The sequence below is a fragment of the Lissotriton vulgaris genome, chromosome 1_1 (genome assembly GCF_964263255.1).
Source record: "Lissotriton vulgaris chromosome 1_1, aLisVul1.2, whole genome shotgun sequence".
NCBI lineage: Eukaryota > Metazoa > Chordata > Amphibia > Caudata > Salamandridae > Lissotriton > Lissotriton vulgaris.
In genome coordinates this window covers 138,857,667-138,929,755 of record NC_141685.1, presented here as the reverse complement: position 1 = coordinate 138,929,755, position 72,089 = coordinate 138,857,667, and the positions used below count along the sequence as shown (strand labels likewise).

General features: G+C 46.8%; 2 protein-coding genes across 2 annotated transcripts; both read right to left on the bottom strand.

The window, feature by feature from the left end:
* Nucleotides 1-2,436: 2,436 nt before the first annotated feature.
* LOC147737798 (uncharacterized) lies at nt 2,437-3,774 on the bottom strand. Its single transcript, XM_086944989.1, has one exon. It carries the CDS (start codon nt 3,757-3,759, stop codon nt 2,437-2,439), a length of 1,323 nt encoding a protein of 440 aa, XP_086801115.1. The 5' UTR covers nt 3,760-3,774.
* Nucleotides 3,775-30,665: 26,891 nt separating this feature from the next.
* Nucleotides 30,666-67,982, bottom strand: LOC147737797 (uncharacterized). Its single transcript, XM_086944990.1, has 2 exons — nt 67,817-67,982; nt 30,666-34,509 (listed from the first exon to the last, which is right to left on the bottom strand). The coding sequence occupies exon 2, from the start codon at nt 33,589-33,591 to the stop codon at nt 32,185-32,187; it is 1,407 nt and encodes a 468-aa protein (XP_086801116.1). The 5' UTR covers nt 33,592-34,509; nt 67,817-67,982; the 3' UTR covers nt 30,666-32,184.
* Nucleotides 67,983-72,089: the final 4,107 nt, after the last annotated feature.

Sequence of the window (72,089 nt, the reverse complement as noted above, 5' to 3'; positions counted from 1 at the left end):
ATTGAACCAAAACCCTATGTACTCCAACAAAAGAGGTATACAGTTGATACAAGTCGTCAATCGGGGCATTGAGATAACATGGATATGGTGTGAACCCGGCTAAGACTGGCCAAGTTGCCCCAGGAATTGACAAGCGACCTAACCGAACCGGAGTTACGGTGTGGGGGAGGGTGCCATACAACCAAACACGATGCTGCCATGGCGAAATTGGAATCTCTTGTGTCCTATATGGAGTATAGTTCACAGGAATCGCAGTGTGAGTGTATGTATGAAATGTATCCTCATCTGCATTTATTGCAGGAAACGTGACCCAAGAGTAGAAAAGCTCAAAGGAGAACGCCGACTATGCACTCACCACAAAGATAACAGACATACCATCGTCTGGTACTCCAAACTGCGTCAGATGACGCCGGAGCGCTGTCCAACTATGCTGAGCTATGTCAATATCACCCATGAGGACATAGAGATGAAAAACAATTTATATAAATTGCAGTACAACAAAGGGTAGTATTCAAAATGTGAACCTTTTCATGAATCTCATGCTTGAATTAACCTATAACACATTCATATAGGTAGGTTAATCCGTCACACATGTTAACAGGAAAAGGTGTTGAGGGTATTGTGGACAGATACGAGCACTAATCAAGACTTTGGGCGCCATGTTGCGGGAATTCTGCTCATGCACAGAACTATGCGCAGGAAACCAGGACCTCAGTGTATTGTGGTGTACCAAAAATCCACCTCAGTGCCCAGAACCCCTATCCGACTAGCAACAGTGTCTCATTCATTCTCCATACTACAGCGAAGCTACCAATGAACATGCGACTTTGGGACCTCTCAGGAATAGTGGGAATCAAGAACACTCTTTTGTTTTTATTCTCATAAATGTCCACAACGTGAGCAATCAGAGACACGGTATAGTTTAAAATGTTTATTTCAACTACGTGCTCTAAGATGCAGTATATTTGCTAACATAAGTAAAAAGATGCATAAAATCAATACAATCAACATTGTTACAATTCCATAAAATACAGAGGGAAAAATCATATTATAATGATAGTGGAACCAGGTCTATAGCGCCTTGTGTACCACCCTCCCCTTGCTAGGAGCTAGGTATTATAATAATAGAAGATCTCTAGGTTAAAACCGGGAACCCCATACCTCCAAAGTCAGGTGAAGTGAATCGCATCCCAGATCAGCAGAGCTCTTTGTTGATTGAAAGGTTTTTCCCAAGTGCTAGACTCATGCATGCAGTGCAATATTAAAAGCACCTGAGTTTCAGAAATGAGCAGCTGTGTTCGTGTTGTGTTTAGAGCGTGGGCCGATCAACCTGCATCAACAGCATACATTGTTATTTTAACCTCGAACACTTTGTGCAGACTTGAGGTCGCAGTGTGAATCTGGAGATGTGAAAAACAGATCGTTCTCATGTGAATGAAAAGCAAGCAGTTTGTCTTTATAAAAACAGAGATGTAGTGTCGTGTGCAAAAGCAGCAAAATGGCGTTTTCGCAATTAACTCACTTATGCTAATATAGTAATGTGTGCAGGCAGAATCATATTCATCCCTACACTTTTACAGGTAGCATGAACAGGAACACTTGGATGTTTTTCTTTGCAACTCTTCATCGCCAAATAAAAACCATCAGTGCTTCTTTTCTTTTATTTCACATTGTGCTAGTCTCCCAGTGGATTTCCTGTTATATCACGTTTTTTTTCTATGTGTACCGAAGTGAACAATGACTGGGAACAGACACTTTTATTATTCTACAAATCTTTGGTTTTCTTCATTTCTTCTAGTCGACTCTTCATTCATCTGGTATTTGAATAACACACATAATTATATATTTGTTCCTGTAATTCCTTTATCTCACAATAACGGCACTGTTCTGCTCCTGTATATGTCCTCAGATGAGTCAATATTATTGTTAATGTTCTTAAGTTCTTTTTAAATTCACTGCATCTCTAGGATTATTTCTAAGTGAGTTAAATGAAGGTGTGTGTTCGCTGAGGCTATTTAGGATCAGAAATTGACAAAAGCTCGTCACACTTTTAGTGCAATTGTAAGGTTTACCCCAGGTGTGTTCGCAATCGACAAAATCACTTCTGACATTCATTGCAATGCTCTTCTTTACTCTGTGTATGTTAGTTGATGTATCCGTAGGTTTAATAACTGACAGAAGATATTCACACATTCACTGCACCTGAAAGGATTTTTCTCTGTGAGCATTAACTGATGAATCCTTAATGCAGAAGATTTCCTAAAGGTACTTCTACACTCACTACAGTTGTACGGTATTTACAGAGTGTGTGCAAGCTGATGTCTATATAGGCTTGATAACTGACTACATTTATTCACACATTCATTGCACTTGAAGGCTTTTCTTCTGCGTGTGTTCGCCGATGCCTGTTTAGAATTGATAATGGACTTCAGCTTTTCAAACATTCATGGCATTTAAAAGATTTGTTTCCCCTTTGTGAGCTCGCTGATGATTTCTTAATGCTGAAGAGTAAATAAAACTACTGCCACATTCATTGCAATGGTAAGGTTTTTCCCCAGTGTGTATTCGCTGATGTCTCTGGAGGTTTGAAATGTGATTGAAGCTATTTACACATTCAGTGCAATGGTATGGTTTTTCCCCTGTGTGTATTCTCTGATGTGTTTGGAGGTTTGAAATGCGACTGAAGCTCTTTACACATTCACTGCAATGGTATGGTTTTTCCCCTGTGTGTATTCTCTGATGTGTTTGGAGGTTTGAAATGTGATTGAAGCTCTTTACACATTCAGTGCAATGGTATGGTTTTTCCCCTGTGTGTGTTTGCTGATGTCTGCGGAGGTTTGAAATGTGATTGAAGCTCTTTACACATTCAGTGCAATGGTATGGTTTTTCCCCTGTGTGTGTTCGCTGATGTGTTTGGAGTTCTGCTAATGTACTGAAACTCTTGGCACATTCACGGCAATGGTATGGTTTTTCCCCTGTGTGTATTTTCTGATGTATGTGTAGCTGTGAAATCTGATTGAAGTTCTTTGCACATTCCTTGCAATGGAATGGTTTTTCCCCTGTGTGTATTCTCTGATGTCTGTGGAGGTTTGAAATGTGATTGAAGCTCTTTGCACATTCCTTGCAATGGTATGGTTTTTCCCCTGTGTGTGTTCGCTGATGTGTTTGGAGTTCTGCTAATGTACTGAAACTCTTCACACATTCACTGCAATGGTATGGTTTTTCCCCTGTGTGTATTTTCTGATGTACGTGTAGCTGTGAAATCTGATTGAAGTTCTTTGCACATTCCTTGCAATGGAATGGTTTTTCCCCTGTGTGTATTCTCTGATGTCTGTGGAGGTTTGAAATGTGATTGAAGCTCTTTGCACATTCCTTGCAATGGTATGGTTTTTCCCCTGTGTGTGTTCGCTGATGTGTTTGGAGTGCTGCTAACGTACTGAAACTCTTGGCACATTCACTGCAATGGTATGGTTTTTCCCCTGTGTGTATTCGCTGATGTGTTTGGAGTTTTGCTAACGTACTGAAACTCTTCACACATTCACTGCAATGGTATGGTTTTTCTCCTGTGGGTATTCTCTGATGTGTGTGGAGGTTTGCAATTTGACTGAAGATCTTTACACATTCATTGCAATGGTATGGTTTTTCCCCTGTTTGTATTTGCTGATGCTCTTTTATGGTTTTTAATTGGCTAAAGTTCTTGACATATTCAGTGGAATTGCACGATTTTTCTCCTGACCGTGTTTCCTGAAGGGTCAGCATAGTTAATAAACTACATGCGTTATTTTCACATTCCCTGTATGTGTGTGATATTGTGGATGCTTGATTTCCGATTTAACAATAAAATACGAGACTCACTAAATACCTGCCACATTCGTAATATCAGTAAGGCTTCCTTGTGGGTGATTGCCTCTTTAGATTGGATAATGGCTTCGCATGCTTGCAGGTAAAGCTTAATCTTTGTTCTGGTAGGTGCAAATTGGGACAATACTCTGTACTTTAGAGAGCAGATCTCCGCTTTCCTTTAGCCTTCAGTTGTTAGGCCCCACTTCGTTGTGCTTTTCCCTGGTGCCTGCGGTTTGGCTCGGAAGAGTTTGCAATATACCTAGAGCACTGAATGGTGGTCTGTTGCCAGTTTAGACAGCGAAGCACTCCTCTAGGCATATCATGATGATGAAGCGACTTGTAATGTGTACAGCTACTCCAAAGAGTGTCCTGGGGCCAAGCACAGGTCAGAAAAGAAAGTAAATCAGTTTGTTTCAAACATGGACAAAAAGCCAAGTTTTCAACCTTTTTTAAACATTATCATATTGCTAACAGCTCAAAACTGAAGAGGGAGTTTGTTCCAAGCTATGGATCCCAAATAGACACGAGACCTTCCTCCAACTCTCATACCGGCCTCATGATCAAAGCTGGTGTTGGACGCTTGTTTATACAGCAGGTGATTTGTCAGTTTTGTTGCCTTAATTTTGTAGAGGTCATTTCTTCGTCTTGGGGTGTCGAGGTGCAGAGTTCAGACTCGTACACTCACTGAATTGCCTTTGACTGCTTCTTCCTGGATCTGTCCTCTGCCTCTGATTGCACTGATGTTTTTGGAGCTCCTTATTTTTGATAATTTTTTCAGGTTTGATGTGTTATCTTCATTATTCATAATCAATCCGTGCCTTTAAGTCCTATTTTCTATTGGATGCAAAGAAATGCAATATTACTAAATGCAAATGTAAAGAATGTGAATACACAATATTTAACCAGCTGGATAAGACATCTCTTCTCTACCATATTTAAAATTTAGTAAGGAACATTTTACCATACATGGATATTTCAATAAAACTGTGGTTGAACATGTCACATTGTATTTACTTCTGAAAAGGCAGTGATTTACCATTATTGACAGAGTAACTTACTAAAGAAAGGGCAGCCACAGAGAACTCGTGCTACAGGTAGAGTTTTACGTAGATAAACATGGACAAGATTTCATTTAAACAGAACAGATTGTGGAAAAAGAGAGGAATCAGGAAGCGCTGCTTTTAATTTAGTTTCAGGAAGTATCTACCAAAGATAGCTCTTCAGGAAGTGTATAACAAAGGTAACTCTTCAGGAAGTATTTAACCAAGGTAACTTGGAAGTGTAAGCCCTCGGTGGAGCGGGGGGGAGGCGAGAGCACACTGACAAAAGTCGCCCAGAGCCCTACCTTGTAGCGCTAGGAGAGGAGAGCGCTCGGAGAGCTCCACCAACGCGGAACAGCGGACCAGCCAGCCAAAATCACCGGAATCCCGCCACCAGTCGCGCCGCCGCCTAGGGACTACACTTCCCATCGGGCTTAGCGGCGGCGCGTTCCCCGACGCGGCAGAAGCGCCGGGAGGGGCGCTACAAATTTGTAAGCCCTCGGTGGAGCGGGGGGGAGGCGAGAGCACACTGACAAAAGTCGCCCAGAGCCCTACCTTGTAGCGCTAGGAGAGGAGAGCGCTCGGAGAGCTCCACCAACGCGGAACAGCGGACCAGCCAGCCAAAATCACCGGAATCCCGCCACCAGTCGCGCCGCCGCCTAGGGACTACACTTCCCATCGGGCTTAGCGGCGACGCGTTCCCCGACGCGGCAAAAGCGCCGGGAGGGGCGCTACAAATTTGTAAGCCCTCAGCGTCGCGGGACGCGAGTGGGACGCCCGGGGCGAAGCCCGGGCAAAGGGCGGGCCCTCTGTGGCCCTCAGAGGCACGAATAGGCCAGGCTAGGCCTCTCCCTATCAATCGACGGCCGGATCACCAAGGTACTGTTTCTATCTTACTACTTTGCTTACCTAACTGCATTGACGTGATTGGCCTGTATTTAAACAGATACTGACTTTCAGACACATTTATTTCACCCCATTGGCTCTTTCATTGGTTATTTCTGAGGACGAGCCCTCTGTAAGTTGTTTAATTTACTGCCACGACAATGGTGAAAAAACGGCCACCTGCACCGGTTGAGACAGTGAACACTCTAGACTCATATATGGTACAAGTGGTTAATGACATTAATAACAAGCGAAGGCAATCCCTCGGCTTAAGTCAATCACCCATCATGCCTTTTGAAAGTCCTTCCACAAGCGCACTTAGCACCGGGGCATCTGACCCACCGCAAGTAAACCCCGCATTACATCCAACAGATCTGACCCTTCATTCCAACGGATCCGCGGATATTAATGATGTTGACTCTGATCCTCGATCTGATAGAGTAGATCCGGTAGATCTTTCAATAAATGCCAACAACGACTCAAATCATCAGATATCCATCACGGAAGTAGCATCTCAATCACCGCGGCCCGCTATACGGGCGGTCAGAGCCTGCCGTAAATCCATAGCCAAACGGGGGGGGAAACACCTAGGTAGAAAAAAGGCCATCACCCCACCTCCCAAGCGGTTAGGGAAACAGGCTGATTTTGAGACTGATTTTGATACTGAGAGCGAGCCTAGAAGTAACAATGATGATGATCTCTTTAATAGGATCCAAGAAATGATGGACATTAAAATTAAGACTATAATCAATCCCCTGATCGGGAAATTGGATAAATTAACATCTGAGGTCAAAAAGCTGGGCGCAGCTCATAGTAAGCTGGCCGAAGAGGTGGAAAATCTGTCCTCTCTCGTCACAAATTTAATACCCACTAATGGGGAGGATATTCCTAGTGTAAGTAACCCACAACCTATTCAGCAGGGGTCTCCGCTCCTACCTTCATCACTACCAACCTTATTGCCTGTTCCTGGACAAGTTGTTGTTGCAGTAGACCCTGGCACTAGTATAACTTCCGCCCCTGTGGGAACACAGCAGGAGGATCTTTCAGCTCAATTTATCCTGGAAGCCTCACCGGTAGTTCTGGTGCTGGCAAACGTCCCTGTCTTAGCAGAAGGCAAAATAGAGTCTAATCAGGATTTAAAAGATAAAGCGCTGTATTGGCTCACTAACAATATGCATATGACAGATCAAGGATACGACAAGCTGGCAGGGGATATTGTCATGTCTAGGAGGGTATCCTGGATTGGAAGTAAGCCCAAAAAGTTCATAGGGGATTGCGTCATTTTAAACTTCGCAAACGCGGAGGTCCTTCCAGATATTCTGAATAATGTCTTTCCACCTCAACGACGTAGAGGCTCCATAGTCCCTCTCACTCTCAAGTTCTTTTTTGACAAGACCAAATTTTGTACCTTACCTAAACCTACTGGCTACAACAGACACACCATCAAGAGTAACTGGAGAGATGCCACCAGACCTCGACATCCAAATGATTGGCTTCAGCCTACAGTCTATCAGGACCCAGGAAGATTGTATCGCCCGATTGACCTGAACATCAGGCCTGTCCTGGCACGAGAGCCAAGAGGTAGTGTCTGGGACGGGGGCTTGCCGGGCGAGGTTCGCAACGCCTGGGGTCGTAGGCAAGCACAATGGCAGAGAAATGATCAGTTCCCGTATTACCCAAACACTCCTCAACTTACGTGGAATCCAGCACTACATGGCCAGGGCCAGGTAGCCACTCCGTTCGAGTGGGGCTTTAGCACTGGCAATAGGTTTGCCCCTCTATCTGACTTAAATATGTGTGATTGACTTGAACTAGGACCTAGGCATGCCAGGGAGGCATCGAACGATCCACCACCAGCAAGTGGTGCTTTGGTATCACAACATACAGACGAAAAAGTTCCAGCAGGTGCTAATAACCTAAAACCACCACCGTTCGACCCATGTAAGATCATAAGCTGGAACGTAGCAGGTACAAATGCAAAACGCCAGGACAAAGCTTGGCTGAGCTTTGTTTCAGAATATCATATCATCGCCTTGCAAGAAACTTGGGATACATCCAACAGTTTCTGGTTGGATGGATTCTCCAGTTTCGCTAAACCCGCAAGACCCAGCAGAGCGGGTAGAGCCAAAGGTGGTTTGGTGTTTCTATTCTCATTAGCCTTAAAAGGTACCTACAGGCAGATTAGCACTGACTCTGACAACATCCTGATAGTCGAGAGGGTGATCAACAAAGAACGCAGGACATTGTTTGTCAACTTTTATAATTCTGGGAACAGCGATTATAGTGGTCGCAACATCGCTAACCTGGAAAATATTTTAAACACAGTTTCACAGGATATCAATTTTCCTTTTGAGTTCATTCTATTAGGCGATTTTAATATTCATCCATGTGGTTTAGCCTGTAAGGGAAAAGATGTTGACGAGGCTGACGATGCAGCCACACGGGGACCTCATTTCGAACATTCCGTTGAGGGGCAGGAGCTCGAGGAGTTATTGGCCTACTTCGATTTATACGAACCTGACTGTGGGCAGAGAAGTCCAACTTTTACTGGTGCCCAACAGGGAACAGTGATTGACTACATTTTTGTATCATCTGGCATCTTACATCGGACCACGGCCTACTGCACAGTCCCCACACATTACAGTGACCACAACCCGGTCCTACTCAAAGTGGCTTGGGGAGCTCATTTGGGGCCACCACCAGCAAAGCCCAAACCTGCCCATCCCCTGAGGACCTCAGATCAAGACAGACGCGTAAAGTGGGCTAAAGTCATCCCGGAAAACTTTTATGAAATATGTTACCCAAAAATCAAAGCACAGGTGGATCAGTGTAGAGATCCGGGCACCCAAAGGCACAAAATCATAGTTGCTTATGAGGCAATTTGCGACCAGGTCTCGAAGGATCTACTTGCCAAACCCATCCAGGGTGCCGATGGTCATAAGCGATGGTTTGACCATGCATGCTCTAAAGCCCACAGAGAATTATTGGCGGCACTTAAATCTGCGCCTAGGATCAAAGAGGACATCGTGAGATTAAGGAGAGTCTATAAAGCAGCCATAAAGAACCGTAAAGACAATATCAAACACGAAACATGGGATAATCTCCTTTCTGCAGCAGTATTGAAGGACAGCAGGAGATTCTGGGAAATCATCAAACAGCCTTTATTTCTTGATGACAGCAACGATCCCTTGGACTGCGTGATCACCGACGAGTCTTGGTTGTCTTTCTTTCAAAAAGTATATGGGGGCGATGATGAAGGATCAAAGAAAGGCACACCGCTGAACATAGATGGCCACCACATCATTTTTAACCCTCAAGAAGTGGAAAAAGCCCTGTTGGCAACCACTAAACATAAGGCACCTGGGCCAGACGGAGTACCCGCAGACTTTTTTATGTTTTCACCTAAACTCTGGGCCGAGGTCCTGGCAAACGTATTTAATGCAGCTAACGGAAATTCAGCCCCCGCTTCATGGGCCAAATCTATCATCGTCCCTATTTTTAAAAACAAAGGTCGGCGGGACGACCCAGCATTTTATAGGCCAATATCCCTCCTGGACTCAACTGTAAAAATCCTGGGCAGAGTCCTTTTATCTAGATTGAGGGAGAACATCGAGGGTTGTGGTGGGCTGTCAGAACTGCAATACGGTTTCAGAGAGAGAAAAGGGACCATCGAACAATGTAGCAACCTGCACTTACTCATTTCTAAGTACACGGTCGCCAAGGAGGGTCCCGTATTTCTCGCCTTCATGGACCTTTCGTCGGCGTTTGATCTCGTAAACAGATCAAAACTGTGGGCGATCCTGTTAGAATTGGGCATAGACAAAGCTCTGGTTTCATTCATGGCAGCGTTGCATCAGGAACTCTTTGCAGCAGTTCGTGTGTCAAATAACGGCAGATGTACCCCCATGTTTAAATCTTTAAAGGGGGTACGGCAAGGGTGCATTTTAGCCCCTACGCTCTTCACCATGTATATCAACGGCCTAGGGGAACACCTGCGCGGCCAGGCCGCGGACGTCCCGCGTGCAGGAGATGTGCAAATACCGGCACTCCTGTACGCGGACGACGCGGTGCTGATCGCTCGCACTGGTGTCGGACTGCAGCATCTATTGGACGCCTTCGGCTCCTTCATGGGAAATTTGGACCTGAAAGTGAACGTGTCAAAATCTCACACGATGGTCATGGGGCGCGAGTGCACTAAAAAAAGCCATAAGTCATTCTTTTGTAGTGGGGTTCCTGTTTCGAAGGTAACCACATTCCCCTATTTGGGCGTTTTGTCTGACCAGAAGGGTACATGGGGGCCTCAGATAACAGCAAAAAGGTTGGCAGTAACTAGGTCTTCCTCAGCGATCCTTGGCTTCGCGGGCAAGTTGGGGGCCAGGCCCATGGAAGCCCTCTTAAAGATTTATAGGTGTAAACCCGTGGCTATCGCACTCTATGGTTCTCCAGTATGGGGTTATGCAAATCTTGAGCCCATCCAGAGAGCAGAAAATAAATTTATTAGATCCCTCCTCTCCTTACCCCAGTCAGCTCCAACTTACTCGTTACACCAGGAGGCGGGTTTACCCTACCTGTCGGATCTATTAAGCCTAGCGCCGCTGATCCTATGGCTGAAAATATGGTTGAATGACGATCTCCCACTGAACCATATTATTTTGAAAGATGTCCTATCCTTAGAAAAATTTAAGAGCATTCCATGGCTGGCCTATTTAAACAAATCATTTACCGATTTAGGCCGAGCAGAACTTTTTCTAAGCCCAGAAAAAATCAAGGCATCGGATATTGCACACATAAAAAAGGCATTTATGGAAAAGAAGGCAGCGCGCCGAGAGGATGTTGAACTAATGAAGCCCTCAGTTAGGTCACATAACCTTTTGGTTAGTGCTTCCTCCCTTGCCCCTTATCTCATTTTTGTTACACACCCCTATCACAGGTTTTTACTGACAAAGTTCAGGTTTAACCTGATACATTTTTACCTGGGTTCTTTTAAGAGATGGCAGAAGCCAGAGCTAGCCCCACCCTGCAGGTGTGATGACTTTTCGGTACAGGACACAATGCATTGCGTTATGTTCTGTAGCCTATATCATGAGCAGAGGAAAAAATATTTGCTCCCCATCCTGAAAGAAGCAGGTTTTACTCAGGTACGCCCGGCGCTGCTTCATCTACAGCTTGCGTCAAATCCACGTACAACCTTCTGCATCGCAAATTTTTTAGTGGCCGCAGCAAGGGTGAAAGCTGCTGGTCAAATTTCGCCTTCTTAACATTGTACATAGTATCTTTTAATGTGTATGTAGAGTGTCGTTTTTTAACATGCAATATCACATATGTATTTTATGTTATGTTTTACTGTTTATGTTTCTTTGTATGACTTGGAATAAGTCGAATAAAGATATCCTGACTGACTGACTGTGTATAACAAAGGTAACTCTTTAGGAAGTGTCTAACAAAGGTTACTCTTTAGGAAGTATACATGACAAAGGTAACTTTTTAGGAAGTATATATGACAACGGTAACTCCAGACACCGTCTTCCACAATGCTTTCATGTTCACACTGGATCAGCTCAAATGCCAACTCCCGCCTTTACCTTGCAGCTCATTAAGGGGCTTACTACGAGTGCGACGGCCCTCATGATCGCCGCACTCACGGTGGCGGTCCAACTGCCACCATCCTGGTGGTCTGACCGTCGTATTATGAGTGTGGTGGTGGGACCCCCACGAGGCCGCCACCCCGCGAGGATCAAGGATCCGGCTTTGTAGACGGTCTGCAAACACCCTGAATATGTTGACAGTGCCGATGCCGACATCGCCGAGCATATTACGGTCTGCATATCCACCGCCCTTTTCATGTCGGGAACCCCACCATGAAAAGGATAAAGGACATGCAGGTAAGGGGGCCCTCACAGGGCCCCGGACGATTCTGCTCCTGGGGTTGCATGCGGGGGGCACATGCTGTGCCACCCCATGGAATTGCACCCTTGTTCCTGCACAGTGTGGCATGCATGACATGGCGCAGGAACGTGCTGCAGGCACTCTTAAGGTGGTGGTATGCTGTTTAGACTCTCCAATGAGCCTAATACAGCCGCCGCGAGACCGCTGCTGCACCGCCCACCCACCCTGGATTTAGGTCATAATCCGGCGGCGGGGTCACAATGGGCTTGTCAGTCTGACTGGTACCTCCGCTGTGGTAGTCCCATTGGAAGACCCCCACACTCGTAATAAGCCCCTAAGTCCCCTTCAACTCATTTTACAGCCCTCCTGGCTCAAGCATTTCTGGATCCTTCTAACCTGGAAGGCTGGAGCATTATCCTGAGTTGAGGTGGATTTTCTATCAGCGGAATATATATCCATCTCCCTTAAACTATTGACTGATTCTGCCCTGAAAGACAACTTAAAAAGTGAGTCTTTAGTTCTTCCTAAAGTAGGTAAAGTTAAGGTCCTGTTGTATTTCAATCAGCAGCTCCTTCCAGGGTTTTCTGTGAAACAGAATGAGGGGCTGATTGCAAAGGCCCGTCTTTATATTGCACACAGATAACGCAAAGAAATATTAAATCATGTCATTTATTATTCAACGATATCAGTCATTTATTCCTTATAGAGAATCCATCACAACCAATAATTTAACTGAAATATCCCCCAATCCAACAGATGTGTGCATATTAATAATTCCTTTCCATGTTCCTGTTTTCCATGATATTTAACTTATTGTGGTCTGTCTGAAGGCCACAATGCTACTTTGTGACTCAACAGGGCTTTGGTAGAGCGGGAGGAGGTGTCTGATGTCCACAGGTGAAGTCACATTCCTCCATTCCCATATTTCTTTTATCCAGGCGTACCTCATTCCATGTCCTTCAGCTCCCTACTCCCCTCTGTTTGTGTACTCACTCTACACACTTGAAGCATGCACACAGCAGACGTCAGATAATAGTCATAGCCTGATAGTGCAGAGGCCATGGTTGGTAGTATGGTGATCACAAGCTTCGTGTCAGAAGGTTATCTGGGAGGTCCAAACAGAGGAGGCGCACAGGCGGGTGCTTATGAGGTACAAACAGAGGAGGCGCACAGGTAGGTGCTTATGAGGTATAAACAGAAGGTGCACAGGTAGGTGCTTAGGAAGTACAAACAGAGGAGGAGCTCAGGTAGGTGCTAATGAGGTATAAACAGAGGAGATGCACAGGTAGGTACTTATGAGGTACAAACAGAAGAGGCGCACAGGTAGATGCTTATGAGGTACAAACAGAGGAGGTGCACAGGTAGGTGCTAATGAGGTATAAACAGAGGAGGTGCACAGGCGGGTGCTTATGAGGTCCAAACAGAGGAGGCGCACAGGCGGGTGCTTATGAGGTACAAACAGAGGAGGAGCACAGGTAGGTGCTTATGAGGTATAAACAGAGGAGGTGCACAGGTAGGTGCTTAGGAAGTACAAACAGAGGAGGAGCTCAGGTAGGTGCTAATGAGGTATAAACAGAGGAGATGCACAGGTAGGTACTTATGAGGTACAAACAGAAGAGGTGCACAGGTAGATGCTTATGAGGTACAAACAGAGGAGGTGCACAGGTAGGTGCTAATGAGGTATAAACAGAGGAGGTGCACAGGCGGGTGCTTATGAGGTCCAAACAGAGGAGGCGCACAGGCGGGTGCTTATGAGGTACAAACAGAGGAGGAGCACAGGTAGGTGCTTATGAGGTATAAACAGAGGAGGTGCACAGGTTGGTGCTTAGGAAGTACAAACAGAGGAGGCGCACAGGCGGGTGCTTATGAGGTATAAACAGAGGAGGAGCACAGGTAGGTGCTTATGAGGTATAAACAGAAGGTGCACAGGTAGGTGCTTAGGAAGTACAAACAGAGGAGGCGCACAGGTTGGTGCTTATGAGGTTTAAAGAGAGGAGGTGCACTGGCAGGTGCTCTTAAGGTATAAACAGAGGAGATGCAGAGGTAGGTGCCTATGAGGTATAAACAGAGGAGGCGCACAGGTAGATGCTTATGAGGTACAAACAGAGGAGGTGCACAGGTAGGTGCTAATGAGGTATAAACAGAGGAGGCGCACAGGTAGATGCTTATGAGGTACAAACAGAGGAGGTGCACAGGTTGGTGCTTATGAGGTATAAAGAGAGGAGGTGCACTGGCAGGTGCTCTTAAGGTATAAACAGAGGAGATGCAGAGGTAGGTGCCTATGAGGTATAAACAGAGGAGGCGCATAGGTAGATGCTTATGAGGTATAAAGAGAGGAGGTGCACTGGCAGGTGCTCTTAAGGTATAAACAGAGGAGGCGCACAGGTAGATGCTTATGAGGTATAAACAGAGGAGGTGCACAGGTAGGTGCTAATGAGGTATAAACAGAGGAGGCGCACAGGTAGATGCTTATGAGGTATAAAGAGAGGAGGTGCACTGGCAGGTGCTCTTAAGGTATAAACAGAGGAGATGCAGAGGTAGGTGCCTATGAGGTATAAACAGAGGAAGTGCATAGGTAGGGGCTTATGATGTACAGAGGAGGCACACAGGTAGGTGGGTGCACCCCTCTGCGTCTGCTTCCATCTGTACTAGGCGGTGTATTGGTGTCCACTGGATCCTATTCCTACAGCCTCACGTGGACACTTGCTGCGTGGATGTCACCACATTGACCCCTTAGTTCAGGGGAGCAGAGCCTCAGGAGGGTTCCTTGTTTAGGACTAACTGCTGTCAGCTCATTGACACCTTTAGGCATTTGTTTGCGCTCTATAAATCCTTTTTATTTCATACAACGTTAGAGAGACATCAAGATGAACAGGAAAATGGAAAAGTGAAGAGGGTGAAGGAGGAACACCAGGAGAACACCAGGTATAAACAAACTATTGAAGGCAAGAACAGATAATGAGGAACAGAAATGGGGGCAGTGACAAAAATGTCAGTCTTGTTGGCTGCAATAAAGCACTTAAAAGCATTGTGCGAAAGTAAGGATATGCAAACTGAGCTCTCTTTGTGTTGTTGCATTTATTACAATCATTTCAGTTGTCGTTATTATTATTGTTAATGTATAACTATTATTGCATACACTAGGTCTCACAAGAAGAATCAAGTGGTTATCTACTCCTGGATACCACTGAAGGCTTCCAGGAGCACACAACAAACCATGCTCTGAGACATGCCCCGGTGTGAGCAACACTCTTGGATAAACTGTAACAAAAGCAATGCAAGCACTGTATAAATGCTAGCGCGGTACAGTATCTTGCAGGCACTGAAGGATACATGGCTCAGCAGTCTGTCAGCAAAAACCCTAAAGAGGCATGCATGACTCAGCAATTAGAGCACAAATATATCTGAAGAATGCATGGCTCAGCAGTCTGTCAGCAAAAAACCCTAAAGAGGCATGCATGACTCAGCAATCAGAGAACAAATAAATTTAAAGAATGCATGGCTCAGCAGTCCGTCTGCAAAAACCCTAAAGAGGCATGCATGACTCAGCAATCAGAGCACAAATAAATTTGAAGAATGCATGGCTCAGCAGTCCGTCTGGAAAAACCCTAAAGAGGCATGCATGACTCAGCAATCAGAGCACAAATAATTCTGAAGAATGCATGGCTCAGCAGGGTCCACTATCAGACTGTTGTGACGCATGCAGGCAGCAGGATTCTTGCATGAAGTTATGCTGTTCTATAATTCACTCTTTAACTTGTTATCATCCATGCTCCTGGTTACTTGTTCAGGGTCTAATGTAGTATAGGCCTCTAATCTTGTTTTGCCTGAAGAGCCAATGTCTCTCATTTAATATCTCTGTTCTGCCCATAGACGGTACTGCCGTCGCACATCCTAAGTTCTTACATTCGGGGAGGGAGGTAGGGAGGGGATGTGGGGGACAAGGGTGAGAAGGGGGAGAGGGGTGGGGAGGGATTGAAAATGGGGTTGTATACTACACTGGTTGTTTCCTTCTGCTTTGTTTTCTGTTTCTTTTACGTTGCGAAAGATAACGCTTTTATAGTATCACACAGGTCATGCGTTTACCAATGCCCACATACTAGAGATAAACCACGAACCCTTCGAATTGTAGTCTCATACCGCGCAACAACTGGTATACAGAGGGCGGCTCTCTCTGCGACCACAACTCTTTAGATGGTTAAAACCAATTTCTTAGCTGAAAATCTCAATGTAGTCTCATTGAATGTCAAGGGTCTCAACTACCCAGTGAAAAGACGGAAGGTTTTTGAATACCTATCTAAATCAAAAGGGGATATCATCCTGCTCCAAGAGATTAAGCTCTCAGAGGAGGGCATAAGCTTTATTAACCTCAACTGGATCTCCCACACACTCTGCTCCTCGACAAACCACAAGAAGGGAGGAGTGATCACCATAATCTCAAAAAAATCGAACCTATCTGTTACCTCACACACACACGACACAGATGCAAGACTATTAATTACCCACCTGTTAATGGACGAAGATCCCATTCATGTAGTAAACATATACGGTCCTAACTCTGATGCCCCAGACTTTTGGGAATCAGTCTGCCTAGCCATAGAGAACATCCCACAAAATGAACTCCTAATTGTAGGCGGCAATTTCAATCTCCCAATGGACCCTTTATTAGATCGACAATCAAAATGCATGTTCCAACCTTCTCGCTCCCACAAGTCACTCACTCGCCTGTGCACCAAATTCCTACTAAAGGATTCTTGGTGCCTCCAACATCCTGATGGGAGAGACTATACCTTCTACTCAGCCCCACATAATTCATACTCCAGAATTGACTATATTTTAATCTCTAGCCCTTTCACTCACCTCATCGAGGAAACAGACATTGCTCCAAAGCTGATCTCTGACCACTCCTGGATTAGCGCCAAACTTGCGTGCTCCCATTCGATTTTACCCCCAAAACACTGGTGATTTAATGAGGAAATTCTATCGGACCCTGAAAGCAAACAACAAATAGAACACGCCATAAAGGAATACATCTCACTGAATGATTCCCCTGATATGAACACCTCCACAGTCTGGGACGCCCTGAAAGCCACAATTAGAGGGGTGGTTATTGGCATTAGAGCAAGGACCAATAATAAACTTAATGTAGATCTAGACAAGCTTGAAAAAGACATCACGATCCTAGAAACCACCCACTCGACTGACCTTGATAACAAACTGGTTTTAGAGCAACTGATCAATAAGAAGTACGAATATAACACTATTGCAAGCAGACGAGCCGGTGTTTGGGTTAATAAGTTCAAAGCCATGAAACTATGCGAAGGGAATAGAGCTGGAAAACTTCTGGCGTCCTACCTCAAACACAGACAAAAATTACTCACTGTTTCATCAATCAAAGACTCCGCTAACAATACACACACCAAACAAGAAAAAATTGTAGACACCTTTAAGACCTTTTATGAAGACCTCTACAAGAACAAGATGTCATTCGACCCGGTCGCTTGCACTAATTACCTAGATGCCCTGATCCTCCCCAAACTCTCTGAGGAAGATAGTTCTACAATAGGGTCCCCAATCAAAGACCCGGAAATCCTGGCTTCTATTAAATCACTTAAAAGCAACAAAGCCCCCGGTCCGGATGGGTTTTCTGCAAGCTTCTACAAAGCATTTGATAAGTCACTCTCCGCCATGTTCTTAAAACTTTTTAACTCGATTGCCTCCTCTGGCAGTGCTTCGGAATCAATGGGCGAAGCCACTATAATTGTAATCCCGAAGGAGGGTAAAGGCACCCTTCTAACTAAAAACTTTCAGCCCATTTCGCTTATAAATCTGGACTGCAAAATATATGCGAAAATTCTAGCGAGTAGACTTAATGCCATTCTCCCCAAATTAATCAGTAACTCCCAGGTGGGATTTTTAAAACATTGTATGTCCAATGACAACACAAAACTATTATGCCATATCCTTGAGAAAGACAAAATAATACCCACCCCAATTTTGGCCATAACCCTTGACGCTGAAAAAGCGTTCAATAGAGTATCTTGGTCCTTCTTACATCACTGCATGAAAGCCTTTAATTTAGGCTTTAATTTAGGGAATTCCTACATCAATATGGTAATGGCCCTTTATTCTTCACCGTCTGTTAGAATCGCTATCAATGGCTCCCCTTTGGACTCATTTCGTTTACAACAGGGCACCTGGCAAGCTGCCCCCTCTCTCCAGCCCTGTTTCTCCTGGCCCTTGAACCACTCATATCAGGCATAAAACAAAATAAAGAAATAGCGGGAGTGAGCTTCGGGGACACACAGGTGAAACTAGCTGCATACGCTGACGACATTCTAGTGGCGACAGAGAATCCAGAGACCTCCATCAAATCTCTCATGACTACCATAGAAAGATACTCGCTACACTCTGGGTACAAATTGAACCGTGACAAGTCAGAGGTTAAGCTCCTAAACGTTTATGGTACCAGAGAAATGCTGGGTGCCTCAGGCCTCACATGGAAAACTGGTTTTATTAAATACCTGGGAATCGAATTCGGCATCTCCCTTCTCAAAACACTTCATCACAATGAATCCATCACTCTAGACAAAATTAAATCACAACTGGATGGCTGGTCCCCCCATTTTAAAACTTGATGGGGAAGGGTCGAAGCCATTAAAATGATGATCTCCCCTTTAGTTAATTATCTCATTACAATGCTCCCTCTCACCTTGTCCCAGTACTTCCATCACAAATTAGATACTCTACTTATTCACGGGTGACACACATGTCTCAATCACACCTTGATATTCTAATTGTTCAAGGATTTCCGCAACGGGGGCTTTAGCCAATCGCCGCATGGGATATTGGGGTTGTGGCTGTGGCATAAACAGCAATGGAATCTCGTGACTGGGAGAAAGTTTATCCCACCCGACTTGAGTATGGTACAATGCAGGTGCAAGCACCAGAGCACACTCTTCTGCAAAGTTCTGCGGACTGCTCCTTGGGCACATTGTGCGGAAAGCTGGGGAGGGTGACCTCCTCCCCTCTTGGAGCGGCAAAATGAAAAGCGGGGGCCAGTCTGACTCAGCTAACAAAATGTCATATGTAGAGGTTAGATGGCCCCAAAAAATCCCTTTTATTACACGTTGGATATCACCTTCTATTAAAAGAACTATGTCATATAGTCAGTCGGGGGAGCCACCCTACTGTCAGCAGTTTCCATTGTGATAAAAGTGTCAGTTGCTGTCGCCTTCAGCTATGGACGCAGTGCTTTCCGCACTATTGTAACCTCCACTGCGCTGTCGAGCAGCGTTAATGCCCATGTCAGGATCCGTAGCTGTGTTCTCACTATTCGTGGCATACCTTACGGATAACGCAGCAACTTTCTTTTTCTGAAAATGAGGGCGTTAACGTGGCAAGTCTTCCTGCTTGCCTTTACCATCAGACCGGCGGGGCTGCTCACGTCCTTGTGGGGAACCCCGACCCCTGCCGTGTTCTCCTCCACCAGCTTGCGCGCGATGTTTCCTGTGAAGAACGAGGAGAACGTTGCTCAGGAACCTGAAATCTATCAGGAGACCTAATTCTTGCGTGGTCGCACAAATCATAAGTGCGCTCAGTATTTATTTATTTATTTATGACATTTATTATTTATTTATGTCATTTATTAAGCAAATGCCCGTGGGCGTCTCAGCGCTAAGATATCTGCGAATGATTCTCCTACTGCCAGGGTAGATCTTGTGTTACTGGTTGAACAGCCAGGTCTTTAGCTGTTTGCGGAAGGTCCAAAATGAGGGGCAGGTTTTTATTGACTGGGGTAAGAAGTTCCATAGTTTCGGAGCCGAGACCAAGAACCTCCGATCCCCCCAGGAAACAGTTTTGGTGCGGGGAACCACTAGATCGTTTAGGGTAGAGGAACGTAAAGATCTCGATGGACGGTAAGGAGTCAGATGTTGTTTGAAAAATGAGGGTCCTTGATTGTGCAGAGACTTATACACAATGCAGAGAGTTTTAAACTTAATCCTGTTTCTGATATGAAGCCAGTGTAACTTTCTAATGGTATCGGTCGCTGACTTATATTTGGGAATTCTGGCCAAGAGTCTAGCTGCTGAGTTTTGGACAGTTTGCATTTTATTGATGACCCTTACTTGGGCATTTGCAAACAGGGCATTACAGTAGTCCAGCGTAGACAGCACTAAGGAGGTCACCAGAGTTTTACCGGCCGTTTCAGGGAGGAAGGGGATGATTTTCTTTATAAGGCGCAATTTATGGAAGGCTGAGGATGCAATTTGGTTGGCGTGTAAAACAAAGTTGAGACGGTCGTCAAAGACGACTCCCAAGTTCCTCACCTTGCTAGCAGGTTTAGGCGGAATTCCGAAGGCGGTGGGCCACCATACGGAGGACCAACCTGGGTTAAGTTGTCCGAATATGACGACTTCCGTCTTATCGGAATTAAATTTTAAACATTTGGGGGCTATCCAGTCCCCAATTGCCAACATACCTTCTTTAAAGTTTTCTGCTACCTTATTGCCGTTGTTTTTGATGGCCAAGACCAACTGCGTGTCATCTGCATAGGAGGTAAGGCTCATCCCATATGCTCGAATGATGTTAGCTAGGTCCGACAAGTAGATATTAAAGAGTGTCGGACTTGGGGATGAGCCTTGTGGTACCCCGCATGGCAGAGACAAGTTGGACGATTGGAAGGGGCCCAGTGTGACAGCCTGGGTTCTGTCAGACAGAAAAGATGCCAGACGTTCCTTGGCTGTGTGTTGAATGCCCATGTTATCAACACGATCGACCAAAATCGAGTGATCGACCGTGTCAAAAGCAGCCGATAAATCAAGCAGTATTAGTACTGCTGTTCCACCGTGATCTCGGATGGATCTTGTAAATGGGTGAACATTTCATTAAGCATTTTAGTAAGACTTTTCATTAAAATAATAACCAGCTCATCTAAGCAATGAAACATTAACTAACCCCGCCTGTCGCATCAGACTCTTTGGCAGGCAAAGGGGTAATTGTATAACCTGGAGGATTCTACAAGAAGCAACTATAGTATTGCGTTTAAGTAACACATCAAACCTCTCATGGACGCTTTTCCTAGAAAGTAATAAAACATTCCAGCAAGTACTTATCAGTCTAACAAGGAACTTCAAAGAACACAGCCTTTAGTCATCAACCACAAGCCTTTCTTCTTGTGAATACAGATCGGTTTGCGACCCAGATCAGATCATCAGAATATTATGGAAGTCCACCTCTGCAAGAAAATTCAGTACAGTGAAATGACTCTCCCTCTCATTAACTGGCTGGCAAATAAGGTACACTTTAAACATATCAGGCTTGTAAATACGGTACACTTTGAACATATCAGGCTTGTAAATATGGTGCACTACGATATAATTGTGAGAAGTTGGCCTGGTATATGATGCTCACTAGTTCTAGTGATCACCATGCCAAGCAACCCTTATGATGATTGGTTGTAAGTCAACCTTATAGACCAGCTATCCTAGTGGTAGCGTGGACAAAGCAGTCTTAGGCTAAACTCTGAAAGGCATGTGAAGCAAGCTGTTTTACCATATACAACCCCCTTGAATACCAAATGAAAGGACACCACAAAGTTATATATTGAAAATATATATAGATTTATTAACTACAAATATCCCCTGGACTCTTTATGAGCACAGAAGCACAAGCGTTAAACACAAGACAGTTTAAAATACACAAAAGTTGCACAATATGGATGAGCCCTTGGGGCCACCTAAACCATATACTAAGAAAGTGGTATAAGAGATACCAATCGAAAAGGAAATAGGCCTAGGGCCTTGGGAATCGCTGGAGCTGATCGGGACTAGCAGTGACTAAGTCGGGAAAGGCCCGCGGGACTCGGGTGCAGTGTTTAAATTGCACGCACTCACCAATGCAGTGTCTATGGTGCGTAAAAGTTATAAAGTTAGTTAGAAAGGAACCTTCCGAGTGACCTAGAGGAGTGAAACTTAAGACACAGACACTAGAGGTGTGTACCAGTGTGGGAATACCGGCGTTGCTGAGTTACCTCACCCACAGGACGCGGGTGCATAGGGTCGAAGTAGTGTCGGGTTTCGTCAAGCTGGCCGATGGTGATGGGAGCTGAAGATGCTGCAGGCGGCTCGATGTGAAGAGTTCCGGTGGATCCAAGGGTGGATCTGAAGTTGTGAAGACCTGAAAGCAGAGGGGAAAATGTTCAAAGTCACTAGCCAGTGACTACCGTGGAACCAGGATGGAACCAGGTGATGCCGGGTGCAAACAGGCATTGAGGTGTAGATTCTCTCTGCAGCCACGTGGACACGAAGAGGTCGAGGACGTCCAGGAGTTGATCACGAGCTGTACCACGCAGGCTTCTCGCTGTTGGCGGTGTCGGCAACTTGATTGGAGCAAACAGGCCTTGGCTAATGCAAGCCACGCAGGAATAGAAAAAGGCTTATCACTCAGACCAGCAAGGTCAGAGCGGGTGCTCCTTTTTACAGGAGCGAGGGCAAGTCTGGAGCAACCAGACCAGCAGTGTAGTTTGTAGATTTCATCGCCAAGATGGCCGCTGACCACGTGGCTAGTGACCGGGATGGCGCGTCGAGTGGCACAATGCAAAAGGGCCCCACGCAGATCGTGGAGAAGCTGGGGGGCTGATCTTCGGTCCAAGGGCTGCTCGGCAGTAGGGGTTCTCAGTCCCCAAAGCACAATGTCGAGGATGCCTCGGATGCTGCGCAGTCTGCTTTTCGGGGGTCTTCCAAGAGGTCTGGTCCCACGTCTCTCCGTGCCTCCACAGGTCCCTTCTTTGCAGGGACTGTGGATCGGGCTGTGAGAAGTCTGGGAGTCTGGGTCTTGTCAGGCTCTGGGCTCGGGCTCCGGCGGGAGGCAGCGGCAAAGCACACATTGAGTTGCTCGTTTGTACCTGTGTTCACAGGGTGGCCACTCCTAGGCCACAAGGGAGATACTCTTCAGTCTTCTGAGCAGCAGAATGTCGAAGTCCAGTCGTCTTCTTAGTTGCAAGTTGATTTCAGGATGATCCGGGGTGCTATGGCACTGCTCCCACTCTTATTCCCAATCTGAGGGGTGGATCACCTGCTAGGTCCCTCCTCTGGGTGGGACCAGGAAGGGGGGCAGTTACACCCCCTTTCCTTTGTCCAGCTCCTCGCCAGGCCTGGGTCTGGAAAGTCCCAGGACCGGTTTGGACTGGCTTATGCACGAGGACACCTTGTGTGCCCCGGGCATGTCTCAATCTATTCAGCCCTGTCCTACCCAATACACAAAATCCTGTCTGGGGTGGTGCTCGCACCTCCCAAGGCAGGAAACCCTTTGTTCAAGCCCTCCTCGCTGGAAGGACTCCCAGCAGCAGGAGGTCAGACTTGTGTCTGTGGTGGCAGCATCCATTTTGTGATGCTGAGGCTCTGGTTAACTTTAACCGGGGTTAAGGCTAGGTACATGCCGTGTCCCTCTAGAAGGGTGGAATGCTATCCCCGTCAACAGAACTGTCGAGGGGATAGTATTCCAAATCGTATGACACCTTACTCGACATGTTTTGATAAAGCCAAACCAAAGTTAGCAAATAACCGCGAGGATTATAATGCACTTAAGAGTATATGGTATGGCAATATCCCGGAACAGCTAAGGGAGTTGTTCCCGACAGCTGCAGACAGGCTCAGCTCATGCTAGAGCACCATCTCACATGAAACCAGGTACTCTGCCCCCAGGATTGCAGGGGCCTTCCATAGGAATGGCTTATAGGTTAACATGTGTCCAGTTAAGGTTAGATATAGGGATACTATATCTAAGCAAGAGGTGATTATACCAACTTACCCCAGCTGAGTGATCAGCCAGTTGTGTCAAAATATGGAGGCCAGGCCAGAGGTGGCACAATACATGCTGCAGCCCCTGGTAGGCCTTGGCTACACCTATGCCCTGGGTACCTATGGTACACTCCTACAGGGGCCTATAAGGTGAACCAGTTCCAATTGTGTATGCACCTAAGGTACATGGAGTCCATTTTTAGGAGAGAGCAATTAGCCTGGGGCCCTGAATAGCAGGATCTCAGGCCAACTATGTCAAAAAACAGCTAAACATCAGGCAAAATGTTTTGGGGTAACCATAGTCAGATATCCACCTTCCTACAATAATGAGGAAAGTGTCTGACCCTCCAGCCTCCAAATATTCGAGGCACATTCAGAAGGGGGCCAACAGGACCCAGTCTCAGCTAACCCCGGGGGAGGGGCGACCTCGGGCCTCACTCGGCCTACCTCCCTCCTCCCCAGGGGGTTACCTTGTGTTCTTCGGCCCTCCGGGGCCATTGCAAAGTGTCCGCTTGGGGGGAAAGGAGCTCCGGCCCTGTGCGCCGCGGGGGCAGTTCTGGAGCCCCGGCGCCGGGGCGAAGCTGGACCAGCGTTTGGGGCGCCAAGCGGAGGGGGCTCTCAGGCTCAGCGGCCCCCTCCGTAGTGAAGTGCAGCTCTCTTCGGCCGCCGGGCCGTGTCAGCGGGGCCCGCGGTGACGGCCAATGAGGGAGCAGTGTGGGCCGGGCCGCGGGACCAATCGCGGCACAGGGAGACGGGGGCGCGGCCAATGACGAGGCCGAACGCCCTCGTCACGTGATGGAGGCAGTGACTTGGCTTCAGGCCTAACGAGGCCTGACTGGACTACGCGGCGGCCTTCCTCAGGCTCCGGGGGCTGCCGCGGGACCTCCTCTTAGTCGGGTGGGGCCCGGCCACACTGCGGCGGCCCTCTTCTGGTACCGGGGGCCACCGAGGGGTATCACTGCGCTTCCGTGGGCTTCGGCGGTGATTTGGTACGCTGAGCGACAGCGCCTGAGGGGCAGTCTCGGCTGGGCAGAAGGAGGGGGCCACTGGCGCCTCCAGGCCCGGCGGGACAGCGGCAGACAGCGACAGGCTATCGCAGCGCTCGGGGACAGCAGGTGAGCGCTTGGGGGCAAATGCAGCGCCTCGCTGACAAGATGATTCCTGAGGGGGAGAAGCGCTTTAGAATACCAGTGCCTCACAGAGGGCTTCAGCGCTAGAGTCTCGAGGGCACAGTTAGCTCAAGGCAGGCAGGATGGGAGCAAATAGTAGCGCTTGGCCCACAGTTCAGTCAGGGGGAGACAGGTAGGCCCAGTTGTAGGCAGGGGATGCGCAGGGCAGCACAGTCCAGTACCTGGTCCCAGGAAGCAGGTTTCTTGGCGCTTGGATGGTTCTGCGCCCTTAGTTGCTTGTTTCTTGAAGTGGAAGGGGGGAGGGGGGGGGTGATGAGTTGAAGGCTTGAAGAATTTCTCCTCAGTCACTGCAGATGGGCCCTGGGGTTCCCTACCACTGGGCCAGATCAGGGGGCTAGCTTTGGACACCTCACCCAGCTTAAGAGGCAGCACCTTAATCCTGTCACTGCCAGTAGCATAGGTTCCTCACTAGGCCCTCCCGCCTAAAACTCCTGCGTGGGTTTCCCAGGTCAGTGATGCCCCAACTGACTAGAAAAAGTTCCCTCCCTTGCTTATATATGCCCAGGTCAGGTGACCACTCTCTAAGACTCTCTGGGTAATCGTGCGCTCAATAAATTGCATAAAATAAATAAAATAAGGTGGGAACAGTCAGGTCCGCCTTTCTTCTGGAAGGTTCCAGGAGCTTCCCCACTCTAACTATGGACAGGGGCTGGGTGGCTGGTGTTGCAACATTGTATGGGGACCCAGCCTGCTCCTGGCAACTAGGGTGCTACACTAAAAAGACCTTGCTGCAGTAGCAGGGGCCAGTGGCAGCCATGTTGGAAGTAGAGAGCACCTGCACCCTAACACAGATTAGCTATGAAAAGGTGCCCGAAGACCTAAGGGCCAACAAAAAGAAGGTGGGAAAAATGAGGCAAGGGCAAAAAAATCACGGGGAAAGACCACCCTAAGGCTGACAGGTCTAACAGATCTGATGTCATCAGCGCAGTCTCCGTACCGTGGAATCGGCGGAACCCAAATTGAGTATCATTGAGTAGATGGTGTTCCTCTATGAAAGCAGATAGTTTTAAATTCATTGCTTTTTCGGCCACTTTGGCCAGGAATGGAAGGCTTGCAATTGGCCGGTAGTTTTTCAATTCATCCTTATCAAGGTGAGGCTTCTTTAGTAATGGTTTGAGGAGAGTTTTTTTTAGGGCGTCTGGATAAATACCTGATCTGAACATGGTGTTGCAGATTAGAGTAATGGCAGGTATAAGCACATCGATAATAGGTGGAAGAATTTTAAAAGGACAAGGATCAAGTGCAGAGCCTGTTTTGATCGTGGTGATGATTTCCGCAGTTTGAGCGTTGGTGATATCTGTAAAATGAGTAAACTTGGGTGCAGAGTAAGTCGAGGTATGGGTAATAGAGGGGGTATTAGTATTATTTGAGAAAGCCGAGAAGATGTCATTGACCTTCGTGAAAAAGAAGGTAGCCAGGGCATCGCAAAGAGATTGAGAGGGAGGTGGGTTCAGATCAGGGGAGTAACCAGCTAGCTGCTTGGTGGTATCGTAAAGTTCCTTAGAGGAGTTTTTTGCTAGCTCTATCCGTTCACTAAAGTACTTTTTCTTAGCCTCACTGATCATGGTTTTATATTTGACCAACGTCTCCTTGTAGCGAATTCTGTTGTCTTCGCTATAGGCCTTCCGCCAATGCCTCTCCTTGTACCTGCAGAGTTGTTTCTGGGTTCTTAGTTCTTCAGTGAACCAAGGTGCCGAGGGGGCGAGTCTGTTTCTGGTCGCCTGTTTAGTGGGAACCAGTGAATTAGCGGCAGTACCCAGCCAGTCGTGGAATTGCTTGGTGGCAATGTTGGGGTCTGCGGAAAAAATGGGGTTGGAATTACCAAGTAGCGTTTTCAGGCTAGGACTATCTATGTCATTCCAGGCTTTAAACGGTTGATGGGAATTGGCGAATACTTTAGCGGTGAGTGTTTCCTGGATGATGATGGAGCCCAAGATGGAGTAATGATCTGACCAAGTGAAAGGGAGGATTTGATTTATGTGAATATCCTCCAGATTGGAGAAGATGCCATCCAGTGTATGGCCACCGTCATGCGTAGGAGAGTTAACCAGAAGGGAAAGACCAAATGTCTTCATATCCGAGATAAGAGATAAAGTATCCCTATCCTCTAGTTTGTCTAGGTGAAAATTAAAATCACCCAAAACTGTAAAAGAGTCTTCCAGAGCAAGGGATTCCAGGATAGAACTCAAATCCGTGATTAAGTCTGATCGTGGTGGTGATCCAGGTGGTCTGTATACGAGGATCCCTTTGAAGTTGTTGGAAGGGGATAGCATGATTGCGAATTGCAAAGCTTCGCAGGAGGATGACGGGGTGGCAGTAATTCTCACATTAAGTGAGTCACGGGCGATAATCGCTAGTCCGCCCCCTTTTTTATGCTGTCTATCGTGTCTATAGATTGTGAAACCTCTTGGGACTGCAATCACTAGATCTGGGTTGGATGAATTGTCCATCCAAGTTTCGGTCATGAATAATATATCTAAATTCCTATCCTCTATCAAGTCTGCTATATCCTGTCGGTGTTTACCGAGCGAGCGTACATTAGAAAGTGCTATTGATATGCTGGTATGTGTATTTTTGTTAGCACTGGAGGGTGATTTAATGGCGAGGGGGATAGAAACCATATAATGAGGACAGAACTGTGTGAAAAGACCGGGAAGGGATATTGGGTCAAGCTTTCGACAATCGCAGTGATTGTGAGGACGCATCTCGAGCAGCTTAATATTAGAGTAGTGTAGACAAGTCGCTGGGTTAAGGGGACCAGGGGTGGTGGCCCTGGGCCCGGTCCAGGCGCGGACTGGCGCAGACGGGCTTGCCTTTGGCGCGCCCGCTGTGCCCGCCCTCTGCGCGGATGGGGAGGGTTAATGTTTTTGTACATGTAAGGGGCGGGTTTACAGGAGGGTGGGAGGCGTCCAACAACTGGACCGCAACCCTTCCTCCCAGCAAGATGGTGTCTGAAATGGGTGCAGTTATGGCGGCAGCGCCTTAAATCGGCTGCGCCGTGCACAACAAAGGAATTGGCGGCTTTGGAGCGAGGCTAGTCTCGCGCCGAAGTGCAAAGAGGTAGCGTTTAAAATAGAGCTGTTAAAATATATACAGATTTTAAAATACACGTACTTCGTATTTCAAGAGCGTGCAGAAAGGCAGTGAACAGAAAAGAGCTGAGAGCCCCCGGCTTCCGCCTCAGGGGAGAATATGGCAAATATCACAGCTATAGTATGTGACGCCCCTTAAATATACTGGGAGGGCGGGAGGCGTCCAACAACTGGACCGCAACCCTTCCTCCCAGCAAGATGGTGTCTGAAATGGGTGCAGTTACGGTGGCAGCACCTTAAATCGGCTGCGCCGTGCACAACAAAGAAATTGGCGGCTTCGGAGCGACGCTAGTCTCGCGCCGAAGTGCAAAGAGGTAGCGTTTAAAATAGAGCTGTTAAAATATATACAGATTTCAAAATACACGTACTTCGTATTTCAAGAGCGTGCAGTAAGGCAGTGAACAGAAAAGAGCTGAGAGCCCCCGGCTTCCGCCTCAGGGGAGAATATGGCAAATATCACAGCTATAGTATGTGACACCCCTTAAATATACTGGGAGGGCGGGAGGCGTCCAACAACTGGACCGCAACCCTTCCTCCCAGCAAGATGGTGTCTGAAATGGGTGCAGTTACGGTGGCAGCGCCTTAAATCGGCTGCGCCGTGCACAACAAAGGAATTGGCGGCTTCGGAGCGACGCTAGTCTCGCGCCGAAGTGCAAAGAGGTAGCGTTAAAAATAGAGCTGTTAAAATATATACAGATTTTAAAATACACGTACTTCGTATTTCAAGAGCGTGCAGTAAGGCAGTAAACAGAAAAGAGCTGAGAGCCCCCGGCTTCCGCCTCAGGGGAGAATATGGCAAATATCACAGCTATAGTATGTGACGCCCCTTAAATATACTGGGAGGGCGGGAGGCGTCCAACAACTGGACCGCAACCCTTCTTCCCAGCAAGATGGTGTCTGAAATGGGTGCAGTTACGGTGGCAGCGCCTTAAATCGGCTGCGCCGTGCACAACAAAGGAATTGGCGGCTTCGGAGCGACGCTAGTCTCGCGCCGAAGTGTAAAGAGGTAGCGTTTAAAATAGAGCTGTTAAAATATATACAGATTTTAAAATACACGTACTTCGTATTTCAAGAGCGTGCAGTAAGGCAGTGAACAGAAAAGAGCTGAGAGCCCCCGGCTTCCGCCTCAGGGGAGAATATGGCAAATATCACAGCTATAGTATGTGACGCCCCTTAAATATACTGGGAGGGCGGGAGGCGTCCAACAACTGGAACACAACCCTTCCTCCCAGCAAGATGGTGTCTGAAATGGGTGCAGTTACGGTGGCAGCGCCTTAAATCGGCTGAGCCGTGCACAACAAAGGAATTGGCGGCTTCGGAGCGACGCTGGTATCGCGACGCCGGAGGCGACCCCTGTTTCTTTTGCTGCTTCCCCTGATTTTTATTCTTCCAATTCTGTTTTGGAAAATTTGGATGGTTGTCTTTAGTAGACTTTGCTATCTGAGTCTGCGCTTGAGTTGCCGTTTTAGCAAAAGGCTTAACACCCAAACTATTGCGGCCAATGGTCTTATAAGCCTCCGCAATAATTCATGGTAACTCTCGGGGTTTGTCGACGTCTTGGACAAGGCGCAAAGCATTCGACACCTGAAAGTTAACCGCATCTCCCTTTACATTACAAAAGATGAGATCAGCAACTACGTCAAACACTCCAACGAGCCTCATTCTCAACTCGACAGCCGCCTCCGCACTGTGCTCATCCGGAACATGTTTGATCACAGAGGGCAAGACATTCATAGATAGCGCGCAGAAATACTTCGCATATTCTGCTGCAAATACTTTACCCCAAATCTCACAATCTGTTAACTCTGGCAATAAGTCTTTCTGCAAACTAATTGTGAGAATCCTGTGTTTTTCCACAGGAGTGGTATTAGGAAACACTGCTTCCAGTTGGTCAAATTTCTCAGCATGACAATAAGGCATATCGTACTTAGTTTGAGGGTGCTTGCCCATTACCGAATTAACCGAATTAACCATGAATGGACTAATCTACATCCCGGCCGGTCCAACTTGTTCCGCTGCAAGAAACATATTGAACCAAAGCCCTATGTACCCCAACAAAAGAGGTATAAAGTTGACACAAGTCGTCAATCGGGGCATTGAGATAACGTGGATATGGTGTGAACCCGGCTAAGACTGGCCAAGTTGCCCCAGGAATTGACAAGCGACCTAACCGAACCGGAGTTACGGTGTGGGGGAGGGTGCCATACAACCAAACACGATGCTGCCATGGCGAAATTGGAATCTCTTGTGTCCTATATGGAGTATAGTTCACAGGAATCGCAGTGTGAGTGTATGTATGAAATGTATCCTCATCTGCATTTATTGCAGGAAACGTGACCCAAGAGTAGAAAAGCTCAAAGGAGAACGCCGAATATGCACTCACCACAAAGATAACAGACATACCATCGTCTGGTACTCCAAACTGCGTCAGATGACGCTGGAGCGCTGTCCAACTATGCTGAGCTATGGCAATATCACCCATGATTATATAAATTGCAGTACAACAAAGGGTAGTATTCAAAATGTGAACCTTTTCATAAATCTCATGCTTGAATTAACCTATAACACATTCATATAGGTAGGTTAATCCGTCACGCATGTTAACAGGAAAAGGTGTTGAGGGTATTGTGGACAGATACGAGCACTAATCAAGACTTTGGGCGCCATGTTGCGGGAATTCTGCTCATGCACAGAACTATGCGCAGGAAACCAGGACCTCAGTGTATTGTGGTGTACCAAAAATCCACCTCAGTGCCCAGAACCCCTATCCGACTAGCAACAGTGCCTCATTCATTCTCCGTACTACATACAGTGAAGCTACCAATGAACAAGCGACTTTGGGACCTCTCAGGAATAGTGGGAATCAAGAACACTCTTTTGTTTTTATTCTCATAAATGTCCACAACGTGAGCAATCAGAGACACGGTATAGTTTAAAATGTTTATTTCAACTACGTGCTCTAAGATGCAGTATATTTGCTAACATAAGTAAAAAGATGCATAAAATCAATACAATCAACATTGTTACAATTCCATAAAATACAGAGGGAGAAATCATATTATAATGATAGTGGAACCAGGTCTATAGCGCCTTGTGTACCACCCTCCCCTTGCTAGGAGCTAGGTATTATAATAATAGAAGATCTCTAGGTTAAAACCGGGAACCCCATACCCCCAAAGTCAGGTGAAGTGAATCGCATCCCAGATCAGCAGAGCTCTTTGTTGATTGAAAGGTTTTTCCCAAGTGCTAGACTCATGCATGCAGTGCAATATTAAAAGCACCTGAGTTTCAGAAATGAGCAGCTGTGTTCGTGTTGTGTTTAGAGCGTGGGCCGATCAACCTGCATCAACAGCATACATTGTTATTTTAACCTTGAACACTTTGTGCAGACTTGAGGTCGCAGTGTGAGTGTGGAGATGTGAAAAACAGATCGTTCTCATGTGAAGGAAAAGCAAGCAGTTTGTCTTTATAAAAACAGAGATGTAGTGTCGTGTGCAAAAGCAGCAAAATGGCGTTTTCGCAACTAACTCACTTATGCTAATATAGTAATGTGTGCAGGCAGAATCATATTCATCCCTACACTTTTACAGGTAGCATGAACAGGAACACGTGGATGTTTTTCTTTGCAACTCTTCATCGTCAAATAAAAACCACCAGTGCTTCTTTTCTTTTATTTCACATTGTGCTAGTCTCCCAGTGGATTTCCTGTTATATCACGTTTTTTTTTCTATGTGTACCGAAGTGAACAATCACTGGGAACAGACACTTTTATTATTCTACAAATCTTTGGTTTTCTTCATTTCTTCTAGTCGACTCTTCATTCATCTGGTATTTGAATAACACACATAATTATATATTTGTTCCTGTAATTCCTTCATCTCACAATAACTGCACTGTTCTGCTCCTGTATATGTCCTCAGATGAGTCAATATTATTGTTAATGTTCTTAAATTCTTTTTAAATTCACTGCATCTCTAGGATTATTTCTAAGTGAGTTAAATGAAGGTGTGCGTTCGCTGAGGCTATTTAGGATCAGAAATTGACAAAAGCACGTTACACTTTTAGTGCAATTGTAAGGTTTAGCCCAGGTGTGTTCGCAATTGACAAAATCACTTCTGACATTCATTGCAATGCCCATTTTTACTCTGTGTATGTTAGTTGATGTATCCGTAGGTTTAATAACTGACAGAAGATATTCACACATTCACTGCATCTGAAAGGATTTTTCTCTGTGAGCATTAACTGATGAATCCTTAATGCAGAAGATTTCCTAAAGGTACTTCTACACTCACTACAGTTGTACGGTATTTACAGAGTGTGTGTAAGCTGATGTCTATATAGGCTTGATAATTGACTACATTTCTTCACACATTCATTGCACTTGAAGGCTTTTCTTCTGCGTGTGTTCGCTGATGCCTGTTTAGGATTGATAATGGACTTCAGCTTTTCAAGCATTCATGGCATTTAAAAGATTTGTTTCCCCTTTGTGAGCTCGCTGATGATTTCTTAATGCTGAAGAGTAAATAAAACTACTGCCACATTCATTGCAATGGTATGGTTTTTCCCCACTGTGTGTTCGCTGATGTCTCTGGAGGCCTGTTAACTGACTGAAGCTCTTTACACATTCACTGCAATGGTATGGTTTTTCCCCTGTGTGTATTCTCTGATGTGTTTGGAGGTTTGAAATGTGACTGAAGCTCTTTACACATTCACTGCAATGGTATGGTTTTTCCCCTGTGTGTGTTCGCTGATGTCTGCGGAGGTTTGAAATGTGATTGAAGCTCTTCACACATTCAGTGCAATGGTATGGTTTTTCCCCTGTGTGTGTTCGCTGATGTGTTTGGAGTTCTGCTAATGTACTGAAACTCTTGGCACATTCACTGCAATGGTATGATTTTTCCGCTGTGTGTATTTTCTGATGTACGTGTAGCTGTGAAATCTTAATGAAGTTCTTTCCACATTCCTTGCAATGGAATGGTTTTTCCCCTGTGTGTATTCTCTGATGTCTGTGGAGGTTTGAAATGTGATTGAAGCTCTTTGCACATTCCTTGCAATGGTATGGTTTTTCCCCTGTGTGTGTTCGCTGATGTGTTTGGAGTTCTGCTAACGTACTGAAACTCTTGGCACATTCACTGCAATGGTATGGTTTTTCCCCTGTGTGTGTTCGCTGATGTCTGCGGAGGTTTGAAATGTGATTGAAGCTCTTCACACATTCAGTGCAATGGTATGGTTTTTCCCCTGTGTGTGTTCGCTGATGTGTTTGGAGTTCTGCTAATGTACTGAAACTCTTGGCACATTCACTGCAATGGTATGGTTTTTCCCCTGTGTGTATAATCTGATGTACGTGTAGCTGTGAAATCTGATTGAAGTTCTTTGCACATTCCTTGCAATGATATGATTTTTCCCCTGTGTGTATTCTCTGATGTCTGTGGAGGTTTGCAATGTGATTGAAGCTCTTTACACATTCCTTGCAATGGTATGGTTTTTCCCCTGTGTGTATTCTCTGATGTGTTTGGAGTTTTGCTAACGTACTGAAACTCTTCACACATTCACTGCAATGGTATGGTTTTTCCCCTGTGTGTATTCTCTGATGTGTGTGGAGGTTTGATAATTGACTGAAGCTCTTTACACATTCACTGCACTGGTATGGTTTTTCCCCTGTGTGTATTCTCTGATGTGTGTGGAGGTTTGCAATTTGACTGAAGCTCTTTACACATTCATTGCAATGGTATGGTTTTTCCCCTGTTTGTATCCGCTGATGCTCTTTTATGGTTTCTAATTGGCTAAAGTTCTTGACAAATTCAGTGGAATTGCACGATTTTTCTCCTGACCGTGTTTCCTGAAGGGTCAGCATAGTTAATAAACTACTTGCGTTATTTTCACATTCCCTGTATACGTGTTATATTTTGGACGCTTGATTTCCGATTTAACAATAAAATACAAGACTCACTAAATACCTGCCACATTCATAATATCAGTAAGGCTTCCTTGTGGGTGATTGCATCTTTAGAGTGGATAATGGCTTTACATGCTTGCGGGTAAAGCTTAATCTTCGTTCCGGTAGGTGCAAATTGGGACAATACTCTGTACTTTAGAGAGCAGATCTCCGCTTTCCTTTAGCCTTCAGTTATTAGGCACCACTTCATTGTGCTTTTCCCTGGTTCCTGTGGTTTGGCTAGGAAGAGTTTGCAATACACCTAGAGCACTGAATGGTGGTCTGTTGCCAGTTTAGACAGCGAAGCACTCCTCTAGGCATATCATGATGATGAAGCGACTTGTAATGTGTACAGCTACTCCAAAGAGTGTCCTGGGGCCAAGCACAGGTCAGAAAAGAAAGTAAATCAGTTTGTTTCAAACATGGACAAAAAGCCAAGTTTTCAACCTTTTTTAAACATTATCATGTTGCTAACAGCTCAACGCTGAAATGGGATTTTGTTCCAAGCTATGGATCCCAAATAGACACGAGACCTTCCTCCAACTCTCATACCGGCCTCATGATCAAAGCTGGTGTTGGACGCTTGTTTATACAGCAGGTGATTTGTCAGTTTTGTTGCCTTAATTTTGTAGAGGTCATTTCTTCGTCTTGGGGTGTCGAGGTGCAGAGTTCAGACTTGTGCACTCACTGAATTGCCTTTGACTGCTTCTTCCTGGATCTGTCCTCTGCCTCTGATTGCACTGATGTTTTTGGAGCTCCTTATTTTTGATAATTTTTTCAGGTTTGATGTGTTATCTTCATTATTCATAATCAATCCGTGCCTTTAAGTCCTATTTTCTATTGGATGCAAAGAAATGCAATATTACTAAATGCAAATGTAAAGAATGTGAAAACACAATATTTAACCAGCTGGATAAGACATCTCTTCTCTACCATATTTAAAATTTAGTAAGGAACATTTTACCATACATGGATATTTCAATAAAACTGTGGTTGAACATGTCACATTGTATTTACTTCTGAAAAGGCAGTGATTTACCATTATTGACAGAGTAACTTACTAAAGAAAGGGCAGCCACAGAGAACTCGTGCTACAGGTAGAGTTTTACGTAGATAAACATGGACAAGATTTCATTTAAACAGAACAGATTGTGGAAAAAGAGAGGAATCAGGAAGCGCTGCTGTTAATTTAGTTTCAGGAAGTATCTACCAAAGATAGCTCTTCAGGAAGTGTATAACCAAGGTAACTTGGAAGTGTATAACAAAGGTAACTCTTTAGGAAGTGTCTAACAAAGGTTACTCTTTAGGAAGTATACATGACAAAGGTAACTTTTTAGGAAGTATATATGACAACGATAACTCCAGACACCGTCTTCCACAATGCTTTCATGTTCACACTGGATCAGCTCAAATGCCAACTCCCGCCTTTACCTTGCAGCTCATTAAGGGCCTTACTACGAGTGCGACGGCCCTCATGATCGCCGCACTCACGGTGGCGGTCCAACTGCCACCATCCGGGTGGTCTGACCGTCGTATTATGAGTGTGGTGGTGGGACCCCCACGAGGCCGCCACCCCGCGAGGATCAAGGATCCGGCTGTGTAGACGGTCTGCAAACACCCCGAATATGTTGACAGTGCCGATGCCGACATCGCCGAGCATATTACGGTCTGCATATCCACCGCCCTTTTCATGTCGGGAACCCCACCATGAAAAGGATAAAGGACATGCAGGTAAGGGGGCCCTCACAGGGCCCCGGACGAATCTGCTCCTGGGGTTGCATGCGGGGGGCACATGCTGTGCCACCCCATGGAATTGCACCCTTGTTCCTGCACAGTGTGGCATGCATGACATGGCGCAGGAACGTGCTGCAGGCACTCTTAAGGTGGTTATATGCTGTTTAGGCTCTCAAATGAGCCTAATACAGCCGCTGCTGCACCGCCCACCCACCCTGGATTAGGTCATAATCTGGCGGCGGGCTCTCAATGGGCTTGGCAGTCTGCCTGGTACCGCCGCTGTGGTAGTCCCATTGGAAGACCCCCACACTCGTAATAAGCCCCTAAGTCCCCTTCAACTCATTTTACAGCCCTCCGGGCTCAAGCATTTCTGGATCCTTCTAACCTGGAAGACTGGAGCATTATCCTGAGTTGAGGTGGATTTTCTATCAGCGTAATATATATCCATCTCCCTTAAACTATTGACTGATTCTGCCCTGAAAGACAACTTAAAAAGTGAGTCTTTGGTTCTTCCTAAAGTAGGTAAAGTTAAGATCCTGTTGTATTTCAATCAGCAGCTCCTTCCAGGGTTTTCTGTGAAACAGAATGAGGGGCTGATTGCAAAGGCCCGTCTTTATATTGCACACAGATAACGCAAAGAAATATTAAATCATGTCATTTATTATTCAACGATATCAGTCATTTATTCCTTATAGAGAATCCATCACAACCAATAATTTAACTGAAATATCCCCCAATCCAACAGATGTGTGCATATTAATAATTCCTTTCCATGTTCCTGTTTTCCATGATATTTAACTTATTGTTGTCTGTCTGAAGGCCAGGATGCTACTTTGTGACTAAACAGGGCTTTGGTAGAGCGGGAGGAGGTGTCTGATGTCCACAGGTGAAGTCACATTCCTCCATTCCCATATTTCTTTTATCCAGGCGTACCTCATTCCATGTCCTTCAGCTCCCTACTCCCCTCTGTTTGTGTACTCACTCTACACACTTGAAGCATGCACACAGCAGACGTCAGATAATAGTCATAGCCTGACAGTGCAGAGGCCATGGTTGGTAGTATGATGATCACAAGCTTCGCTTCAGAAGGTTATCTGGGAGGTCCAAACAGAGGAGGCGCACAGGCGGATGCTTATGAGGTACAAACAGAGGAGGCGCACAGGCGGGTGCTTATGAGGTACAAACAGAGGAGGAGCACAGGTAGGTGCTTATGAGGTATAAACAGAAGGTGCACAGGTAGGTGCTTAGGAAATACAAACAGGAGGAGCTCAGGTAGGTGCTAATGAGGTATAAACAGAGGAGATGCACAGGTAGGTACTTATGAGGTACAAACAGAGGAGGTGCACAGGTAGGTGCTAATGAGGTATAAACAGAGGAGGCGCACAGGTAGATGCTTATGAGGTACAAACAGAGGAGGTGCACAGGTTGGTGCTTATGAGGTATAAAGAGAGGAGGTGCACTGGCAGGTGCTCTTAAGGTATAAACAGAGGAGGTGCACAGGTAGGTACTTATGAGGTACAAACAGAGGAGGCGCACAGGTAGATGCTTATGAGGTACAAACAGAGGAGGTGCACAGGTAGGTGCTAATGAGGTATAAACGGAGGAGGTGCACAGGTTGGTGCTTATGAGGTATAAACAGAGGAGGTGCACAGGTTGGTGCTTATGAGGTATAAACAGAGGAGGTGCACAGGTTGGTGCTTATGAGGTATAAAGAGAGGAGGTGCACAGGTTGGTGCTTATGAGGTATAAAGAGAGGAGGTGCACTGGCAGGTGCTCTTCCGGTATAAACAGAGGAGATGCAGAGGTAGGTGCCTATGAGGTATAAACAGAGGAGGTGCACAGGTAGGTGCTAATGAGGTATAAACAGAGGAGGTGCACAGGTAGGTGCTAATGAGGTATAAACAGAGGAGGTGCACAGGTTGGTGCTTATGAGGTATAAAGAGAGGAGGTGCACTGGCAGGTGCTCTTCCGGTATAAACAGAGGAGATGCAGAGGTAGGTGCCTATGAGGTATAAACAGAGGAGGTGCACAGGTAGGGGCTTATGATGTACAGAGGAGGCACACAGGTAGGTGGGTGTACCCCTCTGCATCTGCTTCCATCTGTACTAGGCGGTGTATTGGTGTCCACTGGATCCTATTCCTACAGCCTCACGTGGACACTTGCTGCGTGGATGTCACCACATTGACCCCTTAGTTCAGGGGAGCAGAGCCTCAGGAAACACAACACCTGGAGGCCGTCTGCCTCGAGGGAGAGATCCAGGTAAGGGTTCCTTGTTTAGGACTAACTGCTGTCAGCTCATTGACACCTTTAGGCATTTGTTTGCGCTCTATAAATCCTTTTTTATTTCATACAACGTTAGAGAGACATCAAGATGAACAGGAAAATGGAAAAGTGAAAGGGTGAAGGAGGAACACCAGGAGAACACCAGGCATAAACAAGCTATTGAAGGCAAGAACAGATAATGAGGAACAGAAATGGGGGCAGTGACAAAAATGTCAGTCTTGTTGGCTGCAATAAAGCACTTAAAAGCATTGTGAGAAAGTAAGGATATGCAAACTGAGCTCTCTTTGTGTTGTTGCATTTATTACAATCATTTCACGCTGTGCTGGTAAGGCGCTAGCTGCTCTCTACGGAGCGCCCTGTACTTTAACCTGCTATTTTGCACATTTCCGGATTCTGTTCTATCCTAATCGTTACCTGCACTGCCTTGCTATTTGCACACATTGCCGAATTTCTTAATAAAGCCTGTGACTTTTTTAAACAAACCTGAGAGTGCCTGAGTCTCAGGCGAGCATTTTAATAGTTTTACTCGTTTTACATTGTAGCTGTGTGTACGATTTATTGTATTTTCATTGCTGGTCCTGAGCCCCGTTCCACCACGGCTGTTGCCGCTTGAGTGGAGGGCTGTACCGACCTATAGCTCTGCCTCTATTGGAGGCGGGCCTTCCTGGGGGATCACTACTTCAGGAATGGCGGCGCCGTCCCGCAGCGGACACGCTGTGCTGGTAAGGCGCTAGCTGCTCTCTACGGAGCGCCCTGTACTTTAACCTGCTATTTTGCACATTTCCGGATTCTGTTCTATCCTAATCGTTACCTGCACTGCCTTGCTATTTGCACACATTGCCGAATTTCTTAATAAAGCCTGTGACTTTTTTAAACAAACCTGAGAGTGCCTGAGTCTCAGGCGAGCATTTTAATAGTTTTACTCGTTTTACATTGTAGCTGTGTGTACGATTTATTGTATTTTCATTGCTGGTCCTGAGCCCCGTTCCACCACGGCTGTTGCCGCTTGAGTGGAGGGCTGTACCGACCTATAGCTCTGCCTCTATTGGAGGCGGGCCTTCCTGGGGGATCACTACTTCAGGAATGGCGGCGCCGTCGCGCAGCGGACACGCTGTGCTGGTAAGGCGCTAGCTGCTCTCTACGGAGCGCCCTGTACTTTAACCTGCTATTTTGCACATTTCCGGATTCTGTTCTATCCTAATCGTTACCTGCACTGCCTTGCTATTTGCACACATTGCCGAATTTCTTAATAAAGCCTGTGACTTTTTTAAACAAACCTGAGAGTGCCTGAGTCTCAGGCGAGCATTTTAATAGTTTTACTCGTTTTACATTGTAGCTGTGTGTACGATTTATTGTATTTTCATTGCTGGTCCTGAGCCCCGTTCCACCACGGCTGTTGCCGCTTGAGTGGAGGGCTGTACCGACCTATAGCTCTGCCTCTATTGGAGGCGGGCCTTCCTGGGGGATCACTACTTCAGGAATGGCGGCGCCGTCGCGCAGCGGACACGCGCAGCGGGCGCGCCGCGGGCGCGCCAAAGGCGAGCCCGTCTGCGCCCGTCCGCGGCCGGCCGGGCCCAGGGGCCAGTACCCCTGTGCCTCGGTTAGTCTACGCTAGGCAGTCCCTATTAGATTGGGCCTCAAAAACTCGACTATTACCTGAACCAACACTGGCGAAACTTAGGCAGGAAGGGCTCTTGAGACCATCTGCTAGTTTTAAGTTGGCAATCAGGCCACCCTCTCTGGTACCGTCGCCAAAACAGGGCTGTAGGTTTGCACTACTTAACACTCGTTCACTACCAAAGCATTGTTTGGAGGTTTTTTCCCTCCTGCAGGAGGATGACGTCGATCTCCTCTGTGTCACTGAATCCTGGCTTAACGAATCTTCTACGCCAGAGCTGGTGGCGGCCCTGCCCTCTAATTTCTTTGCCATTCATACTAACCGCCCAGAGAATATTAGAGGGGGGGGGGTTGCCATCTTGTTTAGAGACACTCTAAAGACTGAAACCCTGTGTTCGGAGTGTATTGAGGGTGCTGATGTCTTGGCCGTGAAACTCTGTTCTCCCACAGATTGTGTGGTATTCTTGTTAGTTTACCGCCCGCCTGGCACATCTGCTAAGTTTATGGACCCCTTCCTGAAAGTGGTGCATGACCTCCGATCCCGCTATGAAGGTTTGGTGGTGCTCGGTGACTTCAACTTTCATTGGGAAAGGACCCCTAAAGAGAGTCAGGCCCAACACCTGGAAGAGGTCTTAGTGTCCCTAGGTCTCACTCAGTTGGTGGGAGGACCGACACATGAGAAGGGTCATACGCTGGACCTGATTTGGTCCTCTAGTCCATCTCTGGCCCCGCTCGCGATCTCCCCCTGTCCTTGGTCAGACCACTATTTGATTAAAGGCCATTTTCCGCTTTCCTTAAAACGGCCAGAAGTCAAATCTGACTGGAAATGGCTACGCAGCTGGAGCCAGGTTAAAGCAGCAGATTTGTCAGCTATTCTATCACAGTCGGACCTCCCCCCGTCATGCGGGAAAAATCTGGAAAGTGAAAGCATCGCCTTGGTGTCGGTAATCAAGGAGGCTATGGAGGTAGTCGCCCCCGCCCATAAAATCAAATTGAGGGATAAGGGCAAAAGAGCACTGTGGTTTAACAATGCTCTTAGAGAAAAAAAGCAAGTTCTTCGTAAGTACGAGAGAGCTTGGCGCAAATCCCGTTTGCCTGCTGCCCGCGATGCCTATACTACACAGTTCGCAGATTATAAAAAGGCTATCCGCCTGAGGAAAGCCGATTTCTACGAAACGGCTATTTCAGAGGCGGCTAATCCGCAGAAAGAAATATTTAAAGTCCTGAATGATCTGCGGACAGTGAAAGGCCCAACCCCGACTTTCAATTTGAAGGACTGTCAAGATTTTCAGGCCTTCTTTTTGAATAAAATAAAGGATCTGATGGTAGAGATTAGCCAAACCTCGCATTTTCCCTGTTCTATTGAGCCTCCCCTCATATCCCCGAGATCAACACTGGGTACGTTAATAGACCTTCCAGCTCTCACAACGGAGTCGCTATTCACCATAATGAATCGGGTGAAATCAGGATCCCCAGCCGACCCTTGCCCGCCCAAAATTTTCAAATTGGGCTGGCCTGGCATGGAGGATAAAATTCTCAACCTGCTGAATCGCTCCTTGGCAGAGGGACGGGTTCCCCACAACTTTAAGGAAGCACGGGTGATCCCCCTTTTAAAGAAACCTGGTGCCGACCCAAAAGTTTTTAAGAACTTTAGGCCAATCTCGCAGCTACCCTTTCTCTCCAAAATTTTAGAGCAACATGTTCTGCACTCCCTCACTCATTTCGTAGAAAGCAACCTTCTTTTGGAGCCCAATCAGGCAGGGTTCAGAGCTCATCACAGCACCGAATTGGTGATGCTTTCGGTGTTGGATGATTTGAGATTGAAGGCTGACAAAAGAAATCCATGTGCCCTGGTCCTTCTGGACTTATCCGCGGCATTTGATACCGTAAACTATTGTCAACTATTGTCGCGGGTTGAGGATTGTGGGATCCAGGGTACGGCCCTGGCCTGGCTGACTTCTTTTTTAGAAGATCGCTCACAGCGAGTCCAACTATCTGACCTTGTGTCAAGTCCAGCCAAATTGACATGTGGGGTGCCTCAGGGTTCAGCTCTATCACCCCTGCTTTTTAATATATACCTACAGCCACTGATTGCAGCCCTAAATAAGTTGAACTGTAGGGTTTATAATTACGCGGATGACACACAAATTCTGATCCAGACTGAACACTCTTCGAACGCCTATTTGAGAATGCAAGACATTCTCAAATTTACGATTAACTGGATGTCGGATAATTGGTTGAAAATTAACCCAGACAAAACCGAAGTCTTGGCAGTCAACACAGCTACCGATCCATGGAATGATCGGTTCTGGCCAGTTGAATTAGGGCCATGTCCAGAACCTGCGGTAGCAGTAAAAAGTCTGGGAATCAAAATTGATGCCCTGCTGACCATGACACAGCAGGTGTCGGCAGTGGTGGGCACTTGTGTCGGTCTACTGCGCCAGCTTCGGAAATTCTCCTTATTGCTGTCCGTCTCTACCCTTAGGCTGGCTGTTTCTGCCTTAATTTTGGCACGGCTGGACTACGGTAACTCCTTGTATCTGGGCCTACCTAACAATCTTTTAGCCAGACTCCAAGTAGTGATGAACGATGCGGCCAGGCTGATTTTCAATAAGCCTCGGCGCACAAGGGCAACGCCTTTACTTCAGGATCTACACTGGCTGCCAATAGCTCAGAGAGTTAAATTCAAGAGTCTATGCATCGCTCATAAAGCGGTCCATGGCTCAGCCCCCATCTATATCAAGGATCGACTGACTAAATATGTGCCAAATAGGACCCTTCGGTCTGCTGACGCATGTAATTTGACATGCCCTAAGTTCAGTTTAGTATCCAAGGGTGGCAGAGCCTTTTCCAGCATGGCCCCTCGAGTATGGAATTTGCTCCCAGTCAGATTGAGGAAAGAAACTAATCTCCTCATTTTTAGAAAGCACCTGAAGACGCTGCTCTTCTTGGAAGCTTGGGGTTCATCGTAGTGGGAGGTTGCGTGTTCTTACCAGTGTTATGTGTCCATTGTGAGCGCTTAGATACCTCGGGGTGATATAGCGCTTTATAAAAGAATAATAACATAACATAACATAACATAACATTTCAGTTGTCGTTATTATTATTGTTAATGTATAACTATTATTGCATACACTAGGTCTCACAAGAAGAATCAAGTGGTTATCTACTCCTGGATACCACTGAAGGCTTCCAGGAGCACACAACAAACCATGCTCTGTGACATGCCCCGGTGTGAGCAACACTCTTGGATAAACTGTAACAAAAGCAATGCAAGCACTGTATAAATGCTAGCGCGGTACAGTATCTTGCAGGCACTGAAGGATACATGGCTCAGCAGTCTGTCAGCAAAAACCCTAAAGAGGCATGCATGACTCAGCAATTAGAGCACAAATATATCTGAAGAATGCCTGGCTCAGCAGTCTGTCAGCAAAAAACCCTAAAGAGGCATGCATGACTCAGCAATCAGAGAACAAATAAATTTAAAGAATGCATGGCTAAGCAGTCCGTCTGCAAAAACCCTAAAGAGGCATGCATGACTCAGCAATCAGAGCACAAATAAATTTGAAGAATGCATGGCTCAGCAGTCCGTCTGGAAAAACCCTAAAGAGGCATGCATGACTCAGCAATCAGAGCACAAATAATTCTGAAGAATGCATGGCTCAGCAGGGTCCACTATCAGACTGTTGTGACGCATGCAGGCAGCAGGATTCTTGCATGAAGTTATGCTGTTCTATAATTCACTCTTTAACTTGTTATCATCCATGCTCCTGGTTACTTGTTCAGGGTCTAATGTAGTATAGGCCTCTAATCTTGTTTAGCCTGAAGAGCCAATGTCTCTCATTTAATATCTCTGTTCTGCCCATAGACGGTACTGCCGTCGCACATCCTAAGTTCTTACATTCGGGGAGGGAGGTAGGGAGGGGATGTGGGGGACAAGGGTGAGAAGGGGGAGAGGGGTGGGGAGGGATTGAAAATGGGGTTGTATACTACACTGGTTGTTTCCTTCTGCTTTGTTTTCTGTTTCTTTTACGTTGCGAAAGATAATGCTTTTATAGTATCACACAGGTCATGCGTTTACCAATGCCCACATACTAGAGATAAACCACGAACCCTTCGAATTGTAGTCTCATACCGCGCAACAACTGGTATACAGAGGGCGGCTCTCTCTGCGACCACAACTCTTTAGATGGTTAAAACCAATTTCTTAGCTGAAAATCTCAATGTAGTCTCATTGAATGTCAAGGGTCTCAACTACCCAGTGAAAAGACGGAAGGTTTTTGAATACCTATCTAAATCAAAAGGGGATATCATCCTACTCCACAAGACTAAGCTCTCAGAGGAGGACATAAGCTTTATTAACCTCAACTGGATCTCCCACATACTCGGCTCCTCGACAAACCACAAGAAGGGAGGAGTGATCACCATAATCTCAAAAAAATCGAACCTATCTGTTACCTCACACACACACGACACAGATGCAAGACTATTAATTACCCACCTGTTAATGGACGAAGATCCCATTTATGTAGTAAACATATACGGTCCTAACTCTGATGCCCCAGACTTTTGGGAATCAGTCTGCCTAGCCATAGAGAACATCCCACAAAATGAACTCCTAATTGTAGGCGGCAATTTCAATCTCCCAATGGACCCTTTATTAGATCGACAATCAAAATGCATGTTCCAACCTTCTCGCTCCCACAAGTCACTCACTCGCCTGTGCACCAAATTCCTACTAAAGGATTCTTGGCGCCTCCAACATCCTGATGGGAGGGACTATACCTTCTACTCAGCGCCACATAATTCATACTCCAGAATTGACTATATTTTAATCTCTAGCCCTTTCACTCACCTCATCGAGGAAACAGACATTGCTCCAAAGCTGATCTCTGACCACTCCTGCATTAGCGCCAAACTTGCGTGCTCCCATTCGATTTTACCCCCAAAACACTGGTGATTTAATGAGGAAATTCTATAGGACCCTGAAAGCAAACAACAAATAGAAAACGCCATAAAGGAATACATCTCACTGAATGATTCCCCTGATATGAACACCTCCACAGTCTGGGACGCCCTGAAAGCCACAATTAGAGGGGTGATTATTGGCATTAGAGCAAGGACCAATAATAAACTTAATGTAGATCTAGACACGCTTGAAAAAGACATCAAGATCCTAGAAACCACCCACTCGACTGACCTTGATAACAAACTGGTTTTAGAGCAACTGATCAATAAGAAGTACGAATATAACACTATTGCAAGCAGACGAGCCGGTGTTTGGGTTAATAAGTTCAAAGCCATGAAAGTTTGCGAAGGGAATAGAGCTGGAAAACTTCTGGCGTCCTACCTCAAACACAGACAAAAATTACTCACTATTTCATCAATCAAAGACTCCGCTAACAATACACACACCAAGCAAGAAATAATTGTAGACACCTTTAAGACCTTTTATGAAGACCTCTACAAGAACAAGATGTCATTCGACCCGGTCGCTTGCACTAATTACCTAGATGCCCTGAACCTCCCCAAACACTCTGATGAAGATAGTTCTACAATAGGCTCCCCCATCAAAGACACGGAAATCCTGGCTTCTATTAAATCACTTAAAAGCAACAAAGCCCCCGGTCCGGATGGGTTTTCTGCAAGCTTCTACAAAGCATTTGATAAGTCGCTCTCCCCCATGTTCTTAAAACTTTTTAACTCAATTGCCTCCTCTGGCAGTGCTTCGGAATCAATGGGCGAAGCCACTATAATTGTAATCCCGAAGGAGGGTAAAGGCACCCTTCTAACTAAAAACTTTCAGCCCATTTCGCTTATAAATCTGGACTGCAAAATGTATGCGAAAATTCCAGCGAGTAGACTTAATGCCATTCTCCCCAAATTAATCAGTAACTCCCAGGTGGGATTTTTAAAACATTGTATGTCCAATGACAACACAAAACTACTATGCCATATCCTTTAGAAAGCCAAAATAATACCCACCCCAATTTTGGCCATAACCCTTGACGCTGAAAAAGCGTTCGATAGAGTATCTTGGTCCTTCTTACATCACTGCATGAAAGCCTTTAATTTAGGCTTTAATTTAGGGAATTCCTACATCAATATGGTAATGGCCCTTTATTCTTCACCTGTTAAAATCGCTATCAATGGCTCCCTTTTGGACTCATTTCGTTTACAACAGGGCACCAGGCAAGGCTGCCCCCTCTCTCCAGCCCTGTTTCTCCTGGCCCTTGAACCACTCATTTCAGGCATAAAACAAAATAAAGAAATAGCGGGAGTGAGCTTCGGGGACACACAGGTGAAACTAGCTGCATACGCTGACGACATTCTAGTGGCGACAGAGAATCCAGAGACCTCCATCAAATCTCTCATGACTACCATAGAAAGATACTCGCTACACTCTGGGTACAAATTGAACCGTGACAAGTCAGAGGTTAAGCTCCTAAACGTTTATGGTATCAGATAAATGCTGGGTGCCTCAGGCCTCACATGGAAAACTGGTTTTATTAAATACCTGGGAATCAAATTCTGCATCTCCCTTCTCAAAACACTTCATCACAATGAATCCATCATTCTAGACCAAATTAAATCACAACTGGATGGCTGGCCCCCCCATTTTATAACTTGATGGGGAAGGGTCGAAGCCATTAAAATGATGATCTCCCCTTTAGTTAATTATCTCATTACAATGCTCCCTCTCACCTTGTCCCAGTACATCCATCACAAATTAGATACTCTACTTTCTAAATTCCTATGGAAAGGGAAAAAGGCTAGAATTAGCCTAAAAAAGCTACGCATCGACAAACCCTTGGGTGGGGTCAATCTAGCGGATTTTAAACTATACCAGATTGCCTTCCTTACCAAACAAGGCTCTTACTGGCTCGCGCCACCAGCTGAATACATTCCTGGATGGCTAAACGTTGAGAAAGCCCTTTTCAAAAATCTTGCTCCAGCGTCCATTCTTACTGCTAAAATGAATACGGCCGGTTGCTCAATATCCATTTTTAAAAATACAAGACTTGACCTCCTAAAAATTTATAAACTCCTGACTAACCACATAAGGTGCTCTGACTGGGAGTCGCTATGGCACAGTCACTTAATAATGTACAAAGGGAAACCACTACACAATTAGATCTGGATTAATAAAGGTATATTTTTCCCACACCAACTGTTTAGTAATTCTTACCCATTCTCTTTTAAAGAACTCCAAACCAAATATGATCTAGAAGCAATAGAATGTTACAACTTTTGGAATATTAAAACAGCAAACTCCAAAGCAAAACTATCCAAAAAGCCGCCCTCCCTCCCAAGCTCCCTAGCTGCCTTCAATAGGCTGGGCCACCAGGTCTCCAGGCTTTACAAAATCCTACGGCCACAGCATTCCAATCTCAATAAAGACCTTCGGCAGTTCTGGGAATCATACTCTTCGGTACCAATTTCAGAAGTGGAGTGGTCCAAAACCTGGGAATCAACCATGAGACACAAAATAAGCCCTACACTCTCCCAGACGAAGTTTTGGCTTCTCCACAAAGCTTTTTGGACAAAGGCGCGTCTCTTTTCACACAATATTAGAGACAATGCCACATGCTGGAACTTCAACGAGAAAGATGGTGACCTTGAACACCTTTTACTAAGCTGTGTCTGTGTTACAGCCTTCTGGGACAAAGTCTTTGCATTCATTGCAAAAGTTTTCTCCTTCTCCCCCACCAAAGAGTCTTCTACCTTAGTGCTGGGCTATACCAGAGCTGATTCGCTCTCAGATGATGACAGGGCCTTAATTGACCTTTTGTTCACCGTTGCTGTGAAGATAATTCTGAACAACTGGAAGGAGACGCGTAAAGCCTCCTTTAAATGTTGGCTAAACTGGATCACCAAGCTGAGAGGTGCTAATAATATCTCTCTCCAAAATACCCCATGGCACCCTCCTCATAGACAAATATGTATTTCCCTTGACAATTATTTTAGCGTACCTAAACCCCCATGATTTTTCACCACACTTCCCAACCTTCATGCCCATATGACCGCATATACTTACCACCAAGCCTACTCTGTAACGTACTTGTCTGCTTCAGGTAATCTTTCCCAGGGAAAGTTGAAGTCTGTATTACCAGTGTCCATCACCCTTGTGTAGATACTATATATGATGTTTATGACTGTTACTATGCTGCTTCCATTTATTGCTTTATTGTTGTCTTAGTCTTAATTTACTCTGATTTTCTGTGATTGTCACTCCCAATACAGATATTTTTCCATTCATTTACTTATTGTCCCTTATGTTTTTTTACTGTATGTTTTTGTTTTGGAAACTACCAATAAACATTTGTGAAATAAAAAAAACAAAAAACAAATATACTCTATGTAGGAAGAATAAGAGGCGATTTCTGTGCGTGCGTGCACAAACTTATGCTATGCAAATGTCGTGCACAGCTCTTCTGTGTGCACACAACTGCGCTGTAGAGGATACAAACACAGCAAGCATAGCTTAACAGTCTTGTGCACAACTGCGCTGTATTGGATCCATACAAGATGTGTGTGGGGGGTGTGGTCTGGTGTGTGTGTGTGACTGGCACACGGGTTGAAAGCAGGATAGCGCAAGTGTGCACAATTGTACTGTGTTGTAGTGTGCAAACTGCATTGTACAGCAAACCAGGTAGGAGTTAACAGTGTGCAGAACTGCACCATACAGGAAGCATGAAAGGCGTAACTGTTTATACTCCGCAGCACAGCAGTCTATATAAAGTATATATGGTACTAAAGTGTGTGTACAATTGTACTGTGTACAAAAGAAAGCATGGCTCAGATGTATGCAAACATTATTTTCACACTAAGCATTTAAGGCCTAACACTATCAAATCAAATGATAGAATATTTATTAAGCGCACATATCGCTCGAAAGTCTCATGGTGCTGGTGAATAACTCTGAGAAGAACTTGATTTGGTGCAGTTAGATGTCAAACAGCAATGTATTTAAATTCCTACGAAAAGAGTTATGATCACTTGTGGTGCGTAGACATAAGAACAGTTTGTTCCAAAGAGACGGAAAAAGGAACGAGAAAGATTTCCCTCCACATGTGGTGGTACGGATTCTGGGAGATGAGAGGAGTGCTTGGTTGCTGGATCTCAAAGTTCTACCAGGTTGATACCAGCTTAACTTTTTGGTCCACAAATCTGGACCTTTTACGTACATATTCATATGCGTCATGCAAAGAATCTTTGCATACGTTTTCTTACAGGCAGCCAGTGTAAACGCTTCAAACTGGGTGTCGATGGAGATCTTGGTGGAAGATTAAGTACCAGCCTTGCTGCTGTGTTCTGCAGAACCTGCATCCTTGAGAGAAGGTTTTCATTGGTAGAAGATAGCAGGGCATTCCCATAGTCAATACAACTAATAATTAGTCCCTGGACTAGTGGTTTTCTTGCCTCCGTCGGAATCCACTTGAAACTTTGCGCGGGCTACGCATGAGCCAACTCTCTTATTAACATGGTCTTTCATTGACAGTGTGTTGTCCATTTGAAAGCCCAGATTTTGTTGGAGTAGGACAAAGGCCAAGGCTTGAGGGCCACCAATCAGGTGACCAATGCTCATAAGCCTTGCCATAGAGCATTATCTCGGTTTTTCCTCCATTCTACTGCAAGCGGTTGGTGCACATCCACTTATCAATATGAGACATGCAATCTTTGAAACAGGACTTGGTTTCCAATGGGTCTGGACCAAGAGTGACCAGGATCTGAGTGTCGTCAGCATACAACACAAAATCAAAGCCATGGGATCTAATCTCTTTGGCCAGAGGGGTCACATAAAGGTTAAAGAGTGTGGGTCCCAAGATAGAGCCCTGTGGTACTCCCATCCTGACGGATCTACTACAGGAGCTGGTATTTCCTACCTGTGCTATCGTAGTTCGATCGGTTAGATAGTTTTTGAGCCACTGTAAAGCCTTTCCCCTGACACCAATCTCCCAAAGCTGATGATCAAGAATGCTGTGGGAGATGGTGTTGAACGCTGCAGATAAGTCTAGCAGAACGAGGATAGATGACTGTCCATTTTCTAGTGCAAGCCTGATATTATCAGATACCTCCAGCAAAGCTATTTTGGTACTGTGGGCTTCCCTAAAGCCAGCTTGTGAGGGGTCAAGCAATCCATGCTTTCAAGATGGACAACGAGCTGTTTATTAACCAGTGATTCAAGCATCTTACTGAAATAAGGGAGCAACGATATAGGACGATAGTTGGAAAGAAGTTTTGGATCTGCAGTAGATTTTTTAAATATATTCCTGACTCTGGAAGTTTTCCATATTTTGGGAAATTCTGATACAGACAATGATTTGTTGAATAGATTGGTGAGGCAGCCTAAGAGAGCTGGAGCTACAGTTGGAAAAAGGTCGGTGGCAAAGGGTCTGCAGGTGAACCAGATTTAACTTTTATGAAACCTTTAGTCACTTCTTCAGAGCTACACTGGGTGAATTCTTCCAAAATATGAGAGGGATCAAAGGCAGTTACTGAAAAATTTCCTGTGTCATTGCTAATATCTTGTGCAGGGAAGGAATTATGAATAGCCATGATCTTATCATCAAAAAATTGAAAGAGAGTCTATCCAGTCATGAGAGGTAGAAATAAATCCCTCAGGTGACCTAGTGCGCTCCCAAATGGACATTTTAAATGCTTTCCAGCAATACTACACCGTGATTTATTGCACCCCGACACATCTAAGACAGGAGGAGATAAGCCACTTTCCAGACCCGTTGCCGATCCCACACATCACGGAAGCAGACAAAACCACACTGGATGCCAAAATATCGGCAGCAGACGTCTCCTGCGCGATCCGTGCGTTGGCCCGGAACAAGGCACCGGGACTGGACGGTCTACCTCTTGAATACTACAGTACCTTCTCCACCCTATTGGTCCCTTGTCTGACGGAAATTTTTGCGGATGCACTCGAGAGGAGGGAGCTGCCAAACTCTCTTTGCGAATCTGTCATAGTGACGTTTCTCAAACCACACCAAGACCCACAACAATTGTCTTCCTACTGCCCCATCACACTCCTCTCTGCCGACTGTAAAATATTGGGGAAAATTCTGACAGATAGATATGAACAAATTCTACGACCCCTGGTCCATCTGGATCAGTGGGGGTTCATCCCCGGCAGGAACACGTCCCAAAACATAAGGCGGATGTTTCATGTCCAGGATCAGGTGGGAGACATGTACCCTCACGCGGCCTGTATAATTCTCGATCTTGAAAAGGCCTTTGATACTCTCACGTGGCCTTACCTCTTTGCCATCCTGCGACAGGCAGGAATAGTTCCAACTCTTCTGCAGTACACGCGACTTCTTTACACCAACCTCACATCTCGTGTCAGACTAGGCTGATACGTCTTGTCCCCATTCCGGGTGGAGAGGGGTACTAGGCAGGGCTGTCCCCTGTCACCTCTGATCTTCGCCCTGGCAGTGGAGCCCCTGGCGATACGTTTGCGTCCGGAGAGGCCCACATGGGGCATTCCCATAGCGGACACAGTCCACTGCGTTTCCCTATAGGCGGACAACCTCCTCCTGTACATCTGAGATATAACTGCGGACCTTTCACCCATATTGACAGCCTTGACGGAGTTCGCGGAGGCATCTGAACTCAAGGTAAACACTATTTACCCATTGCACCCATCCGTTGAGCCACGGGAGATACGAGTGGGTGCGCAGTCTGCCCTGGAGCATGAGCACTCCCCGTTATCTCGGTGTCCGTCTGTACCACTCCCCCACTGACATTTATGAGGGTAATTACCATAAAGTGTTAGCCGGCATCAGATCGTCGGTGGGCTTCTGGAGGAGCCTCCCGATGGCCCCGATCGGTCGAGTAGCCATAGCCAAGATGACCATTCTTCCCCGGCTATTATACTACTTCACGAATTTACCAGTTATTCCACCCAGGACTTTCATTCGTGAACTAGATGCGCTCCTCCGCACACTTATATGGGGGGCTAGCGGACACCGGATAGCTCTCACCAAACTGCAGTAACCCACTGGTTGGCGGCAGACCCGAGAGCAGAGGACGGCCCGGGACCAGGGTTCGATTCCCGGCGCAGCAGGTTTCTGGACCAGGGTCAGCAGACTCGATAATTCTCTCGCCTCGGTGCCCACTCTGATCAGCGATCACACTCGGCAACTCTGGGCATTAGCTTGCCTCATCTTCACTAACGGCCCCACCAGACCGCCGGGGATGCCTGGTCTCACCCTGGAGATACCCATTAAGGGACCATCTCTCAGGGAAGCCAGGAAGGGTTTCGCAGTGGTCGAAGCGCCTTGGGACCCTACGGGTAAGTAGTGCGCTATATAAATGCCTATACATACATACATACATACATTTACCACGCAGGGGGGTCTGGGCGCCCCAGCTTTCGAGTCGTATTTCCTGGCGGCACAACTCCAGTGGCTGTCGTACTGGACGGCGGGTAGGCATACCGGGGAAACGTATACAGTGCAGGGCCCGGTCCCCATTCCCGAACTTCGTCGTCTGCTGCTTCTGGGTACCAAACCTCGACGGACGTATCCACTGCAAGTGTACGTGGCCCACTGGTATATGCAAAGAATTCACCGAATAATGGCGGGGACCCCATGTTACTCCTCTCAGCTGCCACTAGTCGGCTGGCCCAAACGGGAAACTTATTTTACACTCACCACGCTCCGTGCATGGACGGAATGCGAGATAACCGAGGCAGAAGCGTTATTCACGGGAGAGCAGCTTTGTCCCTACGAACAGCTCATGGAGGAATATGACCTCCCCCCCCGGGACAGTTTTTAACACACCGATAGCTCATAGACAATTATCACCCACACTATGATCTTACAGCTGGCGAGCCATCAACACACCTGGTCATCCACACCATCCTATATATGGGTATCGGCCGACACTGGTTACTTGGCTGTGTAAGTCCATAAGAGAACTCGCTAACAGACCACTTCATAATCTTCGAGCCACCTGGGAAGACGAATTTGGGCGACAGCTACACGACAGGGAATGGGTAGAGCGCTGGAATTCCCCAAGAAAGTGTCAAGAAATGCATACTTTAAAAACATACAGTTCTATATCTTGCGTAGAGCATATCAAACACCAGTGTGCCTAAAGTGGTTCTACCCAGACACTCAGTTCCTCTGTCCCAGATGTCACTCATCAGACGCGCAATTCCAACATATGTTTTGGAGCTACCCCACTCTACGACAGTACTGGTCTATAATTCTGGACACAATCAAAGCACTCACAGGACTTACAGCGTTCGACACGTCGGAAGCAGTCACTCTCGGAGTATTCCTAAGGCCGAAAACACACAAAGTGCAAGTCCGCTTCGCGGCTCTATCCTTGCTCCTAGCCAAAAGGAACATCGCCATGAACTGGCGAGCCACATCGGGCCCCCCCGATGGAGGCATGGGTAGGAGCGGTGCAGAAATGGGCAAAGGCAGAGGAGGAAACCCTGAGGGAGGAGGAAGCAAAGGGACTGCGAAAACACCCCATATCATTGGAGTGGGCCATACTATCCCACCAGTTTAAACAATCAGACACGCGCACGTATCCCAACACCTCTCAACATGACCTACGGTCCCGGCAGTGCAGACCTTGCAATAGAGTACGTATACCGCTACCCCCACGCCCCAAACCACCATGTGTTATATGGGCACACCGCTGCGCGTTGCACTCTCTACTGCACCTAGTGACTTCGTCCATCTGATAGCCCCTACAAACAATACAAGACCACAGTAACAGATTGTAGCTGACACGACCCGGACATCCTCCACGATCCTCATTCCCTGACCTCCCCCCCCCCGCAATGCATCCCCAGTTTATCCCTCTCAGTTCCCTTGGAAATCGCATTACAGTAAAGACAAGTGGACTACAACCCCTGGTGTCCCTGCCGTATGCAGGTGGCATGTCCGCTGGTTGAATAACAACATCACTGTTGCCAAATTGTGCATATCATAATGTAATGTGAGTTTATTGAAAAAATGTTAATAAAAAATATTTTAAAAAAAATAAAAATCCAGTTCTGAGAGGTAGAAAGTTGTGACCGAACAGGCGGGGTAGAGAATTCCTTCAAAATTTGATAGAGCTCTTTGTTTGAATTTGCTGCCTTCCCGATACGGCTAAGGAGAAATAATTTTCTTGTTTGTCTTATGTTTTCCATATACTTATGGTGAACATCTTTATATAATTTATGATCTATTGGGTCTTTAGTTTTTCTCCATTTTCGCTCTGCAGTCCTGCAAGAGAGCTTCACTAGCTTTAATTGTTCAGTGAACCAAGGAGCGGCTCAGGCTTTAATTGTAACTCTGGTGAGAGGAACAATTTTGTCCAAAGCATTGGTTATTGTTCTATCTAGGGAAATCGCACATTGATCAATGTTATCAATTGTGCTGGGTAGAGCTGACCTGAAGGTAGTGGTAAAAAGAGGTAAGGTGATTTTACGCCAGGATCGTCTCCAAACTTCTTCCCTACAAGGGACCGCATTGATAGTAGGATCTAGAATAACAAATTTTAATAGAAAATGACCCGTCCACAATAATGGTAGTGGAGACTCAACCTTAAACATTGTAGAGTTTGTTAACAATAGGTTAAGTGTAGGACCCGCAATATGCGTAGGCCCATTTACCAATTGAACTAGTTCCAAGGTACTGAAACTTGTGATTAACTGATCCATGTCAGGGTCATGTAATAGTTCTGTATGACAGTTAAAATCACCTAACAGAAGGAAAGAGTCAGAGGCTAATACATGTGGAGCAATAAACTCCAATAACTTATATGGAAAGTCATATATGGGGCCTGGAGGTCTGTATACTAATGCTCCTCCCCATGTTCCTCCCAACAGAACATCCATTTTAAAGATACATAATTCCATTTTGTTTGTGCTTATGGACTCCATAGAGGTGATGTTCACTTCCGGAGTTGTGGCTATGAGTAGGCCACCTCCTCTATTCTTTTCCCTGTCCACTGCTGTTATGTTATATACTGCACAACTGCACCTTAAAAGAAGCATGCAAGGCAAGAGAGAGTGTTTCACAGTTGGCTAAAGGGTGCATTGAGGACTCAGCTCAGTAGTGTGCACAACTGCACAGTATCATAAGCATGCCTGGTTAAGAAAGGTGCAAAACTCACCAGTGTATGAAGCACGAAAGGAGCAGCAGAGGGCGGGTGCGCATGTGCAATTGTACCGTAGAGAAATTATTCATGGCTCATCTGTGTGGGCACAAATGAAATGAAGATGAAGCACGCGTGGTTCTGCAGTGTGCACAACTACCCAGTATACAAAGCATGTTTGGCTCAGCAGCGATTGCCTCATTACCGTGCGTAGAAGTATGCAAGGTCAGCCATGAGCGTCTGACTGGAAGCATGCAATGCTCAGCAGGGTTGTCACAATAGTGGTGTATAGGGACGCATGGCTCGCCACGGCACTAAATTGCACTCAAGGAACCATGTATTGCTCAGCAGTGTGTACTACAGCAAAGTACCATGAGCATGCAAGCTACTGCAGTGTGCACAAGGGTACAGTATATGAAATGAGCTTGACATTTTTTAACAAACAATCAAACAAATATTGAGAGAATACACGGTTTAGTAATACATGCATGATTAAGTAACTACTGCTGGTTATAGCAGAAATGTCACTGCCAACTGTGTGTGACTACCCAGATCCTAGATGCCTAGAAAACATGTACTGCTCAGTATATTATTTTGTTGCTGTGTGTGTCAGCAAAAAGATTGGGTGTGGGATGCTAACCTCTGTGTTTGAGGGATGAGCATGCACCGCTATGCGGCCCACGTTGTCAGTTTGGTTGCTAAAAAGCATACACTGCGCTCCTGTCAGTTCGCTGACCCTGTCCATGCAGGGATTTACTTTGCACTCGGACAGTGGATCTAACAGAGCAGAGATGTCACTGCAAACCCTAAAAGCAGCAAGCCCCTTTCACCTCTGTTCACATGCACCATAAACAAGTACTTCCCAATGAGCACATGGTTATTCAGAGTGCCAACCCCAGTGCCCTATCCGTGCTCTGACATAAGCACATGCAGACCCGGCTGCAAAGTGCAACAATTACCTGGGGGCTCCCATGCAGCTCAGCATGTAGAGGGGGCCCAGGGGCTGAAGCATGGCTGAAGCGAGGCTGTCGGCTGAGCATGGAGGAGAGAGCTGCAAGGTGCTGCCGCGAGACGGTCATGCTGCTGAATCTTTTTCTTTTTAATTACTTGAAAACTAATCAATGGATTGTCACCAAATTACAAAAAGAGATCTTTCTGGACCAAGATCTAGCTTGCTGCCAAATTTGGTGTAATTCTGTTTAGCGGTCCGGGCTGTAGTCATGTCTAAAACCCTATGGGAAATTGCATGGGGAAAACGCATTTGTGACCACCCTTTTTCTTGACCTCTACTGACGAATGACCCCAAAGCTTTCCAGACAGTAGCTATATTGAATGGTAGCTTTAAAACTTTTGTAGACTCTTCAAATGGACCAAAAGTTATTAGCAAAACAAAAATAGGTCCTAACTATAACTACCTACTAGTGACAGCTAGTGTTTTATATATATATATATATATATACATACATTGCGTGCATTTTCTCGCACACGGGGGTCTGGCGACACATAGAAGGGATCTAACCTGCAGTGACTAAGGTGTGTTAGGTATTTACACCTATGCCACTCAGTATACGGAATACACATGGCGAATGAAATTTTAAAGGAAAGCAAAGCATCGGCTCTTAGAATCTTAAAATCTAAGTCAGCTGTGAGAGGAGACGGCGCTGCCGATGTAAGTGATGCCGATGGCCCAACCGGCACTTTGAAACAACGAGGAATTACACTGGAAAATATTAGGACAAAGGAAATCAGTCGATGGTGAGTAGCCACATCACTTCAAAATTACCTTGATGTAAACAGGATAACGAGAGGCCTGAAAAACTTTATAATCTCCACATTGGCAAATCCTGGACCTGAGCTACTGAAGGATTGGACAGAAAATACTAATGCATGCTCGAATACCATGCTCAGAATCCTGTTCAGGAGTGCATGGATAGAGCATACGGAACTAACAACTAAAATCAAGGGCATAATGGATGAATTTGAGAAAGAAATAGATCAGGAAGCTGTTAAGAAAATACTTAAGCCATTTGAAGAACGCCTCAAGACCCATGAAAAGGATGTAATAGAGCGCAAACAACATAAATTCCTTTGGGATGAACTGATTACGCAGCAGGAAGGATTCTGATATTTGCCAAAAACTTTGATAAAGCCCGCCAACAAATTGCTAAAGATAGAACACTGGGAGCAATGGAGCAGAGAGTATCCGAATCAGGCACGGACCAGAGCTCTGAACTCGGATCGTACTGAGAAACAAGATGGCACCAAAGATTTCTTTCTCTGAGGAACTTCAGATGCTACAAAAAGAAAACAAATACTCATTTCAGTCAAAACAAAGAGGCAGAGAAAGGGGCACAAAAGTGAAAACCACAGAAGCAGGCAACGAAGGAAAACAAACAAACAGCGGCATAAGAATACGGGGCCAGCATGGAAAGAACAAGTAACGGCAGTACAATCGAAGAAAGTAACGGTAATAAACCTCTCTAAAACACAATTCACACATGAGGACATTGGGACTTTTAAACTTGGATTATCATTTTGTCCTACGTCACAAGTAAATTATGCACAATTAAGGATCGATTTATTTAAGTTTGTTAGGAAGTTGAAATTGTACAAAATGCATGCATTACATCCAAACAGGGAAACAATTGATGTGACAACAACAACCACTTCTCCCCGGACTGCACTTACAATAAGAGACCTTGAGACATTACAAACACTACACAGTTTAGAAGGAATGGAAGAGACCACAATCATATCTGGTAATTCCAATGACTCTCTAGATCCCACTAATATTGACCATATTAACAACATCCTTGGTATCGACACAGGGGGTACTGAGGCAACGAATTTTAGAATGCTATCTAGATCCATTCCCCAACTACCCAAAGACAATATTGACGTATTCTCAGACACATTTGCGGAGGACATTTTGAAACTAAGTAGAGAACACTTGAAACTGAGTAATTTGAACAAGAGACAATAGAACACATTCACTGAGTTACAGAAAGATCAGACAATAATCATTAAACCCTCAGACAAGAGGGGCAACATAGTGATCATTTGTAGAGAGAACTATGTAAAAGAGGGACTCAGACAGGTGAGGAATAGCACCTGTTACGTTAGAACTGACAGGGAATATTTACAAAATGTAATTACACACTATAAAGAAAGACTACTGGAGTGGCAGTACTCATTTGGGATTAACTACAGTCCCTAAAAAATGAAACACCTACCATACCCACACTCTACCTGTTACCAAAGGTGCATAAGGATGCACTATACCCACCAGGTCATCCCATTGTTTCCTCAAAAAATAGTATTTTTGAGAATACCTCAATCTATGTAGATCATTTTCTGGCGCCATATGCACAGAATTTGGATTCCTACATTAGAGATACGCAAGACAAATCCAATAATAGGTGTTGGGACAAGGAATGTTGGCTAGAGTGCTTAGATGTGGAAAGTCTGTTACTAGTATTAGGCATCAAGATAGAATGAATGCCTGTAAATACTTTCTCAGAATGAGAGATGCTAAGGTACTACAACACACACAGATGAAAATACATTCTATAAGCAAATACAAGGAACAGCCATGGGGACATGCTTCGCCCCCAGCTATTCCAATCTTTTGGTGGGGTGGTGGGAGGAGCACGTCCTATGGAATCAAGATCAGAATAGATTAATTGATCAAATCAGTGTGTGGCTCAGGTATATTGACAACGTCTTCCTCGTTTGGGAAGGGAGTGAGGAAGACCTTAAAATCTTTTAATCTGTTATCAATAACAACAACATCAATCTGAGATTCACCACGAATTACAGCCAGGAAACAGTGGATTTCCTTGATATCAAAGTTTCACTCAAAAATGGCACACCTCAGACTGATCTCTATAGGAAGAACACTGCTGGCAGCTCGATCCTCCTTGCGGATAGCCATCTTCCACCAAGCTACTGCTGGAGTATACCCTATAGCAAGTTTCTGAGAGCCAAAAGAAACAGTAGCACCAATGAAGGCTGTAGGAGAACCAAACTGGACACGCTAAATCGCTTTAGTGCCAGAAAGTATCCTAAGAAAAGTTTTATAAAAGCTAAAAAGCTAGCATAAGGGCTGATGAAAAATCGAGATGTGAACTTTTACAAGGAAAACCACACATATCAAGGGAACCTGACAAAGAACTGATACGATTTATCACCACGTTTACAAGTCAAACAAACAACTTATGCAAGATCTTAAAGAGTAGATGGGCAATACTAACACATGATACCACCTTGAGAACGAAGATAGGCAAATACACCCAACATCACTTTTAAGAGAAATCTTTCCATAAAAGACATGTTAGTACACAGCCATCTCACAAGCAACAGACAAACTTGGTTGCAACAGAGTTGAGGTTTCAGAAAATATAGTCACTGCAAGGCGTGTAAATTCAGCACTAACGTCTATGAGATTACCCTAGACAGGATTAGGAAGAAACACTGGATCACTAACCAATCAGTTGCGAAACAGACTATATAGTATATGTAATCATCTGCCCATGTGACAGATGGTATATAAGGTCGGCTACCTTTCCCATACAAAAGCGTATACTTGAATGTTGACATGCCATCACAAATACAGACATGAGGCACAGCACAACACAACACTTCAGGGAACACCGTGATGAAGACTGGACCAAAGCCAGATTGTTTGGCATTGATACTGTTGTGAAACACCCTAGGGGTGGCAACAGAACTACTGCATTACGCAGAATGAAATCTAGGTGCATACTAGAAGCAGGAAGTCTCGCTCCACATGGTATGAACCAGGGCGAAGAGCTTTACACACACTTGTAAATTAGAAGCTCCTATGTGTAACTCATTTTTCTTTTCTTTTGATGATATTTCTAATTGTCACAAATGTATATATTTCTTTCTGTAGACATATCACATTCACCATCGATATTATTTTCTCCTCTTATAATAGTTTTCCAAGATGCAACACAAAGAAGACTGTACTTAGGTTGTACTTACGTTACGTTGGTATACTAAATTGCTCTTTTTCTCACTTTTATATATTTTATATATTTTATAATATTATAAATATTTGGAAGCTTCCATGCACATCTGCTGGTAGCGTTAAGGAGACTATAGAAGGCGACCCCCAGGTGGCAACACCTTTTTTTATTCACTGAGGTGGAAGTACGATTTAGTTTAATTTGGGTACTATACCCTTAAGCACAGCAGCATTTGTTTGTCAGTTTTGAATTAGTGCACTAGACTCTAACAAGAAATTGTTTATCAAAATAAAAATATAATTCAGAAATAAGCCAAACATAGCTGAACAACTGTCATAGAAACTGTACTATACCTAATATATGGTGGCTAAAGTCAATATTATTGGTAAAACTTAGTTTACTAAATAACTGCTTTTGTTCGTCATTGATACATTTTTTGTTGACAAAGAGTTGAGGAGGAATGACAGAATGTGAAGTATTTTGTTTATGTTTACTTGAACGCGTTTTTGCACGTTGTATAAATGCAATGAACATAGAGAAAAACGGGTTATGTGAAAATGTTTGTCAGATCGAAACGCACCAGTTTCGTTTTACAAATAAATACCAGTGATAAAATACTACTGCATTGGTGTGGCTGTTTTCTCAGGAGTGACAGGCAAGGCAGAATACATGTGGAGCATACATATATATATATTCACTGAAAAAACTACAGGTTACAGGGACGTTAGAAATAGGTTCAGATTTCACTGGGTCAAAACATGGAAATTCAGCTGGTATAGTTACCTGAGCTAACTATAACTTATGCCTCTGCAACGCACTGCTTATGACCTCACATATTGCATCACTCATGACATGGTCAGTGCCATCACTAATGACAACATCCACAGAACCCCTCACACACCCACTCCTACCCCATAGAACTTATCATAGACCCAATCCCAACCCCACATAACCCCTCACATACCCATTCACAGACCCATACCAATACTCACGCAACCAATGACTCATCCAAAGAGCCACTCACAAGTCCACTCACTCATACAGCCACTTACATACCCACTAAGTCATCCATACAGCCACTCATGCTCCCATTCACTCACCAATACAACCACTCACATTAACATACAGAAAGATACTTACACACCCACTCCTATCCCATAGAACCTCTCATACACCCAATCCCAACCCCACATAACCCCTCACATACCCATTCACAGACCCTTACCAATACTCACACAACCAATGACTCATCCAAAGAGCCACTCACACATCCACTCACTCAGATAGATACAGCACATTCCTGCCCTTTTCCTATCACGCAGTGCAGCTAGGTGGCTTGCTGAGCTGCGCTGTGTGCCCCTAAGTATAGTAGAAGGAAGTGCAGTATGGACAGTTTTTCCCAGTGAAGAGTAAGGAGCGGTGCAGCGCGCCCAGATTTTCTCTTTTTTAAACGCCCCTCGGACTGTAGTAAAAAGTGATTCCGTTTGCAGACCACAGATGGGCTCTAAACACCCTGCACAGAATAGTCAAAGGCAGAGGAGTCTGCACAGATATCCTCTTTTATTTTAAACCCCCCTCACAGTGTAATACAAATCAGTAGTGTGCACATGAGCTTTCCTGTCAACAGCCCTCATAGAGCAAGGAAAATCAATGCAATATACAGATTGTCTCGGTTCTCAGAGATTATTAGTAAGCTGAGCACAAATTTCTCACAAAGTAGTAAATAGCAGTGCCGTTTTCACAGACATCTTCTTCTTCAAAGTGCAGTAAAAAGCAGAGCAATGTGTACCGATTTCTCACAGTGCAGGGTGCACAGACTACTCATAGTGCAGTACAATGCATGGCCGCATGCACAGATCGCTCATAGTGCAAATAGCCGTGCAGCATGCACTGGTTCCACACAGTGCAGTACGATGCAGAGCAGTGTGCACAGATTTCTCATAGTGCAGTAAGATGCAGTGCAGTGTGCACAGATTTCTCATAGTTGAGTATGATGCAGTGCAGTGTGACAGGTTTCTCATAGTACAGTAAGATGCAGTGCAGTGTGCACAGATTTCTCATAGTGGAGTATGATGCAGTGCAGTGTGACAGGTTTCTCATAGTGCAGTAAGATGCAGTGTAGTGTGACAGGTTTCTTATAGTGCAGTAGGATGCAGGGCAGTGTGCAGAGATTTCTCATAGTGGAGTATGATGCAGTGCAGTGTGACAGGTTTCTCATAGTGCAGTAAGATGCAGTGCAGTGTGACAGGTTGCTTATAGTGCAGTAAGATGCAGGGCAGTGTGCACAGATTTCTCATAGTGGAGTATGATGCAGTGCAGTGTGACAGGTTTCTCATAGTGCAGTATGATGCAGTGCAGTGTGACAGGTTGCTTATAGTGCAGTAAGATGCAGGGCAGTGTGCACAGATTTCTCATAGTGGAGTATGACGCAGTGCAGTGTGACAGGTTTCTCATAGTGCAGTAAGATGCAGTGCAGTGTGACAGGTTTCTCATAGTGCAGTAAGATGCAGTGCAGTGTGCATAAATTCACCCTTAAACACATAATGATCACAAAAGTCCCTAGGGCCTGAAGGAAAGCCCCTTCACCCTCCCAGAGGTCCCCAGGTAGAAGAAGCCAGCTCAGTCCACCCCCTTCAGTGATTTCTCATAGTGGGGTAAGACGAAGTGCAGTGACACCGATTCCTTATAGTGCAGCAAGGTGCAGTGCAGTGTGCACAGATTTCACACAGTGCAGTTAGATACAGTGCAGTGCTCTGACATAGACTTGACATAGTGCAATAAGATGCAGTGCACTGCACAGACTCCTCATAATGCAGTCAGATGCAGTGCAGTGTGCACAGATTTCTCACAGTGCAGTAAATAGCATTGCAGTACTCCGAATTCCTCATAGTGCTGTAAGGTGCACTGTGGTGTGCACAGATTCCTCATAGTGCAGTAAGAGGCGGTGAAGCATTCACAGGTTTCTCAGAGTGTACTACGTTACAGTGCAGTGTGAACAGATTTCTCAGAGTGGAATAAGACGTTGCACAGTGTGCACAGATTTCTCATAGAACACTTAACTGCAGTGCAGTGTGCATAGATTACTCATTGCAGTACAATGCAGTGCAGTGTGCACAGATCTCTCACAGTGCAGTGGCACAGACTTCTCATAGTGCTGTAAGATGCAGTACAGTGTGCACAGATTTCTCATAGTGGAGTATAATGCAGTGCAGTGTGACAGGTTTCCCATTGTGCAGTAAGATGCAGTGCAGTGTGACAGGTTTCTTATAGTGAAGTAAGATGCAGGGCAAAGTGCACAGATTTCTCATAGTGGAGTATGATGTAGTGCAGTGTGACAGGTTTCTCATAGTGCAGTAAGATGCAGTGTAGTGTGACAGGTTTCCTATAGTGCAGTAAGATGCAGGGCAGTGTGCACAGATTTCTCATAGTGGAGTATGATGCAGTGCAGTGTGACAGGTTGCTCATAGTGCAGTAAGATGCAGTGAAGTGTGACAGGTTTCTTATAGTGCAGTAAGAAGCAGTGCAGTGTGACAGGTTTCTTATAGTGCAGTAAGATGCAGTGCAGTGGCACAGATTTCTCATAGTGAAGTATGATGCAGTGCAGTGTGACAGGGTTCTCATAGTGGAGTATGATGCAGTGCAGTGTGACAGGTTTCTCATAGTGCAGTATGATGCAGTGCAGTGTGACAGGTTTCTTATAGTGCAGTAAGATGCAGGGCAGTGTGCAAATGTTTCTCATAGTGCAGTAAGATGCAGTGCAGTGTGCATAAATTCACCCTTCAACACACGTAATGACCACAAAAGTCCCCAGGGCCAGAAGGAAAGACCCTTCACCCTCCCAGAGGTCCCCAGGTAGAAGAAGCCAGCTCTGTCCACCCCTTCAGTGATTTCTTATAGTGGGGTAAGATGAAGTACAGTGACACCGATTCCTTATAGTGCAGCAAGGTGCAGTGCAGTGTGCACAGATTTCACACAGTGCAGTTAGATACAGTGCAGGGTTGTAAACGAATCTAGGAACCTAGTGTAATTTTCTGATTCATGCCCTTATATAGGTATACTTTACCCTATCCTTATATAGGCATAGAAATCATTACCATATTTGGCCTAAGCCTTACAGTCCAAATGCGGCAAGGCTACTTCCTCTAAGTTCCAAGAATTCACAAGGATTTCTTGGAAAAACCCGCCTTCAGCAGCTAGGAACCTCCCCCTGCTTGAATATTAAGTTATCTAAGAAATGCTGGAGTTTTCTAGGAATTGAACCTTTGAGTGACGTTATTAAGTCCAATCATGCGTCAAACTCGGCACCTTCATGGTATAAATATGCCTACATTTGCCCAAACGAACACACAGTGGTTTTGGAGCAGATCGACTAACTACTTGCCCAACGCCCTGCAGCAGCAAGTGCCGAAAGAAGCCGACCCTCCAGCAGACGCACTGAGAGACGCTGTTTCTTCTCTTGCCGAGAAATCCAGCTCCAGTGTTTCCAGCTTACCCTTACGGGTATCTGGGAGATCGAGTCCTGTGAGAGAGATACAAGATCTCATTCATTCTAAACCAAGGTACGGAGCTGATTAGACCCTTAGAGAATTCTTGATTAGACTCTTGCAGATTCCAGGCAAAGAATACTAAACTTAAAATTACTCCTAAAAACGTATTTCTTCCCTCGTGCTAGGCTTAGGTCAGGTACACCGGGGTAGGCGTATTTTAGAAGCACCAGTTGAGTACTTTTAGCCATTCTTTTAAAACTGTATGTATTTTTATATATTTGAGGCAACTTATGGCTTAAGAAACCATATAATGCTTTTACAGTACTACTTTATAATACTGTTCGTATTATATGCCCTGTACTTTATAACCAACATTACTATTGTAGCAGTACATTTCTCATACTTGAGATAGAAGACTGCTCAATAAATACCTTTTATTGAAAACGCCCGTCTCTCTAATTTCTCAGCAACTCTGGTGAAACGAAGCATGCACGATTGACTGAGTAAAATAGTTATCTACTGTTTCCGCGACTCTGAAGATTGTTTTCTTATTCTTGGGAAACAAAGTTGTCATGTTATATGGTTGTCAGAGACTAATCCCTTCTTGTACTTTCGAGAAAGTTTCTAGTTACCTCTGAGCTAGCTGGCACACACAATTAAGTTTAGTATGTTCGGTAGAGAACTAGTCGACCTCAGTCCTACGTCTAAGCTGCAGGATATATTATTCCAATGCGCAGAGCCTATTGGGAATATAGGAACTACACTACAGCAGTGCAATGACATAGACTTGTCATAGTGCAATAAGATGCAGTGCACTGCACGGACTCCTCATAATGCAGTCAGATGCAGTGCAGTGTGCACAGATTTCTCACAGTGCAGTAAATAGCATTGCAGTACTCCGAATTCCTCATAGTGCTGTAAGGTGCACTGCAGTGTGCACAGATTCCTCACAGTGCAGTAAGAGGCGGTGAAGCGTTCACAGGTTTCTCAGAGTGTACTACGTTACAGTGCAGTGTGAACAGATTTCTCAGAGTGGAATAAGACGCAGCACAGTGTGCACAGATTTCTAATAGAACACTAAACTGCAGTGCAGTGTGCATAGATTACTCATTGCAGTACAATGCAGTGCAGTGTGCACAGATTTCTCACCGTGCAGTGGCACAGACTTCTCATAGTGCTGTAAAATGGAGTACAGTGTGCACAATTCCCTCATAGTGGTGTAAGATGCAGTGACGTGTGCACAGCTTTCTTATAGTAGTACGATGCAGTGTGCACATATTTCTCACAGTGTAGTAAGATGCAGTGCAGTGCGCATATAATCCTCACAGTGCAGTAAGAAACAATGCAGTGTGCATAGATAATTCATAGTGCAGTAAGATGCAGTGCAGCATGTACAGACTGCTCATAGTGCAGTATATACAGTGCAGCGTGCAGAGAGTTCTCACAGTGTTGTATGATGCAGGGCGGCGTGGACAGATTTCTCACATTACAGTAAGATGCAGTGTAGAGTGCAAATATTCTTCACAGTGTTGTAAAGATGCAGTGCAGCAGCACATATTCCTCATGCGGTAAAATGCAGTGCAGCATGCAGTGATTTCCATTGTGCAGAGGGATGTTGTGCAGAGATTACTCATAGTGCAGTCAGTTACAGTGCAGTGCGTACAGATTCCTCACAGTGCAGTAAGATGCAGTGCACAGACCTCTCATAGTGCAGTAGTATGCAGAGCAGCATGCACAGATTCCTCACAGTGCAGTAAGATTCAGCGCACAGACCTCTAATAGTGCCGTCAGATGCAGTGCAGCGTGCACAGATTATTCATAGTGCAGTAGGATGCAGTGCAGCTGTGCACAGATCCCCTCTTCAACACAAATGATGGCCACAAACACCCCCAGGGCATGAAGGAAAGCCCCCCAGGGCCCCCGGATAGAAGAACCCAGCTCATCTCCAGGGCCCCCGGATATAATAGCCCAGCTCAGCCCCAGGGGCCCCCGGATAGAAGAGCCCAGCTCAGCCCCAGGGGCCCCAGATAGAAGGGCCCAGCTCAGCCCCAGGGGCCCCGGATAAAAGAGCCCCGCTCAGCCCCAGGGGCCCCACATTGAAAAACCCAGCTCAGCCCCTGAGGCCCCCCGGATAGAAGGGCCCAGCTCACCATCAGGGCCCCAGATAGAAGAGCCCAGCTCAGCCCCAGGGGCCCCCAGATAGAAAAACCCAGCTCAGCCCCTGAGGCCCCCAGCACAGCATCAGGGCCCCCAGATAGAAGAGTCCAGCCCTCCCCATGGGGCCCTCGGAGAGAATAGACCAGCTCAGCCAAGGGGCCCTGGATAGAAGAGCCCAGCACAGCCCCCCCTGGGGCCGTGGATAGAAGAGCTCAGCTCAGCCCCAGAGGCCCCTGGATAGTAGAGCCCAGCTCAGCCCAAGGGGCCCTGGATAGAGGAGCCCAGCTCAGCCCCAGGATAGAAGAGCCCAGCTCAGCCCCCAAGGGGCCCCCGGATAGAAGAGCCCAGCTCAGCCCCAGGGGCCCCGAATAGAAGAACCCAGCTCAACCCCAGGGGCTGCCAGATAGAAGAGCCCAGCTCGGCCCAAGGGGCCCGGGATAGAAGAGCCCAGCTCAGCCCCAAGGGCCCCCGGATAGAAGAGTATAGCTCAGCCCCAGGGGCCCTCGGATAGAATAGCACAGCTCAGCCCCAGATCGAAGAGCCCAGCTCAGCCCCAGGGGCCCCCGGATAGAAGAGCCCAGCTCAGCCCCAGGATAGAAGAGCCCAGCTCAGCCCCCAAGGGGCCCCTGGATAGAAGAGCCCAGCTCAGCCCCAGGGGCCCCCGGATAGAAGAGCCCAGCTCAGCTCAGGGGCCCCCGGATAGAAGAGTATAGCTCAGCCCCAGGGGCCCTCGGATAGAATAGCACAGCTCAGCCCCAGATCGAAGAGCCCAGCTCAGCCCCAGGGGCCCCCGGATAGAAGAGTATAGCTCAGCCCCAGGGGCCCTCGGATAGAATAGCACAGCTCAGCCCCAGATCGAAGAGCCCAGCTCAGCCCCAGGGCCCCCCGGATAGAAGAGTATAGCTCAGCCCCAGGGGCCCTCGGATAGAATAGCACTGCTCAGCCCCAGATCGAAGAGCCCAGCTCAGCCCCAGGGGCCCCCGGATAGAAGAGCCCAGCTCAGCCCCAGGATAGAAGAGCCCAGCTCAGCCCCCAAGGGTCCCCTGGATAGAAGAGCCCAGCTCAGCCCCCTGGGGCCTGCGGATAGAAGAGCCCTGCTCAGCCCCAGAGGCCCCTAGATAGTAGAGCCCAGCTCAGCCCAAGGGGCCCCGGATAGAAGAGCCCAGCTCAGCCCCAGGATAGAAGAGCCCAGCTCAGCCCCAGGGGCCCCGAATAGATGAACCCCGCTCAGCCCCAGGGGCTGCCGGATAGAAGAGCCCAGCTCGGCCCAAGGGGCCCGGGATAGAAGAGCCCAGCTCAGCCTCAGGGCCTCTGGATAGAAGAGCCCAGCACAGCCCCCAGGGCCACTGGATAGAAGAGCCTAGCTTAGCCCCAGGGCCCCCGGATAGAAGAGCCCAGCTCAGCCACAGGGGCCCCGGATAGAAGAGCCCAGCTCAGCCACCTGGGCCCCAGATAGAAGAGCCCAGCTCAGCCCCAGGGGCCCCCAGATAGAAGAGCCCAGCTCAGCCTCAGGGCCTCCGGATAGAAGAGCCCAGCACAGCCCCCAGGGCCACTGGATAGAAGAGCCTAGCTTAGCCCCAGGGCCCCCGGATAGAAGAGCCCAGCTCAGCCACAGGGGCCCCGGATAGAAGAGCCCAGCTCAGCCACCTGGGCCCCAGATAGAAGGGCCCAGCTCAGCCCGGCTCCTGCAAAGATTCCCTCCAGGATTATTTAGTCTATTTCTACAAACACAGCTGAAGGTGCTGACAATCTCCTACCTGAGCAGAGACCTGTGCAGACATGTCCAGGCTCTCTCCTCCTCCTAGGGCTGGGGGAGGGGCAGGTCTGGGGTCTGGGGGTGGTATATCTGGGGTTTGAGGGTGTTTGCAGATGAAGGTAATCGCACAGACAGACAGGGCTCCTTCCTCCTCTGCTGCAGGCTGCAAACACCAGGAGAGGCTGGAAGTGATGTCACCACAGCTGCTGGTGCTGTCTCTGCCGCTGCTGACCCGGAAGAGGAAGCCCTTCTTCCTTTCATCCAATGTGCAGCTCAGTGGGCTTCATCGGCAGGCGAGGAGCGCCCTCAGGTGGCCGCTGATGGAACCGCTGCCTCCAGTCTTTAAGAATGAATTGGAAATAGCCTGAATTTCATTAATTATATGCAAATGTAAGAAACTGCTAGAATTAAACTGGACAATGTTTTCTATTTTTCCTGTTTCTGTGGGTAATTTTTTATATTTGGTAGAACTGTGTGTATTCAAACAACTTTCCGACTCTGCACCAAATTAAGTTTTACATTTGTCTGCTTTGTTTACCCGCTCACTCCCTTCAAAGGTTCACTTATAAAATAAACAAACAAGTAGATTACAGTCTCAATAACTTCATAAGACAGAACAATCAGATTTGACTGTCACAGATTTCTCCCTCAGTGGATGGTGTCATGACAATGAGTGAACAGTCCACAGATTCCTCACAATGCAGTAAGATGCACCACAGTGCACAGATCCCTCACAGTGCAGCAAGATGCACAACAGTGCACAGATCCCTCAGAGTGCAGCAAGATGCACAACAGTGCACAGATCCCTCACAGTGCAGTAAGAATGCACCACAGTGCACAGATCCCTCACAGTGCAGCAAGATGCACCACAGTGCACAGATCCCTCACAGTGCAGCAAGATGCAGAACAGTGCACAGATCCCTCACAGTGCAGCAAGATGCACCACAGTGCACAGATCCCTCACAGTGCAGCAAGATGCACCACAGTGCACAGATCCCTCCTAGTGCAGCAAGAATGCACTGCAGTACACATATTCCTAACAGTGCATTAAGATGCAGTGCACAGATCCCCTTCTTTAACACACATGATGCCCACAAACACCCCCAGGGGCCCCGGATAGACGAGCCCAGCTCAGCCCCAGGGGCCCCGGATAGACGAGCCCAGCTCAGCCCTAGGTGCCACAGATAGAAGAACCAAGCTCAGCCCCAGGGGCCACGGATAGAAGAACCCAGCTCAGCCCCAGGGCCCCCGGACAGAAGAGCCAAGCTCAGCCCCAGGGGCCCCGGATAGAAGAACCCAGCTCAGCCCCAGGGCCCCGGGATAGAAGAGCCCACCTCAGCCCCAGGGGCCCTTGGATAGAAGAGCCCAGCTCAGCCCCAGGGGCCCCTGGATAGAAGAGCCCAGCTCAGCCCCCCAGAGGGCCCCAGATAGAACAGCCCAGCTAAGCCCCAGTGGCCCCCGTATAGAAGGGCCGAGCTCAGCCCCAGGGGCCCCCGGATAGAAGGGCCCAGCTCAGCCCCAGGGGCCCCCAGATAGAAGAACCCAGCTCAGCTCCAGAGGCCCCCGGATAGAAGAACCCAGCTCAGCCCCAGGGGCCCCAGATAGAAGAGCCCAGCTCAGCCCCAGGGGCCCCAGATAGGAGAGCCCAGCTCAGCCCTAGGGCCCTGGATAGAAGAGCTCAGCTCAGCCCCAGGGGTCCCGGATAGAAGAGCCCAACTCAGCCCCAGGGGCCTCCGAATAGAAGAACCCAGCTCAGCCCCAGGGGCCCTGGATAGAAGAGCCCTGCTCAGCCCCAGTGGTCCTGGATAGAAGAGCCCTGCTCAGCCCCAGTGGTCCTGGATAGAAGAGCCCAGCTCAGCCCCAAGAACACCGGATAGAAGAGCAAAGCTCAGCCCCAGGGGCCCCCCGGATAGAAGAGCCCAGCTCCGCCCCAGGGGCCCCCGGATAGAAGAGCCCAGCCCAGCCCCAAGGGCCCCTGGATAGAGGAGCCCAGCTCCGCCCCAGGGGCCCCCAGATAGAAGAGCCCAGCTCAGCCCCAGGGGTCCTGGATAGAAGAGCCCAGCTCAGCCCCTAGGGCCCCTGGATAGAGGGGCCCAGCTCCGCCCCAGGGGCCCCCAGATAGAAGAGCCCAGCTGAGCCCCAGAGGCCCCCGGATAGAAGAGCCCGGCTCAGCCCCAGGGGCCACCGGATAGAAGAACCCTGCTCAGCCCCTGGGGCCCCCGGATAGAAGAGCCCAGCTCAGCCCCAGGGGCCCCCGGATAGAAGAGCCCAGCTCAGCCCCAGGGGCCCCTCAGATACAAGAGCCCAGCTCAGTCTCAGGGCCACCGGAGAGAAGAGCCCAGCTCTGCCCCAGGGGCCCCTGGATAGAAGAGCCCTGCTCAGCCCCAGGGGCCCCCAGATAGAAGAGCCCAGCTCAGCCCCAGGACCCCCGGATAGAAGAGCCCAGCTCAGCGCCAGGGGCCCCAGGATAGAAGAGCCCAGCTCAGCTCCAGGGGCCCCCGTATAGAAGGGCCCAGCTCAGCCCCATGGGCCCCAGGATAGAAGGGCTCAGCTCAGCCCCAGGGGGCCCGGGATAGAAGGGCCCAGCTCAGCCCGAGGGGCCCCCGGATAGAAGATCCCAGATCAGCCCCAGGGCCTCAGATAGAAGAGTCCAGCTCAGCCCCAGGGGCCCCCGGATAGAAGGGCCCAGCTCAGCCCCAGGGACCCCCGGATAGAAGAACCCAGCTCAGCTCCAGGGGCCCCGGATAGAAGAACCCAGCTCAGCCCCAGGAGCCCCAGATAGAAGAGCCCAGCTCAGCCCCAGGGGCCCCCCAAATACAAGAGCCAAGCTCAGTCTCAGGGGCCACCGGAGAGAAGAGCCCAGCTCTGCCCCAGGGGCCCCTGGATAGAAGAGCCCTGCTCAGCCCCAGGGGCCCCCAGATAGAAGAGCCCAGCTCAGCCCCAGGACCCCCGGATAGAAGAGCCCAGCTCAGCACCAGGGTCCCCAAGATAGAAGAGCCCAGCTCAGCCCCAGGGGCCCCATTTAGAAGAGCCCAGCTCAGCCCCAGGGCCCCAAGATAGAAGGGCCCAGCTCAGCCCCAGGACCCCCAGATAGAAGAGACCAGTTCAGCCCCAGGGGCCCCTGGATAGATGAGCCCAGCTCAGCCCCCCAGGGGCCCGGGTAGAAGAGCCCAGCTCAGCCCCAGGGGCCCACGGATAGAAGAGCCCAGCTCAGCCCTAGGGGCCCCCGGATAGAAGAGCCCAGCTCAGCCCCAGGGGCCCGGATAGAAGAGCCCAGCTCAGCCCCAGGGGCCCCAGATAGAAGAGTCCAGCTCAGCCCGGCTCCTGCAGAGATTCCCTCCAGGATTATTCAGTCTATTTCTACAAACACAGCAGAAGGTGCTGACAATCTTCTACCTGAGCAGAGACCTGTGCAGACATGTCCAGGCTCTCTCCTCCCCCTGGGGGGCCGGGGGCAGATCTGGGGTCTGGGGAGGGGCAGATCTGGGTTCTGAGGGGGGCGGGGCAGATCTGGGGTCTGAGGGGGGAAGATCTGGGGTCTGGGGGGCAAATCTGGGGTCTGAGGTGGGGGCAGATCTGGGGTCTGAGTGGGGGGGTCTGTGAGGGTCTGAAGATGGAGGTAACTGCACACACAGATAGGGCTCCTTCCTCCTCTGCAGCAGGCTGGACACACCAGGAGTGGCCGAAAGCGATTGTGGTATATCTTCTATTTCTATTGTAGTTTAGTTTTGTAGTTCTTTTACCTCTTAGATCTTTTGCTATGTAATTTAGAATCCTTTTCTTGTAACCTAGTGATCTAGGTTCTACTTCAGTGAAGCGGTTGGAGCTGAACTGAGGAGATGCCTGGAGTCTAGCACCAGTGGGTCTTATTACTACTTTAACAATAAATTACTTTAAGCCTACTTCTGCCTCCTGCCGCTCTTTACAGTGGCGACAAGGTTTATTTAATTAATTACTAGACCCACTGTGTAGCTTTTACCTTTAAAAAAATAAGGACATTTTCTTGTCCTTTTCGAACTCTATTGATACGGACTCTCTGCGTGGTTGTGCCGGCTACCACACTTCCTTTTACGAAGATTTGGGCATCTCTACTCTAACTCCTGAAATTTTCGGATGCTTTAAGGTACTGTTTCATATTTATTTTCCATTTGGGATAAAAAGCGCTTACCGATCTCAAAGACCGTTGGATTTTGCTCGCGCTGTACACACGCGCTGGATCCTATCTCGAGCTGTTCCTCTGTGACGATGCACGCTGTCAGGCAATCTCCTGGAAC

Excerpts from the sequence above, each read along its gene's own strand:
- LOC147737797 (XM_086944990.1), bottom strand. The coding sequence starts at position 33,591 with ATGCTGACCCTTCAGGAAACACGGTCAGGAGAAAAATCGTGCAATTCC.
- LOC147737798 (XM_086944989.1), bottom strand. The coding sequence starts at position 3,759 with ATGCTGACCCTTCAGGAAACACGGTCAGGAGAAAAATCGTGCAATTCC.